This window comes from Zingiber officinale, chromosome 2A (assembly GCF_018446385.1).
Source record: "Zingiber officinale cultivar Zhangliang chromosome 2A, Zo_v1.1, whole genome shotgun sequence".
NCBI lineage: Eukaryota > Viridiplantae > Streptophyta > Magnoliopsida > Zingiberales > Zingiberaceae > Zingiber > Zingiber officinale.
The window spans coordinates 96,500,391-96,572,479 of NC_055988.1; the positions used below are offsets into that span (position 1 = coordinate 96,500,391).

Here is a 72,089-nt window from a genome sequence, read left to right on the forward strand (position 1 = left end):
CTGCTACACGTTGTAGTAGTTAGGCTCAAGTAGCTGCTACTATCGCGAGAAGCCCATCGGAACTGTAGGGTTTAACCACGTTGTATCAATCATTATGGTTCAACTATAGTAGCTGCTACAACAAAGATAAACTTTTTTTAAACACTCTATTCCCTTAACCATAATCTTAAACTCGAAAGTCATAAAATCATTAATCCCCATTGTAGCAGCTAGGAGACGATTCAAAACCCTAAAAATTCAAACCCCTATACAAAACGAGATGACTCAAAACATCAACCCCTAACAGAATACTTACGATGGAGGCAAAAATTTGGATGAGAAACAAGTCGTCGCGGTGAGATTAATTAACGAAGACACCGTGTGGGCACCGATCTACTATGATTGAAATTCTTTCGAAGTGTTTGTCACACGACGAGTTTAGGGGTTAAACCTTTGGCCAATGAGGGTAAAAATGTAATTACACAATAATTATGAAAAGTTAATTGGTTAGAAAAGGTTATTTGGAGATTAGGGGTACCTACTACGCATTGTAACAGCTATTCTTGAGTAGCTGCTACAAAGTATAGCAGCTAATCAGAAGTAACTGCTACACCGTGTAGCAGCCACTCTTGACAAGCTGCTACACCGTGTAGCAGCTTCTGACGACTAGCTACTAAAACGTGTTACAGTTGCTTCAACAATGTGTAGAACCTCATTTAATTGATCTAAATAAAAAATCGGGATTGTTATGATCTATTTATTATTGGTTGAAAATGCAGAGTAACATCCTGTTAAGCGTAAACGAAAAAGTAACTGCTACACGTTGTAGCAGCTTCGTCATTTCAAGTTAGCTGCTACAAGGAGTAGCAGTTATTAGTAGAAGTAGCTGCTACAACGTGTAGCAGCAAAGCAAAGGCACTACAGCAACATAAATATTTTTAAATAAATTTTTAGCAAGTATTTTTAGGGTTAATATCTACGAGAAAATATAGCTAGTAAAAATACGACTTACCAAGTGGCTACTACAAATTGTAGCAGCTACATGGAGAGTCAGCTACTACAAGGTGTAGCAGTTACCTATCGAAGTAGCTGCTACACATTGTAGCAGCTACATGGAGAGTTTGCTGCTACAAGTTGTAGCAGCTACCTGTCGATATAGTTGCTACACGTTGTAGCAGCTACATGGACAGTTAGCTGCTACAAGGTGTAGCAGTTAACTGTCGAAGTAGCAGCTATAACTAGTAGCAGCAAAGGAAAGTTCAAGTGGCTGTAGACGTTTGTAGCATCCGTCGGCCTTGCACGTCGTAGCATAAATCTTTCCTTCCTTCTACGACCGTCATTCCAAGTTAGCTGCTACAAGTTGTAGCAACTACATGGACAATTTGCTGCGAAGTAATTGCTACAACGTTTAGAAGCGAAGCAAAAGCGCTGCATCAGTAAAAAATAATTTCAAATAATTTTTACCAAGTTGTTATACATGAACTTAAATATTTGTAGGGGTAGTATCTGCTAGAAAATTTATCTACTATAAAACCGACTTACCAAGTGGCTACTTCACGTTTGTAGCTGCTATAACGTGTAGCAGCTAACGCACAGAAGTGGTTGTAGCCTGCAGACGTTTTTAGGTGTCGTCGTCTCTACATGTTATAGAATTAATCATTCTAATATATGTATTCTATAACGGTGGAGACTACTAAATTAAAATGAAACGAATTACCGTTGGAAATAGAGAGAGGTGATAAGCTCTCACAACAGCTATGAGATTGAAGATGCCGGTGAAACTTTCCCTGCGGGAGGCGCGAGGTCCGACGGACGACGGACGACGGACGGCGGATGATGGAGATGGTGGGAAGGAGAGAGAGAGAGCAGCGAGGGAAATTTTAATTTGGGAAATTTCTCACACAGAAGTGTTTTAAAAAGGCGGAAGGGGAGAGAGAATAAATGACATATTTTTTTTGTAGCGAAATCGAGCTAGCAACACCACGTCTGCGTGTCGCTCACGATCACGTACAAAGCGTCACTCAACATATAAAATATATCTATAATATATATATATATAAAGAGAGAGAGAGATTTGATATGCTAAGCGACACTTTATGCGCGACCGTGAGCGAAATTCGACGTGGGTTATCTAACGCGGCCAAAACCTAATTTTTTAATCGCTTTCTCATCTGCATGCAACAACTTTTCTCTCTCATCTGCATGCAACAACTTTTCTCTCTCATCTGCATGCAACAACTATAAAAATTTTTAATCTCTCTCTCATCTGATTACATGCAACAATCATCGTGCTGCTAATTTTTAAAGGTGATGTAGTTACTACAACGTTGTAGCAGCTACTACACAATAGCTACTATACGTTGTAGCAGCTACTGCACCATTGTAGTAGCTACTGCACCATTGTAACAGCTTTTGTACCGTTGTAGCAGCTTCTGCACCGTTGTAGCAGTTACTGCACTGTCGTAGCAGCTTCTACATAGTTGTAGCAGCTACTGCATCGTTGTAGCAGCTACTGTACAGTTATAGCAGCTTCTGCACAGTTGTAGCAGTTACTGCACAATAGCTTCTGCACAGTTGTAGCAGATTTTGTACAGTTGTAGTAGCTACTGCACAATTGTAGCAGCTTCTACACCATTGTAGCAGCTACAACATTATATCATCACTACCATAATAATTTTTTGCATGTAATAGTAGGAGAGAAAATAAAATATTATTTTAATTTAAAAAGAAAGAGAGAAAAGTTGTTGCATGCAGATGAGAGAGATTAAAAATTTTTATAGTTGTTGCATGTAGATAAGAGAGAAAAGTTATTGCATGTAGATGAAAGAGCGATTAAAAAAATTAAATTTTGACCGCGTCAGATAACCCACGTCGAATTTCACTCATGGTCGCATATAAAGTATCGCTTAACATATAATATATATATATATATATATATATATATATATATATATATGGCAAGTGCCCGCATATGAATGATTCTAACGGCTGTGGACCTCTAGTTGTGGTCTTGCAGGCGGAAGTACCACATCGAGTGCCATTGCAGCAACGCTGCCGCTCGTATAAACAAATCTATGCGACAACGTCAATTTCCACACCTCCCAAAAATGACGTTTTTTCAAGTCTCTCCCTTCCATTACGAGTTTCCTATGGACTCCAATTCCTTTCCTCGGTGATCTTCTGCTCCCTTTGTGAATCCCTTCACTTTCCCCTCACCTTTTCTGGGCCTCGCTTGATTGGAGCAGCTGTAGCCGGCGGACGTCATCGGAGCTGTTCGCGATGCAGCACGGTACGAACTGAACTGATCTCTCCTTGTTTGTTTCTATACTCTTCGGTATGTCCATGCCTTTGTTGACTTCAGTTCTCTTCTTGGCCTCTCCCCTTTGTACACCCAATTTCTCGAGGTACGAATCTCGAGGAATTCAGGGGTCTGAGCTGTTGTGGTGCGGGTTGTTTCTAGAAACGAAAAGATTGGTTTTGTACATTATGTAATAGTAGTTAGCGTCACCTTGTATTTTTGGTGCCTTTTGGATGAAGTAGTGTTACTTAGGGTCACATGTTTCCCCCCTCTTTTTTGAACATTCAAGTGAAGTTTGATTTCGATGAATTAGTTTTCTGTTTTGGTTATGTTTTTTTCTACAAAACATGGAGTTCAGTTAAAGATGGAGTTTTTAGATTGGAATTAGAAACTCTATTTGAATGCTCCGACTTGTGCTAGCTTGAATTACCGACATCTAGTTCGCTTCTATTCACGTATGTTCGGAGTTGTAGGAATTAAATGTCTGTTTCTTTCTTTCTTTCACTTGCTATTTGTTGAATGACCATTGGCCTTTTTCCAGGTTTCGATATTAATGTGCTTCGCCAAGAAGCTCAAAAACGATGGCTGAAAGCTTCTGAAGTGCATTTCATCTTAAAAAATTACGAGCGCTTTCCTCTCTCTCCAGAGCCACCCCACCTTCCACTTAGTAAAATATGTTTTTAATACTTGTGGAATTCATCATTTTTATTAATGTTCCATTCCTAGTATTTAATGTCTGGAATCTGGTTTATTCGGCAGGTGGTTCTTTGTTTCTTTTCAATCGTAAAGTCCTTCGGTTTTTCCGTAAGGATGGACATGCGTGGCGGAGGAAGAAAGATGGAAGAACCATTGGGGAAGCACATGAGAGACTTAAGGTTAGTTGAAGGACCCAGTCCTTGTTTTGTGAACAATTTTGCTCTTATCACACTACAAATATCAGGGTACTAGTTATTGTTGGAACTGGGAGAAGGGTGAATTGTTTTGTTGTTAACTCCACTAGTTAGGATGAGTGTATGTTGCACTTCATTCCACAAGTTAGGAAGAGAACCATGTTCCTCTTCATTCCACGGTTTAGGAAGAGAGTTGTGATTTTCATTCCACTATTTAGGGCACCACAAATATTTTTGCAGGACATCGAGTTGAGTGATACAGACACCTTCTACATGTTTCATAGGTTTATGGAACACAAGGTGCTGCAACATGAACAATTTCCAGCATTTGTAACCGTTGGTTTTCCAAATGAATTAGTTAAGGGAAGCATTTGTAATTGTTATGATTCTATGAAGTAATTTATAGGCCTAGCTTACTTTATATGCCTCCAGAATGCGCCCCATTTTGACGTAAACAATCTCTTCCTCGTTAGATTAGTCAGGTGATCCTAGCTCTAGCAATAGCATGAGACAGCAGTTAGTTAGGATTTCATATCGAAGCTACATGTCACCAAACGGTGTGAGATCTTTGGAATATCATGCCAATAATTGGTGTTGTTTGTACTCACAGCAGAGTGAAATAAATCTAGCAACTATTTGGGAATCCAGGCTCCAATAAATCTAGTGACTATTTCGTGATAGCCTACCTTACCAATGTTAAAAAATGGTACTAATTTGATACCAAGCTGTGTTCCTTTGTTGGATGATCATCAAAATACTTCTCAAGTTTTATCTGTTCAGACCTTGTGGTGGAAAAGATCTTTATTACCAGAGGCACCTAGTCTCCTCATATAGCATGCCTTCTTTTAGTTGACTGTGCACCAGATTCATAACATTGTTCCCTCTCCACTCTAATGGAATGGGTAATATCCACAGTCAATTTCATGGAGGATGTATTACAGATTTTTCAATATAGAATTCTACCCCAGGAATGAGCTGAGGAGAATAAAATTGCTTCCGGCTTGCAAGTTATGCATCCAATTTTTCTGGTAGCATTGGGTTCCATTCTTGTTTGAGGGGTTTTCCGTCTTGTAATTATGACCCTAAACATATAATTTGTAGCATAACCATCGATCAGTTTGAAATCTATGCAAGCTTTGGCAACTAGATAATTTTACATAAAATTGCAGCAGAGTTATATTGTTCAATTTCATTTTAGTCCATTGGTCAATTCATATCCCTTCACAATGATGTTGAGCATGAATCAAAATCTCATTTCGTATGCATCCATTTTGGGTGATACTAACATTGACCATCTAGCCGACCAATGAGATATTTGACACTCGAGATGGATGACTCCAACTCTTTTTTTTAGATAAGTAAAATGTATATATCAAAGCAAGTCCAGAATACAATACCTGATGAGTAGCGTCTCATGTCTAACATAATATCATATCAGAAAACACTCCTAATGACCGGTTAACTTGGACTTGTACATTTCTAAAAATCTTCTCACTCTCCAACTCCCTCATCAAAGATACAATTATTCTTAGCTCTCCATACAAAGTGTATCAAAGGTTACATTGGTGTCTAGCTTTAGTCAAGAGACAACCTCCTTTGAAGAAACACTCGAAGGCTCGTAGCATCCACCGGTAGGGAGACATCTCCTGCCTCATATGTAGTCACTCTCAGATTCTCCTCCATAAGATCGCTACAGGAGGACACCCAAAGAACAAGTGCTCTTGCATGGCTAGGTTGGATGTAGGTTTTCGACACTGTCAGTAGCTAAGGCTTCTTAGGATTCTTAAGACTGGGATGCCTAAAGAAGTCATAACGCCTGGCCACACCTCCATCGTGCTCAAACCAATCCTCCAACCTCTGCATAGCACCTATCGACGACCTAGTAGCCGTAAGGATAAGGTCACGAATTTGCAACAACCGTTTGATGGGAATCCGAGTGCACTACCTCCCAGATCTAAATGTTCGCCCGCCTCAAGTAGGTATGATGCACCCACTCGATCCAAAGAGTATCCTCCTTCGCCTGTATCCGTCACAGTACCTTGGACAATTAGGCAAGGTTCCAAACTTTTAAGTCGTGAAATCTTATTCCTCCTTTTTCTCTGGGTATGCACATATCCACCCAAGACACTAAGGGGTATTTGGATGTCCACATAAATGACCTGTAGATGCTGTAAATACGGTCAATAATTCCATGGGGAATAGGTAATATAGTGAGCTAAAAGCACTCCACTACTTGAAGCACCGAAGTAATGAGTTGCGCTTTTCCCGCATAAGACAGTGTCTTCTTCGGCCATTAGTTAATCTTTCGTACTAAGGAATCAAGGAGAGGGTTATAGTCCAAAATTCGTACACACTCAGCAACAAGCGGTATCCCTAAATATCAAAAGGGAGTGGTCCCTTCTTGGAAGCCCGTAAGAGAAAGAAGTCACAACTGTGTCAAGTCATCTACTCCAGCTAGATAAATGTCCGACTTCCGATAATTAGCCTGAAGTCTTGCGGTCACCCCAAACATCTACAAACAAGAAGATAAATGTCCTACTGATACCTCATCCCCCGACTGGTCATCTGCATTCGCTAAGTGTGCCAATATGAGATGACCACATCGTCGATGGAATTTGAAATATGATCTATCCATACGAGAGGGTCTCCACACAAATACTGAATAAGTAGGGAGAGGGAGGGTCTCCCTGATGTAGCCCTCTAACCCCTCTAAAGAATCCAAAAGACCTCATTAATGACTATAGAGAATGACGGAATGGTTATACACTCCATTATCAAGATATAAACTTTGTAGGAAATTAAAAACCAATTAAGTGTTGGGATTTTCGAGCCACAAAAATCGCTTTTTGCATTACGGAAACCTCGAAATCCCATGCCACCGGATCCGTACGAAGATTAAAAGAACAAAAAAAATTTCGTGTACATGTTTTTCTATCCTAGATCTACATTAGATCTACATGGTTAAAAGATTACCCTTGTAGCGAAGCCCTTCGCGAATCCCGCTTGTCCAAAAGTTGTCGGATCTCGAGTGTGTTCAAGTGGACACACCTCTATACGTATCCACACGAACAATAGAGATGGAGAAAACACTTAGAGTGTGCTAGCACTCTAAAGGTGTTCGGCCAAGGAGGAGGAGAGGGAGAGAAGAAGAAGCAAGGAGGAAGAATAATGATCGATCATGAAAATGAGAGTAAAAAATGGCTTAAGTATTTTCATTAATGCTCATTAACACCATTAATGAGCCTCATTAATGAGCCTTAATGAGTATTTAATATTCTTCATTAAATGGTCATTTTGAAACTCATTCGAAATTTGAATTTAAAATTCAAATTGAATTCCATTTATCATTGAATTCAAAATTCAATGAAGATCATCATTAAGCCTCACTTGAGTCTAACTCAAGTCTAGCCTCACTTGAGTCTAACCTCACTTGAGTCTAACTCAAGTCTAACTCAATCGAGTCTTACTCAATTAATCTAATTTGGATTACTCTTAATCGAATTTGGTTCATCACATGAACCTAATCCTCTTGGTTCATCATATGAACCGAATCTCCATCTAATTGCCCTTTGTGTATGACCCTATAGGTTCTTGTAACGTTGGCAATGCTCCTAAACTCATTTAGAAGCATAAGTAATGAGCGGTATCTAGCAACACATCATTACTACCCAAGTTACAAGAATGTTGAGATCCAACATCACCTTTGTGACTACTAATTGTAACTCGCATAATATACGACAATGTCCTTCTATCCTTGACACCTAGATTGATCAATGCGAGGCATAGACCATGTCATCCTCTAATCAATCTAAATCTTGAACTCCAAGTAGACTCACTCTAATTAAATGAGCTCAATATCTCATATTGACTCATTTGGGCATGACCATGCACTTAGTGGTCTCACTCTATCAAGAATAATGATGACACTCCCGTTATATAGGAGGGATAGATCCCATCTACATCACTCATATTCCTTCGCATAATTTGTTACATACCCAGTAATCGTCTTTATAGTCCACCCAGTTACGGGTGACGTTTGACGAAGCCAAAGTATGTAACTTCTTATGTAGGGAACCATGGTGACTTCAGGTCCAAGGACTAATAGTCATACTAATAGCCACATGAGAAAGTATATGACACTTATATAACGATCTATGATACTTTCTCATGGCGGGTCATTCAGTATACATTCTCCAATGCATACCCATGTGTCAACTTGATATCTCCATATCCATGACTTGTGAGATCAAGTCATCGAGTTGACCTACATGCTAGTCTCGCCGCATTAACATTGTCCCTGAATGTTAATACTTGACTAGGAATGATTAAGAGTAGTGTTCTCTATATCATCTCACTATTGATTCAACCAATCGATTGATATAGATAAGAACCTTCTACTCAAGGACGCTATTATACTTAGTTATTTGGCACCAATACAAGTAAGTATAATAACAAAAACAAATGTCTTTATATACATAAGAATATGACACAATGAGTCCATACAACAATCATCATATGATTGGCTCTAGGGCTCTAACTAACAATAAGTGTCTCACGCAGAAACTCCCAATGAACCGAGTCGAAGGCCTTCTGAAGGTCAACCTTCATAATGCATCTAGGGGAGATACACTTCCTGTGATACCTCCGGAAGAGCTCCTACGCCAGATGGATATTATCTGTAATGAGACGTCCCTGTACAAAAGTTGTCTGAGATTGTTGAAGTATTCCTCCTATTACCTTTGATAATCTCGAAGCTAATAACATAGAGATGACATTGTGTAATTTTATAGGGGGTGCCCCTTTGATGATTTGGTAAAAAGGGGGCGCCCTTTTAACTTTTGCCCTTGTTTATAGCTCTCTAATAGAGAACCATTATAAACAATACTTTAGTTGTATTAAGATTTATTTCTTATTATTGATAATGGAATATACTCTTTGAAATAAAAGTATAAGACATTGAACCTATTTATACTAAGAAATAATGAACTTCTATTTCATGCACCTGACCTGATTTTTATCAAGATCACACATGAAGTTTATATTGTAAATATCTTGTTTTCTTGGTTTGTTAATAAAATCGGCACTGTAGTATTTTCTATTTATCTTATTTTCCTTTTTTGCACAATGTGTCTTTTTTTACGAGAAATGTATTTCTTTTATTTTTTTTTGTAGGTTGGCAATGTAGATGCTTTGAGTTGTTATTATGCCCATGGGGAGCAAAATCCTTACTTCCAGAGGCGTAGCTATTGGATGCTGGATCCGTAAGTTCACTATATTGAACTTTATATATAAAAGCACAACTGCCATGCAAATGTTTTAGATTTTTTTAAAAAATAGCAGCTCGATGCACGAAACTAACGCCAATGCGGGGTCTTGAGAAAAGGTCTATTGCACACAATCTTACTTTGCATTGTAAGAGATGATCTCCGTGACTCAAATCCATGACCACTAGGTCACATGACGACAACTTTACTATTGTGTCAAGGTTCCCTTTCAAATGTTTTGGATTTTGATTCACAATATATTGCAAGTGACTCTTTAAACTCCATTTACATTCTAGCGAACTCTTACCATATTAGATAGACCTCCTGCCACAATAGTTGCTCTTATAATTCTAGTTTTAGTTAGGAAATTAACTAGGTCACTTGCCAATCATATGCAGGATTATATCTCCATAATATGTCCTTGAAGCATCTAGATTTTTGGATGCTGACTATTGTAGTAATCTTCATATTTATGTTTTTTCTTTCTGAAAATTAATGTTCCTTTCGTGCTTCACGGTAATGTACCTAGACAGTTAGCTTATGCACTCGTGTCAATATAATACAAGTACAATATAGAGTTTAAAGGATATGTGTTTGACTTAGCTGATCCAGATTCAAAATCAGTAAACTCTAACCTTGAGACTGCTGCCTCTCTCATATAATTAGATAGATAAAGGGGTTGAAATAGTAAAAAATACGCACTAACAAGACTATCCATGCTACCCTCAAGTTAAAATAATGAAATTCACAAATGTGATAATCCTGCATAAAAAGGGCAGTCTAATGCACAAAGCTTCTGTCAATATGGGATCTCGAAGAAGGATCGGACCACATTGGGTTACGCAGTCTTACCTTTCATTGCAAGAGGTTGTTTCTACAACTCTAACCCGTGACCTCTAGATCATACAACAATAATTTTACCGTTGCACCAAGTCTCCCCTATGTGATAGTCCTGCATAATAAATAATTAAACACCCATTAGTTGAAAGTATTTAATTTCTTCAAGTCTTTTTTACTATTAGGTTTTGTATCTGTTTATCAAATGTCCTCTTTTGTAGGATAACCATATTTCAACAATTATGATATTTATTAATGTGAACTTACCAATCTACCATTATTATTTGATTTGTTTCTAATACTCAAACACTTCATTTACTTCCTCAATACTCATGTTGGATAACTACACAAGCAGTGCCACTGAGTGAACACTCCATATTTCTATTACCCCAAATCTTAAATCCTAAAACCCTGAATCCTAAATCCTAATATATGTTCTTCTAGCTAGTCCATACACCTGCTATTTTACAGCGTTAAATTCAATAATCTTTCTTGATGTAGGTGTAACAAATGGTGTTTTATTAATGTTTGCAAATGTCTATTGTGGATATTGACAGGATATCATGTAACCATTAATATTCCTCTAGAGATTTTCAAACTATTTACCTATTGTTAATAGACTTGAGTACTTTCTGGTATAATTGTTGTAATGTACTTAAATATTTCTTTTCAGGGAGTATGAACACATTGTTCTTGTTCACTACAGAGAAGTGGATGAGGTTTGTTGCTCAATGTCTTTTCACTCATTATGTTGTATTTGCTAAAGATCAAAGAATAAATGATAGAAAGACTGTTAAAATGATAGACGAAGGCACATTACTAAGACAAGATGATATTTCATGTTTCTGCAACATGCTGATTGAGTGATGTATCTGTTTATCACCATTTTATTTTTTTTTGTCACCCAGGGAAGATACGTTTCTGGATCAACCTCAAACTTCTCCATTGAGTCTTATTCAAATTTAAATCATACTTCAACAATTATTAACACAGACAGAGGCTATATGTCTGGAACTACTGCATTATATGAACCTTCTCAGAGCTCTTATAGTCAAGGATCAACAGAAGAAATCAATTCTAAGTTTGTCTTAGAGAACTTTGATGCGAACCACCATAATAAATTTGAAAGATTAGAAAATTCTGATAAAAATTCACAGCCAGAAGTCAACCACCTACTGCGGAATCTTGAAGCACAGCTCGGTTTGGATGATGATGATAACTCCATTTACTTTAAAGAAAATCTACTAGAGTACTCTTGTGAGAATGATGATATACAAGTCCTAAAAGATTTTCCTAATGGAGGAACAATGGTTTCTTTTGCACATGAAAATCTTCTCATAGGATCAGATAGAGGACATCGAGTTAATGAAGTTGGAAAGCAGCAAAATTCTGCCACTGTTCAGCTGCCAAAAATTTCAGGTAGTTTTGTAGATCCATCAATTGCTAAATTATTTGTCATGTTGTTTGAGATTTTATAGATTCTCTTAACCTTTTAGTTTATGCTTTTATTCTGCACGAATGCTTTTGGTAGCACATGAAAATTCCACAATACGAGAACCAGAAATTTAATTGGTAAGTTCTGGGTCCTTGGTTCAACTGTCAAGTGAAATAGGTCAATTGTTGAATGACATGTCAACTAGAACATTGACTCAGTTGTGTCCATTGCCAGATTGACATAGATGAAGCTACAAATTTATTAATTTTATATGCAATCTTATCCTACATTGCAAAAAGCTATTTCTGTGGCTCAAAACTCCCCATTCAAATTTAGGTAATGAAAAAGATTAATAAATTATATTGTGAAAACAAGTTCCACAATACAAAGAAACATGTTACTTTTACTACATTATAATTTGTTGTATAGTTATAAATTGAATCAGAGATCAAACTGGACAAACTCCATATTGATATAAAAATTATTCATACATAAGTAAAATGTAAAAAAAAAATAATACTACTAGTACATATGAGATTATTATTTATATAAAATGGAATAATGGATTTGCAATTATTTTTTAAATGGAGGATCTTAGATTTTTTAAATATATATATTATTAGGGTAGGATAACATATGAAAAGGTATTATTTTGCTATCTCAAGTTTAATTATTTCGAATCGCAAATCAGCATTTTTTATATTTCAAGCTATATGACAAATTGAACTGGCTTCAACTAGCAAATTTTCACAAAAGTGATTGGTCCGACTCATTTTTTGTACATCTGATCTATGAATTAGCCCAAGCCACATAGGTATACGGTTCTGGTTTTTTCAGGTTCAACTGGCAGTCTGATCTCAGTTGTATTACTATGCTAAAATTCAACAAGTTGATGAAGTTTCTGATGGATGACCTGTTGTTCACTCAACAGATGATAGATTAAAACCTCATCCTCTTTTACTTGAAACAGGCGAAACATACCATTCCATGCTGTGTTGAGAGTCTTGAGACATGGAACAATGTTCGAACACCTCTTCAAACTCTAGAGTATATATGTACTCTCACTCGTAGTTTCTCTGTCCTATTGTGCCGTCTGGAAAGAACAGCAGTTTTTCCTTTAGAATCTTCTGGTTCGTCCGTGCTGTATGGAAAAGTTTCACTATTGAAGTACATTCCATTGAAGGATGTAATATTAAATGCTTCAAAGTTCAAACATAACTATATGGAAATTGCCTATAATTGGACTATCCTGTAACATAATTGCTGCAGACCTTGCAACGTGGAACACCCTGTACTGGCCACACTTTTGTATGGCTTCTTGTCATATAGTCCACAAACACTTATTTAAAGATACAAGCGCCTGTCCTATTTGCTATCCAGGATATGTTCCTATCATATCTGGTAAACCTTTCTGACATGATAAATAGCATTTAAGCTTCCAAAAGTACCGTATTACTTGTTGAAGTTGCAGCGAGAGCATGTTGTTTTGATTTATTTGTTTGAGACAATTAGCCTTCAAAGGCCCAGTTCAACCTTAAGACTTATTCTGCAAGCCAAATGGGTAAATCAGAAGGGAAAAAACAATAGCAATATGATTAAATAATAGTCGAATAAGTTCCTCAAGAGATGTATATGTAAGGATCTAGAGCGCTAAACACGCAGAAAAATTAACTAGATCCTTTCCAGATCTGTGCGAAGCAAAAACATATACTAAGTTTGTTAAAAGAAGTTATACCTTTGTTGCGTGCCCTTCGCAATCCCGGCAACAACTTTTCTTTGGATGCAGATCTTAGCACGATCAAGTGTTCGTGCCTCTACGGTATTCACACGAACACATTCCGTCAGTCACACGAACACGACTTCAGAGAAGAACCACCTTTTTGTGCTAGCAAGCAAGAGTGGTTCGGCCAAAGAGGAAGATGGTGGAAGAAAACAAATTCTTTTTTTTTGAAAATGAATGAGACAAACCTTTTGTACTCATCCAAGGAATACCAAAGGTTATTTGGCTTTTGGTCTTCCTTTGATTAATGATCCATTAATCTCTATTAATGGACATTAACCCTCTTGTGTCTCTTGGTCTTCTTTGATTAATGATGAAATTAATCTCTTAATGGGTTGGATTGTTATATTGGATTAATCATTAACCCAATAAGTCATTAACCTAATAAGATAATGGATCGGATTATTATATTAGATTAACCATTAAGTCAATAAGCCATTAACCTAATAAGCCTAATCATCTCATAAATGGCTCTTAGGGCTAATACTAACATTATATGATTTAGAAAACATACATATTGTCTATCACTAATCTGGCTCTAGTTTGCATGGGCATCATTGTGGAAACCAGACTAGGCTTATCCTTTATTGTTTGTAAATATGCTTCATATTTTTTAGGGTACAATGGTGGCAAAAGGCGAATACGCTCGCCCCCAGCGCCCCCGCCAATCCGTCCCAGGGCCAACACGGAGGAGGTAAATCACGGGCGACTACTAACTTTTGGAATAGTTACTAGCACATAAGGGAGGCATTTATCTCGGCTTTGCTGAGATTTTAGGGTACAATGATTTTGCTAAATGATGCTCTATTGTTGGAGTTGATGAGCGTGTTTAATTCAGAAAAGTAATGGTGATTAACTTCTAAATTTGATGCTTGAATTATGATTTTTTTTGGGAAAACTGAAGGTACTAAGATAAGTAGAACAAGTAGAGAATTTATGCAATGTTATTTCACTAATAAAAAAAAAAATAGGTGAAGTAGATGGATGAACATGAAATTCCTTTGAAGAGTCATGGAGTTATTACTCAACAAGCATAGTATGACGATGAGAATACCATTAATAGGCTAAAGAGAAACGGAAAAGAGTTTCTGAAGGCTTGTGCTATCATCGTATGTCTCTTAGGCTAAAGGAAATTTTTTATAAACTATCATATGATTACACCACTCTTTATATGTCAAATTGTAAGGTTATTAGAATCAACACACAAACACATGCAAAAAGATAATGTAGTTGAGATGAGAATAATGATAATGCTAAAACAGATGTTTCAAATTGTTAGAAATGATTAAAAAAATACTAATATGATAGGGCAATTAAGCATAGCTCTGTAAATGTTAAAATTGGAGAAAATAAATTGACATTGTATCTACATGTTCAAAGGTGCCAATAGATTTGAAGATAACTTGATTGATTTGAATATTTCTAGTGAAGTGTATGAAACCATTTGAATCTATTTGTACATCTTTAATTGGTATTTTTTGGTATATGATAGGCAATCAAGTTTGAAATGTAACCTCTATTTACTTGAGTGTTGGATATATACTTTTGGAATGAATTTTGTGGATGGAAAAACAAGTTCAATTTTCCTCTGCATTGCTTCCTCTGAGATGCGGTGGAAATGGAAGAAACAAGGTTTTTGAGGTGTCAAATGACTAATTACTCAAATGCCTTTTTTATTGGGCAATTTACAACTTATATTGATTTCTTATGAACTTCCTTTCCAATCCTCCAAAGACTATGAATTGCAACACTTTTTATACCTGCAACCACACCACCCAATTTTTCTCTGGCAACATCATGCACACAAAGACACTGACTGAAGGGTACTTATATCATTCAGGTATATTCAAGTTTTTTCATCTTTCTTACCTTCCTTTCAAGTAAATTCAAGTAAATAGAGGAACTTCAACATAATTTTTCATCCTCCCAAATAAACAATCCTTACTGCTTCTTCCTTTCCTTTCTACGTTTTAGGCCTACTCTACCTGTCATCATTTAAATAATTGAGCATTAGCAATGTTTGACTATAGTTTTAAAAGCATTATCAGTTGAGTTCCTCTGTAAAAGAACCCCACTACATTCTCAATGACAGAAATGACATCAATCACCTAACAGTGAATTCGCGGATAGTTTGTATCAACTGTGGTTCTATATTATTTTTTTTTGTCAAAAATTCTTCTAGAGTCACACATATCATTTTAAATAATTATTTTTGGTGTATTGCAAACTGTTTCCATATGCTTGTCACGACAAGTAGTCCTGAGGGCATGTGAACATTGCACCATGAAGCATCTTAGTTCTTATTTTCATACCACTTGACAGTAAATTAAATATCTGCAATCCTCCCTCCAGGTGACCATGAATCACAACAAAATCAACCATTATGCTCAGATTCTCCTTCGTGGACAGATGTACTCCAGCTAAGCTCAAAATCTGCAGGGATGGAGTCCCATGGAAGAAGTTCCAATTTCTTGGCCTGCAATGGGATTCCTGATTCTTCAATTTCTAGAGTAAGTGCACTTGAAATTGGGTTTTGTCAACGACTTTATGTCACGAATCGGTAAGGAATAAGGAATCTTAACTCTCTTAGTTTGTTTGATATGGAACATAGATTTGTGCTGCCTCTCAAGGACTTTTTGGTTCATGAAATAACCAAAGTATAGCTATTCTATTACATTTATTTGTTTGACAATTCAAAAAGCTTCAGTATGTCATATTGTTTCCCGAGGCTCATCATTTTTTTTCTGTACTTGTAGCATTCTAAAGTTTTGTCAGTGAAAATTAAGTGTTTGGTATGATTTCTACTTTCTGATCATTACCTTTCTTTTGAAATAATATTATTTTTTGTGTTCCTTTACAGGATACGTTGCCTACATTTTCAGGCAGAGAGAATATGCCCATATATTCCTTTGGTGCATCTGAGAATTTGAGTTCTTGTACAGCAGAAGAGAAACCAAATGGTCATGAAATTTCTGAGAGTGATTTACATCACCAACTATCTGCTACTAGAAGATTTCTTTTAGGTTCCAAGGACTCGATTGAATCACCTAGCACTATTTCTCAACTCAAAATGTTTGGAGAACACCATTCATCTGCAGAAGGTACTTTTGAAGCAAATGGTAGAAAAGAAAATAGCTCTGATTGGATTGAAACTATCCCCATAGCTCTGGGAAACAATGCAAATTCTGCAGATTTCTCTAGCATTTTTTATCATAGTCAATTTGGAGCTTCTCTTGCAACAGATTTAAGTTCACAGAGACGTCGTTTCAGCATATGTGAAGTTTCTCCAGAATGGGCATTTTCTTATGAGAGCACCAAGGCACACTTTTTTCTCTAGAATTTGTTTATTACTGAACATGTTGCTGATACCTGATATGAACTAGTGTTTAACTGATGATTATATAGATTCAATAAAAAAATTGGTTGGTTAAAAGGATCAGAACGAAAACAAAAATGATTTCAATATCTTATTCTCCCATGTTTCTAATAATTATATTGTCAAATACGCAGGACTACTTTTCTTTTAAAATACTTAAACTATAAAGAGAACCATTTCAAGTTTATGCATCTTTCATTATTCTATGAACTGAGTTATCATCAGTTATATTTTGACACAACAATATGGTGTTCAGGTTATCATTACAGGAGAGTTTCTTTGTGATCCACTGGAGTCTTCCTGGGCAGTCATGTTTGGTGACATCGAGGTTCCACTTGAAATTGCCCAAGAAGGTGTACTGCGTTGCTGGGCTCCTCAACATAGTACTGGTAAAGTTGATCTGTGTATCACATCTGGGAACAGGAAGTCCTGCAGTGAGGTGCGAGAATTTGAATTTCGTGCTAAGTTAACCACCTCTAGCTATATAGATCATTTATCTGTTGTTGGTACTGCAAAAGATTCTGAAGAAATATTGCTCCTTGCTAGACTTTCTCAAATGCTACTTGATAATTCAACAATAGAAAAAGGTCCTATTGACAATCAAGTAGGGAAGTCTAGAAAACTTAAAGCAACAGATGACCATTGGAAGCAAATTATTGAGGCACTCAAAATTGATTGTGATAATTCATTAGATACCAAAGACTGGATTATGCTAGAACTGTTAAAAGACAAGCTGTTGAACTGGTTGTCGATGAAACATCAAAACAACAAGCAAGCAGACTGTTTGTTATCCAAGCAAGAACATGGCATTATACATCTTATTTCTGGTCTGGGATACGAGTGGGCTTTGAATCTCATTCTTGAGCATGGTGTTGGCATAAATTTCCGTGATGAAAATGGATGGACGGCACTCCATTGGGCTGCTTACTGTGGCAGGTAACTTAAATTGTTTAGTGTAAGCATTTATTGGTGATGAGGACTTAGTGTGTCAGCTCTTTGGCTTGTGCTTACTTTTTGAACCAAGTATAATCTTGTTCCATACAGCAATGTTGCCTTTCTTTGCACAAATATGATTTAGTCAAGTTTCCTGGACAAATAAGAAGCTCTCTTTTTCATCCAACATTTTGATAACACTTAAATTTATGGATTATCTGCTGATATAGGTGGAACTATTTTACTTTGCAGAGAGAAAATGGTTGCTGCACTGCTTGCTGCTGGAGCATCTGCTGAATTAGTCACAGATCCCACTGCACAAGATCCAGTCGGAAAAACACCAGGATTCCTAGCATCTGCTAGAGGCCACACGGGTCTTGCTGGATATCTCTCAGAAGTTGCTCTAACAAGTCATCTATCTTCTCTCACTATAGAAGAAAGTGAGATTTCCGAGGGTTCTTCTGAGGTGAAAGCAGTAAAAGCAGTTGAAAGCATATCTCAGAGGAGTGTCGAAAAACATGGTGAAACTGAAGACGAACTTTCGCTGAAGGATTCTTTAGCAGCTGTAAGAAATGCAGCTCTAGCTGCGGCACGTATACAAGCTGCCTTCCGTGCGCATTCTTTTAGGAAGAGGCTGCAAAAGACTGCACTCAGTTTGAGTTGTGATGATTATGGCATGACTCCAGGAGATATACAAGCGCTATCAGCTGTGTCAAGGCTTCATAGGCCTTCTTCTAGTTCACAAGATCAGAATTCCGATAGAGCAGCTCTATCTATCCAGAAAAAGTACCGGGGTTGGAAGGGGCGGAGAGATTTTCTTACTCTCCGCCAACATGTAGTGAAGATACAGGTTTGCTACTTTTCTTTTAGTTCAGAGTACTCTTATTTGATATTTCTATGCAAACATGGATGTGGCAATCCATTCATGCATTTTCAATTCTTGCATTCCTGTTACAAATTCTTCAGCTTGAGTATTTTTGACCAATTAGCATGTTGCTTTACAAAGATGAAATTATCCAGCAATTTTTATTGTTTTTGCCTTTGGTCTTTGTTGACAGGCTCATGTAAGAGGTCATCAGGTGAGAAAGAAGTACAGAGAAATCTTATGGACTGTTGGTGTCGTTGAAAAGGTTATATTACGGTGGCGTAGGAAAGGAGCCGGTTTACGTGGGTTTCGAGCTGAACCAGAAATTACTGATGAAGACGACGATGACGACGACATAGCTAAGATTTTTAGGAGGCAAAAGGTGGATGGAGCTATTGATGAAGCAGTTTCAAGGGTTCTATCAATGGTAGACTCGCCCGACGCAAGGCAGCAGTACCGGCGCATGCTTGAAAGATATCACAAAGCCAAGGTTTGTCAAGTAGACAATCAGATGCATGGATATATTTTGAATATAGATTCAATTTCTTCTCCATTTATCATCTAAACCTGGAACTTTCGTTGATCTTATCATGCTTCTAACTAGCTAGTTTTTCTCGTGCACGATCGACAGGCGGAATTGAGCAAATCAGATGAAGCTCCATCAGGATTTGAAGATGGCTCTGAACTCGACTTATGTCTAATGACTGACGCAGATCAAACATCTACTTGACTATCTAGATGAAGATGCATTTACGAGAATGCTAATAACTTTCCATACGATTTCATGGTATTTGACAGTCGACAGATAGAGTTTGTTGTAAATTATTTACACTGCTGTTGATGCAAAACTAACGACACTGTCTGCCTTTGCTCGTGAACTGTCGTAATTTTTCCCTGATAAATATTCCTCATGTACCCATGGAAATCTGTTCGGATTAGTCATGTAAAGACAGACCATGATTCGAATAGGATAGTGTGGTTAGTGGAGATCATGATTCATGGTGTTAATAGATATAAGGGTGTTAGTGGAGATAGTGGGGTGGGGTTAGTGGAAATAGTGAGGTTGGTGGAGATTAAAACTTTACCCCTATAAATAATCATGGGAAAGTTATGGAAAAGCTTGATTAGAAGAGAAAACGTATCCTGATAGAATCATTTTAGCACATAATGAGAAGTGTACTTTAAGAATCTCATCTTTTTCATTGCCATATCAATTTCTAAAGATTTTTATAAGTGGATTTATTATACAAATTATAAATTTTGAAAGTGATAGTTTTATTTTTTTGAAAATTTATTTTGTTACACTACTGTTAGTATTAATTTTGTTATTACTGTATTTTTTGGCACTGTATTAATTATGAACTAAATGATAAAAATACATATTATGAACACTTTTAATTTCTGAACTACTTTCAATTTTTGACCTCTCCTCAAAGATAAATAATTCTAGAAGATTGATATCGATTGAAGATACGAAGAATATGATTTAGTTTCACTGTCTATGTATATTTCTGTTTTAAGTTAATTGTTATTTCAACTATTGAAAAATTGTTGCTGCTCAAGAATTACTATATTTGCATTTTTATCCCTCACTTACTGGGTGATTTTAAGTTGCTCATCCCTAATCTCTTACACTGCATTTCAATTAGAAATAGAATTGAAATTGAAAATGAAATCGAGAATAGGGAATAAGTCGAGTTCTGAGGAGGAAGATGAATTCACTCTAATTTCTGACGAAAAAAATAGAATTTTATGATAATATGATATTTTTAAATTTAAATAGATATAATTTAATTAGTTCTAATAGTATGAATAATTTATCATAAAAAATTAATTTATTTTATAATTATTGTATCCCCGAGGTTGATTATTTTTAAATTTTTTATTTAAAAGTAACACCGATCTCAGCCACAGGACATGATAGTCAGAGCTTCGACCGGACAAATTCTCTTGACCCATATAACTCACCTCTCTTATCCACTTATCTCCTTAATTATCATGCTAACCGGACGAATTACCTTTTCCCACCGTTCTGCCTCGCGCTTTCCTTCCTCACAGATAAACTCATCCTCAAGCTGCTGCTGTACAGGCCTAATAATAAAATAGGGGCATTTCTTAGCGTGCCACGTGTAGAATAACAAGGAGCTTACTCCGCCCTTCGTTACTATTTTATACACAGAAAATCGGAAACGAGAATGCGTGATCTATTGAGAATCTAGTTAGATCTTCAACTTTCCTAATCCAATCGATCCATGGAGGTTTCCGAGAGGAAGAAGAAGAATGAGAGATTGGAGTTGGTGCACCAGGCCCTCCGGCAACTCCTCGAAGAGAGGAGGCAAAAAGGAAAGCATGGCGACGAAGAAGACGATCTGCTCCTCTCCAAATTGCTCCTTCAGGTTCCTCAACAGATCAATCAATTCTTTAGGGTTCGGCACGTCTTCGTACGGATTGGAATAATCGGATTAGATTAATTAAGCTCTTTTTTTTTTCGCGTGCGTCTTGTTGTGTGTTAATTTGGTTGTACGTCAGTTGGAGATGTTGGAGAGGGACGCCATCGCCGAGGAGATTAGAGGGGTGAGGAAGCAGAACCTGGTCACCCACCGGCTCCTCTCCGCCCTGATCGTCGTGACTTTGGTGTGGCAGTTGAACGAGGTGTCGCTGCTGCTGATGGCCCGGCAGAAGTTGCGGAACCCTCTCAAGGCGATCGGCGACGCGGTGAAGGGGCTGGTTCGGGGGTGCGGCGGGAGGAGGCTGCAAAAGCAGCAGATCGAAACGAACGGGTTGCCGCCCGTTCCGGTGCCTGACCTAACTCGTGTGGATCTGCCGCCCCTCGATCTGGACGGCAGAAGATGAGTCTCGTCGCCGCCTTGTGTTCTTTCTCCCTGGGGTATCCAAATAATCCATTAAATTAAATTGGACCATTTCGGTTCAAAGTTTTTTTTTTCTAAAAAATTATTAATTATTCTAGTTAAATTAGTTTTATTTTAATTATGAATTTTAAAAATTAATTAAATTGATTTTTTATTAAATAATTTAAAAAATATATTAAGATTTTTTTTATTTTAATAAAAAAACAAATTTTATTAAAAAATAATTAAATTATTTTTTTATTAATTTTATTTGTTCAATTTTAATAATAAGCTTTTTATCGTCGAACCACATAGGTAAGTTTTTAAAATTTTCAAATTATGTAGGTTAGTTTTAAAATTATTAAATCATGTATTCACTTCTTGTTTTACCCTTAATCAATCGGTTGATAAAAAAATAATTGAATCGATTTCTATTTGAAAATCAATCGATTGATTTTTAATACTAGTCAAATCGATTTCTTTCAGTACTAAAATTTCAAGTAAATCAATTGACTTATAATAAAATCAATCGAATCGATTTATTTTTATATTAAAGTTGGTTTTGAACAAAATTGGTTGATGAATCAAATGACTTCGAATTAACATGAAATTAATTTATATGTATTCAGTTAGTTCTTTTGATTATATTGTCTTTAAATATCAGTTTAACCTAATGCATTGTATTTAACCTAATACATTAAAAGCAGTGATTTTTTAAACATAAATATTTTGAAAATTTTAATTTTTATTTAAAAAATTATTATTCTTAATATATTAAATCAAATTGATATTTGAGAGCATAGATATAATCAGGATAACTAAATGAATATATAAGAATTAGTTTCATATCAATCCGATATACTTAGTCCATTAGTTGATTTTGTCCAAAATCGATTGATGGACCTAGACAATTCAGAATGGCATGGAACTAGTTTCTATATATTCGTCTAGTTTTTCTGATTATATCTATATTTTCAAACGTCAATTTGACATAGTATATTGAGAGAAGTAATTTTTTAAACATGATGTTTGAGGGTATAATATATTTAAGAGAACTAGACAAACATACATGTTTCAAAAATTTATTGCTCTCAATATATTAGGTCAAATTGATATTTGAGGATATAATATAATTAGGAGAACTAGACAAACATACATGAACTGATTTCATGTTATTCTGAGTTGTCTAGGACTATCAGTCGATTTTGGATAAAACCTGCTGATAGATCAAATGCCCTTAGATTGATATTAAACTAATTGCCTTGTATTCATCTAATTCTTCTGAGTTATTCATACCCTCAAATATTAATTTGAAATAATATATTGAAAGTAATGATTTTTTTAACATAATTAGATTTTTTTAAAACACATTTGTGTTTAAAAAATTATTGCTTTTAATATATTAAGTCAAATTAATGTTTGAGGGTATAAATATAATTAGGAAAACTAGCCGAACATATAAGAGCTAGTTTTGTATTAATTCAAAGTCGTTTGGTCGATCAACCGATTTTATTTAAAATCTATTAACAAATTGATTCGACTGATTTCAATTATCAGCCGACTAATATGCGCAAAACTCCGGCATACAGAGAAATTGATTCACCTAGTGTTAAAAATCAATCGATTGATTTCTAAATAGAAATTCATTTGACTAATTTTTTTATCACCTAATTTATTAACGGTAAATTGAGAAATGAGTATGTGATTTAATAATTTTAAAATTAATCTACATAATTCAGTAATTTAAAAATTACCTATGAAGTTCAGTAAAAAAATATTAGTAATATGAATCTCGATTAAGTCAATAATAATAATAATAATAATAATAATAATAATAATAATAATTCGTTTAGTTTTAGTGGAATGTTCATAGTTTTATTTTAAAATATAAAAATACATAATACATCTATCGTATGGTTTGTAATTTAGTAGAAAAGTTATCCTCTCACGGCTAACTCAGACAGTAAATGTATAAATGTATTGTACGGTTTGTAATTTAGTAGAAAAGTTATCCTCTCACGGACTAACTCAGTTAGTAAATGTGAATAAATTTTAAATCCGGCACGCTATGGACAACCATGTTCCAATGAACGTAATTTTTATCTATGTTCTCGATAAAAATTAATAATAATTTAATATAGTATTTTAAAAAATTGTTAATGTTGGTAATTTACCAACTATGTTTAAATTGTTAACGTGCTAATTAATTCTCGATATTAAAACATATTAACAGTTAAATTATTTAATGTAATTATATTCTACATAAATGTTAATAAAAATTAGGTTTATTCTAAATTAATAATAAACAATTTAACTATAAATATGGATGGAAATGACTACCATATAATAATTTCAATTTGAGATATAAAAGAAAATATATCATTTTTATATAATTATTAAATATTTTATATAATAATAAATTGGTTACCGGGATAATAATTTTTAGGCTGCATTTTGTTCAATACCCCCTAACAATTTATTAAAAGTAATCCGCCAATTCTTATTCCCAACTTCGCCGACTCACGAAAGTCACGATCGCGGAAGCCAACTCGCGAAACCCTAGCACCCGCGAAACCCTACTCCGGCGTTCGAAGGCGTCCCCACTCCGCGAAGAACCCTGCCTTCCAGTCGCGAAGGCGCGGCTTTCCCGACTCGCGATCGAGGCATTCTTCAGGTATTTATTTGATTAACAACAAGATTTGGGGATTTTGTTTATCCAGCACAGATCCGTTTCTGTCTTGTTGGTCGTCGTGGAACCTAGACCTTGAACTGTTGTTTTTTTTTCCCATGAAAGACCGTGTTTTTAAGCTGAACATTTCTCCTTGTTTTCTTCTTTGGATATCTCCGATGAATTTCTTTGTTCTCTATATTTACTATATTCCTATATCTGGGCTTGTTTGTTTTAGCATTTTCCTGTTTCCCTTTTGTACTTACTGCAAAGCTATTGACTATGACAATGAATGCATTTTATGTAATTTCCTTTACTCGGTGATCATGTAGTTTTTATTTAGTATGTTCTGTTTAGTTCTTGCTAGTTTGCTTCATACTATGAAATAATGATGTATACATTGATGTCCATGTTATTACTTTGATATTTTCCTACCAACTATCTCTTGGTTCAGGGAAAATGCTAATCTTGCAACTTGTAAGTTGAACCTGAAAGACTTAAGGAATCATTTTTAAAATGCCACCTAGCTGGATGAAAGATTCACAGCAGTATGAGAATTTGAAAGATGGCATTTTCTTTGCTTGTGCTTCATTTGTCTAATCTGCATTTTTTGAGCCTTTTTATTCTTCTTTATCTTTATGATCAAGCTCAACTAACAGTACAGCCAAGCAAACAAGAACAATCTTTATCTTTATGACTTCACGTGCAACAGGATACACACAACTCCAAATAACTAAGCTACTGCCCACACATGTAGAAATCAGCACAACCACCAAACCAGAACAAAACAGCCAAGCAAACAAGTGCAGGCCTGCAATAGCAACAAATTACCCAAATTCAGAAACAAACAAACATATCCAAGATCTTTTTGTATGTAAAAGATTCAAAGCAAAACACAATTACAACCTAATCCTAGCTAACCAATCTCAAAATTAGTAGAAATCTAGGGGGGAAATAAACAGGGCAATCTACCTCAAAACTTGAGAAGGCGATGTTTAGAGGTGAACTCATCTCCAATTCAATCTACTCGCATCTTCAATTCAACTTGATAAAGTCTTAGTTTTTCCAGTGAATGAGAAGGCAATGTAGGAAATTTAATTAATTATCGAGTTTTTTTTGTCAATCAAAATCAATCCATTATATGGACGTCTGAATGTAATGCAAATTAACAAAGTGCTCATGCATTGTTGTGGGCGTTCTAAGTAAGGGGTGTGGCTAATATTAATAATTCCTAGCACAAAATCTTTGATGTGTCCCAACTGAATGACAATATCTAATATATGCTCTCCATTAATCATAAATTCTACAAATTTATGTTGCGCTATGAGTCAAGTAAAAAAGAAACTGTGTTCATTGTTATGTTTGATTTATATTTCTACTGCTATCTCTCGAGTTTTCAAAAGACGTGAAAAAGCAACATGCACTATTCACCCCCACCCTCTAGCGCTTCTTTGATCCTACAGTGACTTTATGAGGTCGCTTGTCTTGAGGAAACTTAGCTGATTGGTGGCGCATAGTCATAAAGAAATGCAGGCAAGATCATAATGGCAGTGTTCTTGAAGGAGATGGATGTGTGCATTATTGGTGGTGGTGTATAATGTGCTAGGTGAATGGTAGTTGCGGTGATGAGTTGAGCAATTCTATGCTTGAGAAGAAGGAACATGATGTGCATAAACAGGTTTCAGTCTTCTGCTCAATGGAAACAACTTGAGTATGTGATTTCAGGCAAACAAACACAAGAACAATGACACTAAAGTTTGTATGATATTGCCTCGCCTATGTACGAGAACGACACAGAATTTAGATTGTGAGATTGGATAGGATTACAAGATTACAAACCATGCACCATTGATTGTTTACACATCCTATCGTCTGCGAATAAGAATAGTACTTGCTTTTTTGTTGTGGTCTGATCTTTCCAAGGATGCAATTTGATTTTATTAAGTACATAAGGAACAAATGCCTAATTTAGTAGATTTATTGACACAGAATAAGTAGTAAATGGGTTCAATTAAGTCAATTAAGCAGTGGCAAAGTCCAGTTTTCTTCTTTCAAATCTGCAGCAATTCACATACGAAAATGCAGAGTACTTTTGATCATATACGTGAAGAGTAAGTTCTAACTTTTGACTTAGTTTGTTTCTTAGTCATAAAAACATTTTAGCTTTGTTTCTTAGTGATATATTATTTTCACAGATATGCCCAATATAATCCAAAATACATCTGGAATCCAACTAGTATCTTAACTTTCAGCATTTGATAGTAATTAAGAATTTAATTCCATAGTTTTCTTTAAAAGAATACTGGTAATTGTATTTGTTGCTTAAATCCAGGTACAGAGGAGACTGCCACTAGGATAGTGCACAGGGTTCATGGCGAAACACCATCCTGATCTCATTATGTGCCGGAAGCAGCCAGGGATAGCAATTGGCCGCCTGTGCGAGAAGGATGATGGGAAGTGCGTTGTATGTGATTCATATGTCCGCCCGTGTACACTTGTGCGCATTTGCGATGAATGCAACTACGGTTCCTTCCAAGGAAGGTGTGTCATATGTGGCGGAGTCGGAATTTCTGATGCCTACTATTGCAAAGAATGCACGCTGCAGGAGAAAGACCGCGATGGATGCCCCAAGATTGTCAATCTTGGAAGTGCCAAGACGGATCTCTTTTATGAAAGGAAAAAGTATGGATTTAAGAAACGTTGATCCATTTTCTCTGATTCACAACTACAGTTAGTTGTCTCAAATTATGAATGCTCTAAAGCTGCTTTCGTTGCTGCAGCAAATTACTGTGTTATGTTTAGTAATGGCATGCTGTGATAACATGTGGATGATCAAATTCAGACGTGTGGAGTATGATTTCCCTGACATTCAGTGACATTTATCCTGAATTTATTCTGATCTTTATGACCTCTTATATTTTTCAGAAGGACAACAGCTTTTTACCAAACAAGTAGCTAAGTTTTCTTAAATATAAATTTTCTTAATTTTTTTAAACAATTTTTTTTGAAGACTTAGTTATATTTTAAAAAAATTATTACTTTATTATTAGGTTGATATTTGAGGATATAAATATAATTAAAAGAATAATATAAACATATAAGATTTTATCTCATATCATTCTGAGTTTTTTTTATTGATAAAAAATTTAGTTAAAATATATATATGATCCTACAATAATAGTTTCCTTCTTCTTTCCTTTTCCTTTTTTGAATTATTTTTTTTTCATGGATTCAGATGATCCAACAGAACCGATAGTCACATATGCTAGTCTAGAAATCCTTACGAATTCAACTCTCTCCGCCTCCAATTCTACATGGCATAAGACGTGAATGAAAGTTTTGATACTCTCACTATAAGTTAATGTCTGCTTAATGGTCTCCCAAGAATTTGGAAGGGAGCGCATAACTGCTTGAACTTATTGTTCATCGGTCAACTCATGACTAATATTGATCAATACTATTACACACATCCCAACTAATGAATTAATCATTATTTATTATATTTATAATGAACTAATCAAAGAGTATCATGCATCATGTAGAGTAAATAGTATAAATGAATGAACATATCATTAACATAAAAATATGCTGCATATTGTTAACACATAACAATCTAACATAAACGAAATAGACTAATATTGTTCATACATAACGACAATAACAATAACAAAACTCTAATAAATTAGATAAGCTACCACTCCCACTAGGACAAATATTAGTGCAGTGACCAATATTATCCCTTTTAGCCTGGACTTATTTGGGGTAATCTCGGGCGAGACAGTTTCAAGATTCTCTATCGGATCCACAATCAGAGCCTCTTCTGGATCTTCCTTGATCATTTTCGGGCCCTCTTCGAACTCTTCAGGATCCTCTTCAGCCATATGGTGAAGTAGTTCCTCACACAATCTTGAATATGTGGTGCGCCCTTCGTGACGCCTCCATATATAGTTTGTTATGATCTTAGGATTCTCTGGCAATGAACGCATCAAAGTCCAAATCCTATAATTGTCCAGAATTGGAAACTCTTCTCGCTCAAGTTTCCAAAATAGGTCATCAAGTTGTCCAACATGTTCGTTGACTCTATAAGCAGACTTATACTCTATTTCATGAATTTCTTCCCTGAGTTGGTTCCGCCGCACTTCGTGACGAGTCAATGTGATAATCGTCCGTGCTATCTGAAAAATTAAAATTAAATAAGTTAGTACAAAACCGATTAACTAATACAAAATCGGCTTAATTCAATTTATACAGACATATGACCAACATAATAAATCAAGAAAAACAAATCTTGATTTTCAGGAGCCTAAGTCGACTGACACATCAGACCCTATTGATTGAGAATCTAGATCCTAAGCTTGCTCCATTGTCCTCAATTAGAATCAATCTAATTGAATACTGTACCTATATTCTGTTATTGTTTAATTTAAGCCCATTTCAACTAATTTCAGACTTATTGATCGAACTCAAGTTCATGATCAAACTAATGTCCATTGATTTAAGTCTGACCAATTATAACAAATCTAATCCATTTGATCAAATTTAATCCATTAGAACAAATCTAGTCATTTGATCAATCTGATTTAAACTCAATTAAATCAATTTAAATTGATTCTAATTTAGATCAAATTAATTCAGTTAAACTAATTAATGATTTAAATTAGATCATCTGATTCAAACCCATACGGTTTGAACTAGACAGGTGAAGAAAAAACAGATTGTTTTCTCACTGTTCATTCACGTGAAGTTTGCAATCACGTTTTTTTTTATTTGTTTTAATCAACCGAACTTAAGGTGCAGTGCTTCGTGATCACGTTTCTTCACGGCTTTCTTCGCCGCACGCCGTTCACTCCGCCTCAACCGCGCAACCAAGACGGACGCGGTCGCCGGCCATGCCAGCCTAGTGCCGACCTTCTGAGACTATTGACGGTCGTATCCAACGCCGGAATGTGTCGCTCTGGGCCCAACGAGGTCGCCGGCCGCTGTTTTGCCCGTCCTAGCCACCAGCGCATCGCTGGCCAGCCAGGATGTCATCGCCAGCCTTGGAATGTCGTCGTCAGCATATCCTAGCTGCCCGAGCCCGACTCCGATGGAAATTGCACCCCTATCGTGATTTTGGCACAGCGCTGCTGAACAGCAGTGCTGACGCCGGCAGCGATTCGATCGCTGACCTACGACCTTGTCGCTAGTCTCCTACTGCTGTGATACAGTCATCCGCGCTCCTTTGCAATGACCATACAGTTGGCAGGAAGATTTCCGAGAAAAACCCATGCCGCAGATTTCTAGCCAAACAGTCACCTTCGTGACTTGTTGCGGCGTGTTCAGAGACGAGAAAACATAAAGCGATATAGTATAATTCCTAATACTCTGATACCAACGTTGGAATTATATATTAATGGTACAAAACAATTAAACACTTATAGTGATATCATGTAGATCTGCAATCGGCGACGGTAGGATTTGTTGTCGGAAGAACGATAGCATAATCGGAAGCTCTTCGTAATTTCACGAACCAAATCTCGCAGCCTTGGATGTCTTCCTCCTCTCTATACACACTCCTGTTTAATGATCCTTGGACACATCCCTTAAAAGACAAAATAATCCAAAGATATAAAGGACAATTTACCCCTAGCAGTGGACAGATTTCCCCCACGTTTCCATTTCCTAAACCTTCTACAGGCACATTTCAATCATCAGAATTTTCTTCTAAATGTTTTTGTTCCTAGTACTTATATTTGCTTTAATTAACATTAGCATTTCTGGTAAAGTTATATCATCTTGGATTGGTTCATGAGAATCTGATTATAACTGAAGGATTTGGATATATTTTAGTGGATTTCTATGCAACCAAATTCTTGAAATGAGAATTTTTAGGTCACTTATTAAGAACTAAAAGAACTTTCATGAACTTCTTTTTGCGATTGAACTAATTTGCTATGTGAATTTCCAAAGGGGTACTTGTGAACCTCCAATTTTCCTATTTATGAAGGGAACAGGTAAATAACCCTTTGTTACAATATGGGGCAATATTCTTTTACTAGTACTATCAACTTTGTGTTTATCTTATCTACTATTATGGGGAATTATCCTTATTATCCATTCACCCCACACTAGCAATTTAAAATAGCCAAATCTCCGCAGCTAAGATGTCAACAGTTTGGACACTAAGGGTCTCTCTCCTTGAAGAGGTAGGTTGAAAATGAATTATAAGTGAGATATAAGTTAAAGGATCAGTCATCTTTTATTTTCTTTGTCAGGGAGAGAGAAAAAAATTATAAAAAAAATGATAATTTCAATTAGTCTCATTTATTATTTTTGGGATAATTGGTCTAGTCCTATAAAAGTTTTCCATCGGCCATCAGGGTAAATCAGGAAGCGCACGTTACGACTAGCCTAGAAGTCGAACATCCTTTGGTTGCGCTCTTCATTTAGAGGAAAAATTTATGCAAATACGCCATAGCATGGGTGACAACCTAGATATCCTATCGCGACATCATAGCCCCGAAGATGAGAGAGAGAGAGAGAGAGAGAGGACGCAATTCATAAATTTAAACATCTATCCTTCTAAAATCATATGTAGGATCGATGCGCTAAGGGGGAAGGAGCTGAATAGCGCTCGTGGCTTCCACGTTCGTTTAAAAACGTTCGAGTAAAATGCAGCGGAATAGAGATAGGAAAGACAAAAATAAAACAAAGCAATCGTAAACACCAAGAGTTACTTGGTTCGGAGCCTGTGGTGACTCCTACTCCAAGGCCTGCATGTTAGAGTGTTTTCGATGGACAATCACTAATCAATCGAAAGAAATACAAGTATAATGATTACAAGTAATTATAACAATTAAAGAATACCACTGACTCAGAATTTTAGATCTTCAGTGCGGTGGTCGTCGATGCAGCTTTTGAGCGTCAAGAAGTGTTTTCACAGTAGCACGAAGAAGTGAGAGTTGCTGGAAATGTTGTTGTCGAATGCTGCTTATATAAGTTGTTCCGAGTGCCTGGAACCCCTCCGGGTGCCTAGACCACATGGCTCTGCCAATCGACGCACTCCACATCAGTTTATGGATCATTTTTCAGGTCTGGGCGCATAAACCGCCTGGGCACCTACGGCCCGCCCGGGGTGAGCCTAGTCCGGGCGCCTGAACCAACTTTTTCATCCTCCTTATTTTATGCCAAAAAAAATTAGTATAGGCAATAAACAATATATATAATATGAATCTGACAGTCTCTGACTGTCCAGTTCTGACTTTGAATTTCGCTAAAACTCTAGGTCGAACTGACGCCTACTGTTCTCTCTTCAGGGGAACGCATCCTCACCAACTTCTCTCGGGAGAGTTTACCTTTAGCCAGATTCGTCCTCCATGACCATCTGGACTTTTGCTCAGCATTCGAGATTTCAGGTCTTTATGCTGAACGTTTGCTCTACGACACATCCAGACTTTCACCTGGTCCGTGGCCACTGAGATTTTCACCTAGAGTCCCGACTCTAGGATTTCACCTAAAATGCTCGACCCGCCAAGACTTCGCCTTATCTAACTGAAGTTAGGACTTTCCATGACCTAGAGTTACCATCCTCTCGGACCTAGGGTTACCTCCCCTTAGAGTTTCAACCTGCCTAGAATCCACTAGGACTTTTACCTAAGAACACTTAGTACTTTCCTGCAAGCTCATTCAAACTTGTTAGATGACAAGTAACCTTAATTTTGGACTCTTTGCCATAATCAAAACTTAGGTTCGATCGTTTGGTCCTCCCTGCACAAAAAATCTACCCCTTTTTGATTATAGCAATCTGGTTCAAAGTTAAGTAAAACATAACAATAATATATAGAACTCAAGCATGAGTATAAGTGAAACAATTAAAAGAACTTGTGCATAAGTAAAATAATTTGACAACAAAATCTCCCTTATGTACCCTCTTAATCAAAAGTTATATGTTTAACTTAACTTTAACCTTTCTCTCCTTATTTGACATAAATCAAAAAGCTATTAAGTTAGAGAGAAAATTAATTTGTAAAGATAGTTAAAAAATACTAACTTTTAAAATTTTAATTTGAAGCTCCATTTGAATTTATCATTTATCACTTTAAACAAATTTAGTTTAAAAGAGATTTTCTTAAAAAATTTAACTAATTTTTTTTAGCTTTTGAAACTAGATTTTAATTAAAAAATTAGCGAATTTTTTAGTGACTTAAAAACTTAGCTAAATTTAAGTTTTAAAAATGACTTAACTGTTAAAAGAATTTCTTGTAAAATACTTAGCTAAGCAAATGATTTCTTTGAAAAATATTTAAAATACTTTATCAAATACTTAGCTTTATCAAAACTTAGTTAAGTACTTAGTTTTTTGAAAAGATTTTTTAAAAAAACTTAGTTAAAAATACTTTTTCAAAAACTTATTTTTCCAGATAGAAATATTTGAACTTCCTTTTTAAAATAAAATATCTAAAGTTACTTTTCAAAAATAGTTAAACCAAAAGAAACTGAACTTCTTTTTAAAAATACTTTATTTTTTTTAAAAATACTTTATTTTTTTTAAAAATACTTTATTTTTTTAAAAAATAATTAACTATGAAAAAAAAACTTTAACTTAAAAGAATATTTAATTTTGAGAGTAATTAAAAAAACTTTAACTTTGAGAAAATATTTAAATAAAAAATATTTAATTGAACTTAAGTCCTTTCACTCCCCTTGATTAATACTAAAAAAAATTTTAAGAAAATTATTTAAGTTTTGAAGGTCCTAGAGTCCAAGTAAAAAAAAAAAGATAAAAGTGATTATCTATTTTTCTGATTTTCCATCTCACCCTTTCTAAATTATAAAACATGTTAAGCTTATGAGTTTGTGTGAAATGTTGATTTTAGGTTTGAGAATTGAAAATATTTAAGTTTAACTTTTGAATTTTGATTTGAATCTAAGATTGAATTTTGAAAACTATTAAAGTTTTAGATTTTGAAAGAAATTTATGTTTGAATGTAACGCCCGAAAATTCTCAAATAAATTTTAGAAATATTCTATTATTTTTCTGGAATTTTAGGATATTTTTATGGAATTTTTAGAGTAGTAGAAGTAGCAAAATTAAATAAAAACATAAAACAGCTTAAGCGGGAATTGAACCCGAGACCTACTAGACCCTACAACTTATAGACGACTCTAGTAACCAAGGGGCCCCAGCAGGGGTGTGCTGAAAGAAAAGGAGAGAAATTATATTTAAGATTTAGTTGGGCCGCATTAACCACTTATATAAATAGGGGATTTAAGTGGGGAGTTATTATTTTTGAACGACAACTCTCTTTTCCCTCACCCCCACCCGACGTCGCCCCCCTCTCTCCCTCATCTCTCGGCGCACAAAGCCCAAGAAGCCTAGGGTTCCATCCCTAAGGTCGTAGGAGCACCTCCCGGCGACGTCTCCGATACGAGGACGCTCCCCTCCGCGAGAAGGAAGCGTAGACGTAAGAGGATCGCCGAAACAATCTTCGTCTCCGGAAACCTAGCGATCGAATTTGTAAGAAAACTAGCGTAGGAAGTAAGTAACCCCTCACATGCCATATAAGTAGTTAATCATGCAATTTTTATGCTTTTAGTTCAACCTTATGCATGATCATTCAGTTAAGGAGATATAGAGCACACCAAGTGTTCGATAGAATTACTATTGCAATTAAATGTCACAGTAGGTGTAACGACCACCGTTCTTACTACTACTACTACACTCTAAGGATGACCGTTACTTAACTACTAACTCTACTTAACCGGTGTGATCGAAACCATAAGGAATCCCTACCGAAAAATTTCGGCAGAGTCTCCCCTGTACCGGTGACCATGAACATCAATACATTCACAGTATACACAGCCACAGACGGCTGGAAATATATCAAACACTCACGCAGTTTAATAAGTGTCAAAAACTAATCACAACCACGCAGTAATAAGACACAACAACTAAAAAAAACTAATCTAGCAATGGTAAATGAATAAAACTCCAACAGTGGAAACAACCAAACAAACAATGCGGAATAGACTCAATAGCAACATCAGAAAAATAGAAACAACTCTTTATCAATCTCTATTGACATAAAACATAAAGTGTGACTCAATTCCCCTGATCTCTCCCACAGTCCACGCATCACACACCATCCGCACCACTTTGTCGCCTTCCTTGCTAGATCTTTTCCTTTCCTTTATCTGCAGTAAGAGGAAGTACAATCTATAAGCAAAATTTGCTTAGTAAGCGCTATCTAACTCACAAAAACATGAAAATGCATGTATACAGAAAGAACTAGAAACTATATGCTCTAAAAGAAAGTAAAGCATAAACATATCTGCTCATGTCAAACTAATAGCAAAGAAAAGCTAAGGAATCTACTCATGCAATTCTAATAGCTAATCATGCTAAATAACTAATCAGGAAACAAACAAAACTAATACTGTATGCTAGAATATAAAGAACTAAACTTACTGATTCTAAGCATATGTGAAACTTGTTTCATTTGTTCCAAATCTTATACTTTATTACTTCAAAACAATAATAAAGTTCTTCTTGGTTAAAAAAAATTTATACTTTAATACTTAAAAATAATAATCAACTTCTTTCTTGGGCCCAGGCTTAGTACCAATGCGCGCTCCCTAATAGAGACTGTGGTAGCTAGTCACAAGTCCTATGAGGGTAAAGACCTTGGTCTTACCAGGGCCAAAACCTTGGAATTGGTCACCTGGATTTAGTTTTACGACAACCTTGGAAGTCGGGTACTAGCCTCTTAAAGTAAAATATTTGTTATCTTTAATATTCTTATAATAAAATGCCTTGGCATTTCTTTGAGCACATGGTGTGTTGCTGATCCCAATTCTTAAACTTAGGGATCCTATTAAGACCTTGGTCTCTCTTTCTTATAGCTTACTTATAAGAATCTGCACTTAAGCTCAATAAAATGCTTATTAACTCTGCACTGAAATGCTTAACAGAACTGCATGGGAATACTTAATAAAAATCTACACTTGTAGCTCTAAAGGAATTGTTCATGCTTAGTTCCTCAATAAGAAGAATTGTAACAAAATGTTAAAGCTAATTGCTGTGCAAGAGATAACACAAAAGCAGACAACCTAAATTTCAAGAACACATAAGTTGATGTGCTTATGTAATCTTAGTGGTAGGATTTTTATACTTAGACAAGTTAAGAGTATCTTTGCACATACTTGGCTAAAGAAATAGTTGATCCTCATGCTTAGGGTATTTTCTTTCAATCAGGGATGCCTAGAGGTTTGAGAAAAAAAGATGATTTGGGCTTACACATTGTCATGCTTGAATTAAGCCATGCTATATGCATTTGTCTAACTGATATGATGAAATTTTGCTATTATACCTACCTGTAAGTTTCAAAGAAGTGTTTTACATTAAGGTGCTTTTCGGATCTATTGACAGATTTGGTTTCATAGGTAGGTTTTACATAGATTTTACAATCTGAACCCTACATAGGTTGCCTGAGACCTTAACCGGATTTAGTTGTGGCATAGAACTATTGAACATGAACAACCATGTTTTTAAAGTCTTTTAGTTTATTCTTAGCATTGCTGAATTTGATTCTTTTGCAATTAACTGAACACGAACAACCTTACTACTTGTTTCGGTTTGTGCCATGCATTGAAAAGAACAACCCTTATAGTTAGCATTTCAAATTTAGATTTCCCTATCATCTTAGTGGACAGATTTTTATTAAGTAGATCAGTGCATACTTTTATTAAGAAGAGCAGTACAGATTTTATTAAGTAATAGAGTGCAGTTTTAGGTCTCCTTATCGTGTAATTTAAGCAATTCAGATTCAGATTTTTCAATGGGTTTCAGTTCCAGAATTTTCAGTAAACCATCAATTCTGATTTTGGTTATTTATACATGTATCATGAACAGATAGCCTTAGTTTCTGAGGATTATGAGTATCTAAAAGTAAGAAAAGACCAAGGTCTTGATAAGATCTCTAAATTTCAGAATTTGGGATCAGCAGCATGCCAAGTGCTCGAAGAAATGCCGAGGCATTCTATAATAAAAGAATTAGAAGATAAGAAACATTTTAGTTCTTTCCTTGCTTGTGGAAATTTCCGGTGTAGATTAAGAGGTTTCAAGTATATTCCTTTGTAGATTTGTGAGGTTCTGTTGGGTTAAAGATGTTCTTTACATGATATGATAAGTTTTGAGGAAGTCTTTAGGCACGCTTTTTGATTGTGTTTGTACAGAATTAAGGAAGTCTTGCAGTTTAGAATGAGTTAGATTAATTTGTAGCATGTTAGTTTCAGATTTCATGAAAACATTTCAGTTGTAGATTTTCAGTCTTAGTTTATATATATATCTATGCAACGAACTGCCTTTTATTTCAAGTATATATAAAGTTAGATTTATCTTTAAGCTTTTAGTTTTCCTTTGTTCTGCTAATAGGCAATGAATACAGAATGATTTGGATTAAGTATTGGTTTATTAGGCTAATTGGAGGTTGATCCGGCAGTGATTTTGGTTTATTTTATGATGAAGTAGGTAGTGTAATCTCTTTAGTGCAGAAGTGTGGATGAAGGAGTGAAGATGAGCATATGTAATATGTTGTTTTGGTGAGTATCATGTATTAAGACTAAAAGATGATTTGAAGTGATTTAATGAATTTAACAGGTGAGAAGTATGTGAGTGTTTTAGATATGCAAGTAGTAACTTCAGAGTAGAAGTTTAGTTTAGAAGATGAGAAAATAGAGTTAAATGTTAGATCAATTCTGAGCATGATTTCTACTCTTTCTAAATGACCCTAAATGTTGGTACAATATTTGTTTAATGACAAACCTTTCTTCTAGATAGGGTAATGGTTAGTTGAGATAACTCTTTATCATGACTAAAGGAGCAAGATTGTAGAATGAGTAGAGTTGAAGTTTACCTCATGTTAGCTAAATTTGTGTAGTTGTGATCCATCGATTTTATGATATTTGAATGTTACTGCACTATTGAGGTTTAATGTAGTTGCTTCACCTAACTGCTTAGGAGGTTTGGAATTATGGAACAACTAAAGCTGTGGTCTTTATAGTAGGCATTCTAATAGCTTAGTTAAATGTCATGGATGCATTTAAATAGCATGCTTAATCTTGCCTTAGTTTATATGGGACTACGGTCCAATGGGTGGGCTCCCATAGTTGCCTCTAGGTTCAGATAACCTAGCAAAAAGCAACATAAGATAAATCAGTTTATAAACAGTATTTTACTTTTATCAGTGACACTGTACTGGACTCTCAGTTGTCCTTGGGTTGGGCTTTCATAGTCGTCCCTAGGTTTAGATAACCTAGTAACCCTACTAGATTCGGGACTTGCTACCTCGGGCCTAGTTAGGGATGCGCGCACAGCAAGTACAATTACCGGGTCCATTAGCAGCATGTTTATTATTTTTATCTATTTATGAAAATAGTTTTCAAACTTCACAAACCAGATATGTGAATACAGCTTAGCTCCAGTTTAGTTTGCTTAATGTTATAACAAATAGCTTAGCTTATGTATCGATTTAGTTAGCTTGTTGATACAAAGATTAGTTTTTCCTTTTTCAATATTTGTTAGCATGACTTAATTGTCGATATGCCATGTTTTAGCACTTACGGCATGATCAACAGCATGTTCTTCAAATAGCATCTTTTGAAAGCATGATTTCATCGAATATATGTTTTTGTGAGGTAGATGGTTTCTTACTAAGCTCCCAAACTTATAGTTTCCCTTTTTTCTTATGCTGCAGATAAAGGTAAAGGGAAGATGGAATAGCGGAGGCTGGAGGGCAATGCAACTAGATGTGTGTGAGAAGGAACTTGGAATAAAGACCCTTGGAGTCTAGCAAGTCTAAAGACTTATTATTTCTTATGGTGTTACTTTCCGCACCTTTAGATGTTTAAGCGTCTTGAATTATGAAAGTTATGCTTAGATTACTTGTTGTTGGATATTAGATAGCTAACCATTTGTAATGACATGACTAGTAGTAGTGTAGTAGTTTTTGTTGATTTCTGGAAGTCCTGTAAGAGGTTGGGTGTAAATTCTGCAGAAATCAGAAACCCGATCGGTCAGCCGATCGATTGAGCAGTCCTCAATCGATTAGCCGATCGATTGGAAGAAGTCCCCGTGTACAGAACACTATGGAATCGATCCGCTGATCGATTGAGGAGCCCTCAATCGATCAGCCAATCGATTGAAACGCGACTTCCGCATACAGAGAGTTGATGAGTCGATCAGCTGATCGATCGACCATGGATCGATCGGGAATTTAAACCCCGCCAACAGAGAGCTTCTGAATCGATCTCTGGATCGATTGGCCAGACTGGATCGATTGGCCAGACTGGATCGATCAGCCGATCGATCCAGACGGGACTTCCGTGCACAGTAGCACGTTGGATCGACCAGTGGATGATCAAACCACCCCAATCGATCAGCCGATCGATTGGAAAGTCTGATTTCAACTAGAAGTGTCTGATTTTCAGTTTTGATCAAGTAGTAAAAGGTTATGTTCCCTTCTTAGCATATGTACAACTTTAGGAGTGTACTCGGAACATAGAATTCCAGATTTGACTAACAAACAGTAGAATTATTAATTAGTTCAGCTTTCCGCACAAAATAATTTAGCATAATGTAACCCCCGGCCTCGCAGCCTAGACAGTAGGAGGCGGGTCATTACATTGAAAAATATTTAAGTTTAACTTTTGAATTTTGATTTGAATTTAAGATTGAATTTTGATTTGAATTTAAAGATTGAATTTTGAAAAATATTTAAGTTTAATATTTCAAAAATATTTAATTTTAAAATTTGAAAATTAATTGAAAATAATTAAGATTTTGAAATTAATTATTCTTTTGAAATTAATTATACTTTTGAACTTAATTAAGAATTAGAAATTAATTATACTTTTAAAATTATTTGGATTTTAAAATTAACTAAAGTAACTTAGGTTATTTAAATTGAATTAATTTTAGTTGAATTTTAATTAAGTTAACTTAATTGAATTGAGTTTAATTAATTTGGGTTTGGTTAACTACTTTTTATTTTAAACCTAGGTCCATCTCATCCTTTTCTAGATTTTCAATTAGGGAACCTTATAAGTTTTCGTGAGATGATTAATTTTATATTCAATTTAGATTAGTATCTAAGAATTAATTTACATTTGAGTTAGACTAAGGTTTAACAGTTAGTCAATTAAATATTACTTCAATAATTAGCTTATAGGCTGTGGCGAGGTACTAGGTCTTCTTGGGTATTGGATCATCAACTACTTCTAAATAAAACCTTTTAAAGAAATTGAATATTTAATTTTCTTCCTAAAAATTCTAGGTCTAACTAGTCAGGTGTAGATCAAGCCTAAGTCCTTATCTATCCTAATCTAAGCAAGCATAAGAGAAAAGCAGTAAATCAAACATCAATCAGGTTTATTTATAAAGATGATATTTCTATTGGCTCCCTCTGGATTATAGCCTCGATAAGGTCTATTAGGATAATGGATATGATTTTTGGGGATCGAATATTGACCAAGTCCAACTTGATTAATCAAGTTAGACTTGGAGACCCATGCTTAGACTATGTTTCTATTTGATCGATTCACTAAAAACAAGTAAGACTTGAATCGATGTTTGGCTTTATATCCTAGTCTAGATTGATTATATACGGCTCTTTGTTTTCCAAGAATTAGGTCAAGGTTCTTGGAACCCAAAGTAAACTGTTCCAATGAGTCCTTGAGTTCTTTGACTTGAGTTTTTAAATTGGAATTCTCTTCCTCAAATTGTTGGACTTGAGTTGAGGTTCCTTCTTGAATTGCTCAGTCAAAGAACTCGAGTTAGTCACTTCCTTAAAGGTTGTTACCTTCTTTTGGAGTGACTTGACCCAGAGATTGAATTTAGCTAATTTTTTTAATAAGTATTCAATTAAATTTTATAATTCATCTATTTGAGTACCAGCGAACAGAGAACTTACAATGTTGTTTGACCCTTAGGAAACGGACACAGATCCGTAGCTTCTTTCTGACTCGATTTTTGATTCCGCTCTAGTTTTGGACTCAAACTCGGTTTCGACAACGTACGCTTGTGCTGGTAGAGCAACGAAGCTTGCTTGCTCGTGTTCTTCTTCGTCTGACTCTTCAGATGACTCGGACCACGTTGCCTTCAACGGCTTCCTTCTTCCTTGATTCTGGTTTGGACATTCAGGCTTGTATTGCCCCTTCTTGTTGTAGCCATAGCAGGTAACTCCAGACTTGGCCTTCGTGTTCAATTGAGTCACCTTCTTCTTCTTAAGTGCTTTCCGAACTAGTTTGATTAGTTTAATGGTGATTTCATCTTCTTCTAAGTCTGATTCATCTTCAAACTCGAGTTCGGTGTGGCACTTAGACTTCGACTTCTTGTTCACGAGTTTCCCTGTAAGTAGCGCAATACCTTTCTCGACCCAAGTAGTATTAATTTGTTGATGAAGTTCAAGTTTGGAAAATAATTCATCTAATTTAATTTGTGAAAGATTGTTAGACACTTTGTAAGCATATACCATGGATGCCCATAAAGTGTTCCTCGAAAATGCATTAAGTGCATACCTACGTCATGATTTTTCACCTTTTGTTCAATTGCGTGGAGACCGTTGAGGAGGTCTTGGATGTTAGGACCAAAAGTAGCTAGAGGGGGGGTGAATAGCTCGTCGCGTTCGCTCGTTGCTCGGCGTTGCTTGTTCCTTCAAAGATGTGCAGCGGAAATACAAAGAAACAATCACACAACGCTAACACTAGGATTTTACTTGGTATCCACCTCCAAAGGAGGTGACTAATCCAAGGATCCACACCACGCACGCACCCTCCACTATGAAACACTCCTTTTCGGTAACTACCGAGGGCGGAGAAGCCCTACAAGACTCTCTGTACAAGAAGAAGGAAAGGGAAACAAAATACAAGCACAAAGCTTACAATGAATGCAGAAAACCCTAACCCTAGCTTCTCTTCTTGCCTTTGATCCGCCTCTTGACTCGGAGAGCTTCCAAGAACCTTCAAGAACTGGCGATCACGAGCTTTGAGAGTGCTGTGGAGGAGCTGGCGAAGATCTGAGATGAAACGGTGAAGAGATGCCGAAGGAAATGAACGCCTGCGTCCTTTATCGACGCCAACGGTCAGATCCCGATCGATTCGAATATTCCCAATCGATCGGGGAGGCTTTGGATCGATCCACGGATCGATCCGGCGCTTATCGCGCAAACGCTGGATCGATCCACGGATCGATCCGGCTATTCCAAGAACGGCCCAATCGATCCACCGATCGATTGGAACATCTGATATCCCGGATCGATCCGAGGCTCGATCCAGAGAAGAGCTGGATCGATCCACCGATCGATCCGGCTCTGGATCGATCCACTGATCGATCCAACACTTGATTTTTGCCCAAAACCAAGTTCCAAGCCTCTCAAACCAACATCCGGTCAACCTTGACCTGTTGGTACATCATGCCTAGCATCTGGTCACTTCTTTGACCTGCTAGGACTTCCCACCAAGTGTCTGGTCAATCTCTTTGACCCACTTAGACTTTTCTATTCATGCCAAGTATCTGGCCACTCCCTTGACCTACTTGGACTTCCATCAGATGTCTGGTCAATCCCTTTGACCTATCTGTATTTCCTCGTGCCAAGTATCCAGTCAATCCTTTGACCTACTTGGACTTCCCAACACCAGATGTCCGATCATCCTTGATCCATCTGGATTTTCCCTTGCCTGGCTTCACTCACCAGGACTTTCACCTAGCTTCACTCACTAGGGTTTTCACCTGGCTTCACTCACCAGGACTTTCACCTAGCTTCACTCACTAGGGTTTTCCTTCTGCCTGGCTTCACTCACCAGGACTTTCACCTAGCTTCACTCACTAGGGTTTTCCTTCTGCCTAGCTTCACTCACCAGGACTTTCACCTAGCTTCACTCACTAGGGTTTTCCTTCTGCCTGGCTTCACTCACCAGGACTTCCCTGTCAAGTATCCGGTCAACCTTGACCTACTTGACTCTTCTTCAATCAATTTCTTATTGTCAAACATCTAAACTCAAACCAAGACTCAGCTTGGTCACCCAGGTCAACCTTGACCTGAGGGATGTTGCACCAACAATCTCCCCCTTTTTGATGTTTGACAATACCACAATAACACTTACAATACCACATGTAAGTTAGGCTAATCCTATAGCCTCAATCTTCATGCCACTAGGTAATGAACATATAAATTAAGCTCTTCATTCTCCCCCTACGAGGGCACACTCCCTCTAGGTAATAAAAGCCTAACTTACACCCATTCATAGGTCCTTTCATTCTCCCCCTATTGGCACACATCAACCCATCTTTGGGCACACATCAACCCATGCCCCAATTTTGGGTACACATCAACAAATCCATTTGTTGAAAACTCTCCCCCTGAAAAGTTGCTCATCGTTGTTCACAACATCACTCGTTGTGATCAACACGATAATGAAGGTCCCATACCCTTCATTTATCCTTAACTTCTCCCTCAATGTAGACAAATACCCAACCTTGAGCATTATCTAACCACTTGAGTTCCCACTTGAAATAATGAGGATATCCACTCCCCATTTCAAGTTCAAAAGCTCATACATAAGCATTTTCTTTAAAGAAGGTTAACCACCTTCCAAGGTTCATGAAAAGTAATTTTTCATGTCTTTAAAGAGTCCCTCCCCCTAAAGACATGGTGGTGACTTCTGTCATTGCACCAACAATGACTTGGAATCCCTAAACCTTTAGGAAACCCAAATTTAGAAGTTTTGAGGTTCAAATACTCAAAATTTGAAACAAACCTCAACCTAAACTTCAATGAAGCCTTCCTTAACCAATCCATCCTTGTTTTCACATGAAAACACCCTTTGAATGTATACAAATGTATTTTAGGGGTTTGGAATGGTTACCTAGACTCAAAGAGGTTCAGAGATGCTGAAATCAAGCCTTCCCAGCCAAAATCAGCAACTTGGATCGATTGGAGTTGGGTTCCAATCGATTGAACCTTTCTGAATCGATCCACTGATCGATTCAGACTACCTGGATCGATCGGCTGATTGATCCAGCGAGCTTCTGCTCGCGGGAGACTTGCCTTCTGAATCGATCCACGGATCGATTCGGGCACTCCAATCGATCCATGGATCGATCGGAGCTCTGATAGTTGCTGAAATTCCATTTCAGTCAACTTCAGAAACCCCTAGAAAATTCTACAAAAATCAAAAAATCATGAAATTTCGTGTAGACATTATTTAGGGCATACTTAATCATGGAAAAATAGCTTTCTATGAAAATACATCATATTTTCAAAGATTGACACAAACTTGAAAACTTGCAAAAACTTTAGTGTTTTTCTTCAAGTTTGTGTCTAACTATTCAATGGTGATTACTATCAAAAGATAGCCTTCACCAAGGTTTTCCAAAACATTTTAAAACATTTTCAAAACCAATATCCCATCATGTTCCTTGGGCATAATGCACATGACTTGTACATTAGCTTTCCCAATGATGGGAAAACACATAACTATGTGTTTTGATGAACCTAAAACTCAAAAGAATGCACTAAATCAACATCTTGAGTTTTGTTCATCTTCCTAACATCTCACTTGTATCTAATGTACACTAAAACACGGACAAGTCACCTTATAGTCCTTGTGAGATGTGAGATTTTGATTTTTCCCTAATCTAGGGATCATGCATATCTATCTAGGCATTCTAGAGATATTAGACATCCACCTAGGATGTCACTTGTCAATAAGTGTCGTTAAATGCCATTCGTCCTTAATTACAAGGAATTAAACTTAATGCATGATTATGTTATGACATACATCAAAAGAAAATAATTTTCAAAAGAAAATATCCTATTACTACATGATGTATGAATGTCATGACATGGTATTTTTGGATTTTTCATAATAAAACATGAATGCAAAACTAGACATGATGTCATGGCATATGATGGGCAAACAATCATGGCAAGATTTAGCATAAATAAAATATACCTAGATTAACTATCTAAGTATCCTTAAAGTCTTAGCTAAACTTACAACTTAAACCTAGATTGCCCTAAAGTGCTACAAGAGAATGCCAAAGCCTAAATTGGCATTTCTAATTTCCTTGATTTAATGTATGCCAATTGAAAATAAACATGTCCTCAAATGTTGGCATATTCCATTTTTCCTCAAGAGTGATTACATAAATCAAGGCCCGGATTGCCTTAAATTTCCAAGAGAATACCAAAATCCCAACTTGGTATTTCTCAAGATTTTCCCAATTTGTGCCATTTTAGATTAAAATCAATTCTTCCACCATTAGACACATTTTACTCTTTCAAGGAGTAAACAAAGATCCACTTCATTTTCAAAGGTTAACAAAAACCTTGAAAATGCTCCTTGAGTGTCAATTTCCTCAAAGTTAGGTTAACTACCCTTCTAATCGGAGTTGACACTCTCTAACCCAACTATGGGGTAGAGAAGATGCTCCTAGGAACCCAACACCTATTGGTGCTCCTTGGATGCTCTAGGTACTCACTAGGGATAACTTCCCTAGATACCTTTCTAGTGACCTTGTTGGGCTTCTTAGAAGCCTTGGTCACACTTTCTAGGTCAACTGTAGGGATAACCTCCCTTGTGACCTTGTTTGTGACTTTCTTAGACTTCTTAGAAGTCTTAGTCACATTTATTGCAAAAATACTCTTAGGGATGACTTCCCTAGTATTTTTGGCTTGACCACTAGACCTAGGGTTTGTTCCATAACTATATGGAACTCTATGGTAAGAGGGCACATCCTTCTTAGCCTTTGGTTTGTATCCCAAACCTTTATGGCCATTGGATGGCTTTTGTACCCCTAAACCTAGGTTATGCTCATTTTTCCCTAATAGGATATTTTCCATCCTTTTTAGGGTCTTTTCCATTTTATCAAGTCTTGACCTCAAGACTTAATTTTCCATCACTAAGTCCTTAGTTTTTGGTTTTCCATTAAGTTCATGAGCATTTTTGTGCCTAGGCTTGTAGATACAATCCTTAGAGTTCTTGCCTAGACTTTTACTTACATTCCTAGCCTTAGGTGTATTAGTTTTAGCATGAAAAGCTATATGTTTTTCTTTAACGCTATCATGCTTTCTATTTTCATGGTAAATAGCATTAAAATGATATAAGTTAGAACTATCATGCTTTTTACCATAATGTAAAGGGGTAGGCTCAATAAATGTTACCTTCTTCTTTACCTTGGAGGCTCCCCCTTGACGAATGCCTCCTTGAGCCTTGACCATCTTCTTCCCCTTAGGGCATTGACTTCGGTAATGCCCTTTTTGGTTGCAAGAAAAGCACACAATGTGCTCCTTGCTCCTTTTTATTCCAGGGATGGTCTCCTTGGGCTTCGCCTTGCCCTTTTGTGCCACTTGGCCCTTCTTCTTGGCCAATTTAGGGCACTTGCTCTTGTAGTGCCCATGTTCCCTACACTCAAAGCATATAATATGATTTTTATTTTTAATTGAAATATTTATACCTTTGCTTGTAGGGGTGGCATCTTTCCTTTTGGATCCGGAGGTAGAAGCTTCCTCTTGATCCGATCTTGATTCTCCTCCATTTGATTTTTCTTGACTCGTGGAGGTAGAAGCTTCTTCAATCTCTTCATCTCTTGACCCGGATGTAGAAGCTTCTCCTTCTTCTTGATGCGGCGTCACCAAGGATTGCTCCCCCTCAATCCTAGAGGTGGAGGCTTCATCATCTTGAATATGAAACAAGGAGTATGCTCCCTCCTTGTTCCCTTCGTTGCATTCCCTTGAGGATGAAGCTTCTTGGATTTCTTCTTCTTCGGAGGTTGAGCATCTCTCAACCTTGGAGTCCTCCTCTTGATCTTGCTCCAAAGAGTCACCCTCTCCGGATTCTTCATGATATTGTACAGTGGAGGGGATCTCTTCATGAAGCTTGGCCAATTTGCTCCATAGTTCCTTTGCATCTTCAAATTCTCCAATTTTGCAAAGGATGGTGCTTGGCAATAAATTGACCAAAAGCTTGGTCACTTTGTCATTGGCCTCGCACCTTTGGACTTGCTCTTGGCTCCACTTGCTCCTCTTGAGAACTTTGCCCTTTGAGTTTGTTGGAGTCTTGAAGCCTTCCATAAGAGCAAACCATTGCTCTATCTCCATCATAAGAAAATTTTCGATTCTTGATTTCCAAGAATCGAAGCTCGTGGAAGTGTATGGAGGAGCCACCCTCGTGTCGAATCCGAGCCCATCTCGGAATTCCATTGTAGAAGTTGAGCTTTTGAATTTCTTTGACTTTGACAACTTTGCTTCAACTTCTTCACCCTCTAGCTCTTCTTGTTATGCTTGACCCTTCCGGCGATGATTCCGGTGAAGAGCGGCCTCGCTCTGATACCACTTGTTAGGACCAAAAGTAGCTAGAGGGGGGGGGGGGGTGAATAGCTCGTCGCGTTCGCTCGTTGCTCGGCGTTGCTTGTTCCTTCAAAGATGTGCAGCGGAAATACAAAGAAACAATCACACAACGCTAACACTAGGATTTTACTTGGTATCCACCTCCAAAGGAGGTGACTAATCCAAGGATCCACACCACGCACGCACCCTCCACTATGAAACACTCCTTTTCGGTAACTACCGAGGGCGGAGAAGCCCTACAAGACTCTCGGTACAAGAAGAAGGAAAGAGAAACAAAATACAAGCACAAAGCTTACAATGAATGCAGAAAACCCTAACCCTAGCTTCTCTTCTTGCCTTTGATCCGCCTCTTGACTCGGAGAGCTTCCAAGAACCTTCAAGAACTAGCGATCATGAGCTTTGAGAGTGCTGTGGAGGAGCTGGCGAAGATCTGAGATGAAACGGTGAAGAGATGCCGAAGGAAATGAACGCCTGCGGCCTTTATCGACGCCAACGGTCGGATCCCGATCGATTCGAATATTCCCAATCGATCGGGGAGGCTTTGGATCAATCCACGGATCGATCCAGAGCGCCTCTGTGCTATGGAAAAACGCCTGGATCGATCCACGGATCGATCCAGCGCTTATCGCGCAAAGCAGCCGCGTCCCAATCGATCCACTGATCGATTGGAACATCTGGATCGATCCACGGATCGATCCAGAGGCTCTCTGTTCGCTTAGGAGAAGCCTGGATCGATCCACTGATCGATCCAGCTCCTGGATCGATCCACTGATCGATCCAACACTTGGTTTTTGCCCAAAACCAAGTTCCAAGCCTCTCAAACCAACATCCGGTCAACCTTGACCTGTTGGTACATCATGCCTAGCATCTGGTCACTCCCTTGACCTGCCAGGACTTCCCACCAAGTGTCGGTCAATCTCTTTGACCCACTTAGACTTTTCTATTCATGCCAAGTATCTGGTCACTCCCTTGACCTACTTGGACTTCCATCAGATGTCTGGTCAATCCCTTTGACCTATCTGTATTTCCTCGTGCCAAGTATCCAGTCAATCCTTTGACCTACTTGGACTTCCCAACACCAGATGTCCGATCATCCTTGATCCATCTGGATTTTCCCTTGACTGGCTTCACTCACCAGGACTTTCACCTAGCTTCACTCACTAGGGCTTTCACCTGGCTTCACTCACCAGGACTTTCACCTAGCTTCACTCACTAGGGTTTTCCTTCTGCCTGGCTTCACTCACCAGGACTTTCACCTAGCTTCACTCACTAGGGTTTTCCTTCTGCCTAACTTCACTCACCAGGACTTTCACCTAGCTTCACTCACTAGGATTTTCACCTGGTTTCACTCACCAGGACTTTCACCTAGCTTCACTCACTAGGGTTTTCCTTTTGCCTGGCTTCACTCACCAGGACTTCCCTGTCAAGTATCCGGTCAACCTTGACCTACTTGACTCTTCTTCAATCAATTTCTTATTGTCAAACATCTAAACTCAAACCAAGACTCAGCTTGGTCACCCAGGTCAACCTTGACCTGAGGGATGTTGCACCAACATTGGATACGTGCATGAAGTAAGCTCGCCATCTCACCCTCCTGTATTTTTATGTTATACAATTTATTTAGAATCAAATCACTCTTACTTACCTTGGAGTCTAAGGTTCCCTCATGCAGTTCGATCAGCTTCTCGCATAGTTCTTTCGCGCTTAAAAATGGGCCGACTCGGTTCAGCTCTTCTTTTGTCAAGTCGCATTGTAGGGTCTGAGTAGCTTTGGTGTCAGCCTCGATCTTCTTTTTAGTTGGTGCATCCCATTTGTCACACGAGATAAGAACCCCATCTTTGATGGGATATGTGAATCCTGTCTGGATGATTATCCACATCTATACTTGAGGTGATACTACATTCGGCCCTTCCAGTAGCTGAAGTCTTCGTCGAAGAAAAGTGGAGGGCGTGCAGTGTTGTAACCTTCTTGGTGGGTCATTTAGAGAAAGGATCTTGTAGAGACAGAAATAATGACACTTGTTCTAAGACTTAGTCTTGGATTAGTAGTGCGATAAGAGAATAAAGCAAAAAAAAATAGCTTAAATGGTGTTGCACAAATTTTGATGAAAAAATTGAGTGTGATAAAACTGATCGAAACGAGGCAACTATACCGATTCTGATCGATTCTGAGAAAATAAAAAAATACCACGAAAAAATTTGCTTGAATAGTGGTTTCACTGATTCGAAGTGACTCCGCTCTGATATCAATTGTAAGATCGATGCGCTAGAAGGGGGTGAATAGCGCTCGTGGCTTCCACGTTCATTTAAAAACGTTCGAGTAAAATGCAACGAAATAGAGATAGGAAAGGCAGAAATAAAACAAAGCAATCACAAACACCAAGAGTTACTTGGTTCAGAGCCTGTGGCGACTCCTACTCCAAGACCCGCATGTGATAATGCTTTCGATGGGGAATCACTAATCAATCGAAAGAAGTAAGGTTACGTTTGGTAGGGTGTAATCTACCTTGTAATGTAATCAAAATTACATTACAATACTGATTATTTTGTTTGGTACAATTCTAAACTTGTAATGTAATGTAATTTGGATTTCAAAAGGTAACAACCTTTTGTAATCCAGATTACAAACCGAACAGCACGTAATCTAATTACATTACAATCCAAAAAAATTTAATATAAAATCTAACCCTAATCTCATCTCATCAAGCCAATTCCTCAACAAAATCGCTGACACAACTCTCCCTCACCTCGCGTACTCATCCCAGCGCCTCCATCAGCAACGGCGCCGACAGAACCTCTCCCTCGCCTCGCACACTCATCCCAATTCCTCCATCAGCAACAACGCTGACACCACCTCTCCCTCGCCTCGCGCATCCCTAGCCTCGCGCACTCATCCCAGCGCCTCTATCAGCAACGATACTGACACCACCTCTCCCTCACCTTGCGCACTCATCCCAGTGCCAACATCAACATCGACGTCGACATCACCTCCATCCGCCCCTCCATCAGCATCAGCGTTGACACAAGCGTCGATGTCGACACCACCCTTGTCTCTGCTTCCCATTAAAGTCTTACCAAGGCTTTGATCCACCGCTACCTCCATCAGCATCGGAATATCTACATCTGTATGTTCATAGATCACTATTCTGCTTAAAGACAACATAAACCTAGTTTATTTCATATACTAGACTATGAAGAGAACATTTTCTAACATCTTCTAGAGTACTATTTGAACTTGTATCATCTCACATCCTGCCATCTGTATATAATCTATACGTAACATTGCAAGGTATAAATAGAATGTAGTATTCTTTTCTCATAATTTTATGTATATACCATACTCCGAAATGGACTCTATTAGTACAAGAGATATAATAATAGTTGCAACCATTACTCCCACTGTCTTTAGGTTACTGCTTTGTATATTATCTATATCGAGTGGGTTTTTCATGCATCAACCAGGCATATATTTTTTTCCTCCTAAAGTAACATCCTTTTATTTCCCTTCTAAAATATCTTGTCTTTTTCTTTTGCAACCATGACTCGTCTTAGCTTAAAGACTAGGAATATAGTGAGGAAAAGGAAACTAGTTTTTTCAAATGTGTTGTATTTTAGTGGAATGGCGTAATAGATCGTATTGCTTGAAAAGGTGATATGTGAATGATGTTTTTGCTAGGAGAGGGATGATATATAATTTAACATATGAAAGTGATGCTACTTGCATAGCACTCTAAGGATGAATAGGAGTAGTTTTACAAAGTTGTGTTGTATGCTCGAAAGTAAAGGGGGCTTGAAAGGAACAAGATATATGGAGGTAGATGAGCAAGTAGCAATGTCATTACATTTGCTAGCTCATCATGTCAAGAATAGAACTATACAATTTTGATTTAAAAGATCTGGTGAAGTAATAAGTAGGTATTTTCCCCTATTTTTGAATGTTGTTATTCGTCTACAAAATGTGTTTTTTGAAAATCCAGAGCCACTTGCAGCAGACTTAATAGATTGGAGATGGTAATGGTTTAAGGTAATTATTATATTTATTTTTAAAGTAATGACTTATGATTTTTTTTTCTCATTTTCTTCTTGTTGTTCCTTTTAGAATTGTTTGGGAGTTTTAGATGGGGCACACATTAAAGTTAGAGTACCAGTTGTTAGACCCCGTGGTTGTTTTGATGTGATCAACCAAGTTAGGTTAGGTCCTGCTTGTTATTTAATCCCTGTGTCTAAGTGTGCAGGAGCTTAGGAGCGAGGAAGTCGAGTGGAAGACACAGCTAGCGAGAAGGACGACACGAGCAGGAAGTCGACGGGCTTGGTGCGTCCAAAGGATGAAAAAGTTACGAAAGAGTACACCGGTGGACGAGAAAATGTGCGCGACATTCAAGGGACGAGAAGCTGGGACGGAAGTCTGCTCGAGAAGAAGGTTGGAAGTTGGGTTCGGGTGAGCCTTATTCCGGATGACCGAGATCACCCAAGCGAGCAGAGCAGGAGCAAAAGACTCAAACCGAGGCAAACTGAACCGGAGTAGAGGTCCCGGACGAAAAAGTCAATCGGAGTTGACTTTATGGGTTCGGGCGCCCGGAACAGTCCGGGGCGCCCGAAACCCTTTCGGGTGGGTAGACCCGAATTTAATCCAGATCGTGGTCAAACCACGATCCGTGTGTAGGGGATAAAGTTTTATCCCCCACGCCGCCGCCGCCCGGAACCCTTCGGGGCGCCCCAACCAAGGTTATAAATATAGTCTTGGTCTAGAAGCTTGAATCAACTTTGTATTCAACTTCTAAGCAACTGTCTGAGCTTCAAGTGTGTAAAAGGCTTCTCCACCTTCAGAGAAGGAGACTTTCTTATTGCACTTTTTCAATCGCCTTAGATTAACAACCTTCTTTGTTGTAACCAAGTTAACTCGCTGAGTCTTCTTGTTTCTCTTTATTTTATTTTCTTATTATTATTGTTGCTATTACTTTAGAGTTGAAAAGTTTGAGGAGGGTATCTTTGATTGGCAGGCAATTCACCACTCCTCTCTTGTCGGCCCCGTTGAGCCAGCAAGTGGTATCATAGCCAGACCACCTCAGAAAGACTGATCATCGACTGAAGCATTAAGATCAAGACGATGGCCAGAACACGCATTCATCCCCCAAAATTCGACGGAGACTTCGCTACATGGAAGCGAAGAATGGAGGTATTTTTTAAAACGGATTTCGATATTCTTATAACTATGAAATATGGTTTTACAACTCCAAAAGACAAAGAAGAATACCAATGGACAAAGAAGGAGCAAGCTGATTTCGTGGCCAACGGAAAGGCAGAGTTCCATCTGCTCAACGTGCTGCGCCCTAGGAGGTAAGTCGGATCGGAAGCTACGATTCCACCAAAGACCTCTGGGAAAAATTCCTAGAGCTCCACAAAGGCATCTCAAAAGCAAAATTAGCAAAGCGCGACATCCTTCAGACTCAATTGACAAATCTCCGGATGAACAACGACGAAAAGGTAGCGTAACTCCAAGCAAGAATAAATGAGCTAATTGTTAGAGTGTATACTAAAAGCCTAGCTTTTATATAAACATTTATTTAGAAATAAAGAATCACAATGGTAAAATAACTTCATTTATTTGTTAAGTGTAGTTGTTCAATTAATTTATATTGTAGATAACATGGTGTGTGGTGACACACACAGAAGATCATGTTATCAATTCTTTATAAATTATAAACAGTTGCTCACGACTAAGATGGAAAGGAACAAACCATTGAAATAGTCGTAGTATAATTAGATATTAGTTTATCTTGACTAATAAATTACACTAGTACACTCTAAGTGTATTAAGTATGACCATTTTAGGTAAGTTCTTTTTATACTGACTTGATAAAGAACTAGACCTTAGTTATTATGGAGTGTGTGCTCTTAATCCTAATATAATAACAAACACATATATTTAGTATTTATTTCTTTGACTTATCAATGGGTGAGATTTAGCTCGATAAATCAATAAGCCCGATAAGTTGGGAAATGATATTACTTATAGTGTGTGTTGTTGATTATAGAAGGAAACTGTGTCCTAGTAATCTAGGTTGAGAATGACCCCATGAGGAGCTCATAAGGATTGTTATGTTAAACCCTGCAGGTGGACTTAGTCCGACATGACGATAAGGTTGAGTGGTACTACTCTTGGACTAAGATATTAATTAAGTGAGTTGTCAGTAACTCATTTAATTAGTGGGCATTCGACATCTTAAACACAGGGAGACTAACACACTCATAATAAGAAGGAGCCCAAAATATAATTTGGAATTGGTGCGGTAATTTAATAATAATTCTTTAGTGGTATGAATTATTATTGATGAAATTAAGTTGTGTGTTCGGGGCAAACACGGGAAGCTTAATTTCATCGGGAGAACAAAACCAATTCCTCCTCTTGGTCCCTATCATAGCCTCTTGTATATAGAGATTTATACCCAACACATACCCACTTCTTACCCACCTTTATATCCATCCTATTGGGGCCGTCCAAGCAAGCTTGGAACCCAAGCTTGGGCCGGCCAAGTAAATAGGGTGAGTTGAGTTGGTGTGGCCGGCCCTAGCTTGAACCCAAGCTTGGTGTGGCCGGCTACATCACATTAAAAGGGATTTTATTTTTAATCTTTTCTTAATGTGGATATCATGGTTTTAAAAGAGAGTTTAAAATTTAAATCTTTTCTTTTATAGCTTTCTACAAAAGATTAAGAAAAGATTTGAAATCTTTCCTTATTTGTAGATTGAAAGGTGGATTTTAATTTTAAGAAAACTTTCCTTTTTTAACCATGTTCATGATTTAAAAGAGAGTTTAAAAATTAAATATTTCTTTTATAAGTTTCTACAAAAGATTAAGAAAAGATTTGATATCTTTCCTTATTTGTAGATTGAAAGGAGATTTTAATTTTTAGAGATAACTTTCCTTTTTGAAAATTATCCACATGTTTAAAAGAAAAATTTTAATTTATAAAAATTCCTTTTTATAATCCACCATGAAAGGAAAAATTATTGGAGAAATTTTTATAAATTTTCGGAAACAAATTAGGAAGTTTTAATTCTTGTGTTAATTAAAACTCTCCTTGTTTTGGGGATTAAAGTGGCCGACCATTACAATTGTGAAAAGGATTTTAATTTTAATTAATTAAATTATTCCTTTTCATGACATAGTAATAAGGAAGTTTTTATTTAAATTTTTCTTATTTGCCAAGACCAAGAATTATAAAAGAGGGGGTAGAGGTGCCTTCATGGGGGCTAACTCTATTCTTTTCTTCCTCTCTTTTTCTCCTTGGTGTGGCCGGCCCTAGAGGTTTTCCCTCTCCTCTTCTCTTCTTCTTTAGTGGCCGGTTTTATCCCCTCTTGGAGCTCTTGATGGTGGCCGATTCTAGCTAGGAGAAGAAAGAGAGAAAGGAGGTTTTGTTTCTTGCATCCCTTGGAGGTTAGTGGTGGTGGCCAGACCTCTACTTCTCTTGGAGAATTGTGGTGGCCGAATCTTGCTTGGAGAAGAAGGTGGCTTAGGTAGATTCTCATCTCGGTAGATCGTTGCCCACACAACGTCCGGGATATGAAGAGAAATACGGTAGAAGATCAAGAGGTTATTTGCTTACAAAGAAAGGTATAACTAGTAATTGTTTTCCGCATCATACTAGTTTTTTTTGTATAGTTATTTTTGGAAATACCAAACATAAGAGGCATATGATTCTAGAGTTTTCGGATTTGTTTCGAATTTGTGTTTCTTTTATTTTATAAAATTGTCACGCCCCAAAGGAGTCCCTGTCCGAAGAAATTTCGGCAGCATCTCCCCTGTACGGGTGACAATCTGAAGCATTACTACATACAAAATATACCTCAGCCACACTCGGCTGGAATATATATAAAAAATATAAACAACATGACACGCAGTTTAATATAATCAGCCCACTCGGCTGGACAAAAATGAAATAAACACAACCACGCAGTTTATTAAGCCTACACGGCTGAACGTAAACACACAGCAGTGGAAGACATGAAGCGATACGACCGTAAAACTAACAACGACACTAACAAAAATACCTGTCATCACAAACTTGACCCAAAATTCACATCAACTTATTGAAAAACAAAATACACAAAATCAATATCCCACCCCCAAACGATAACAAAACCAAAACGAAAACTATCCTCGAGTGTGACGTAGGACCCAGGACTGGCAGTCGGCATCTCTCCAAGCATCCATGACTCATCTATCTGTTACCTGGTGAAAGGAAACCAATTTACGAGGTGGTGAGTATTGGAACTCAGCGGGTAAGGAAAGAGATAGTGCATGAACATAACATATAACTAGAAAGTGGGCCAAGAGTATACAGTCTCATAAAAGAAATAGCAGATACTAAAATAGAATCAAAACAAATGCTCATACCTGAAACCATATCCTAGGCTAGGTATAGTAGGTTAGAACTGGTACCAATCTGCTACAGTACTACTCATAACTACAGAGGTAATAAGCAAGGTATATACAAATTTCCAATGACTAAACATCGACAACGAGAATATATCTCAACACAAGCATATCAGCATATGTGAACAACAGCAGTAAGTAAGCAATAACAGCATATATAAACAGCAGCAGCCATAACAAATATAATAACAACAGCGTATGCACGGATGGTCACTCCCGCCCACCTCTCTGCACCATGACCCCTGTATGGTCGAGAGGCCGGGTCAGTGACAGACTGTACATCACTCCAGCTACCACTCACACGAGTGGCCGAGGGGACAGTTGCATAGTAGCTAACTAGCTACATCTACGATGGGGGTCCCTGCTGCTCGTAACTCCAGCTACCACCCGCACGAGTGGCCGAGTGCGGCACGACAGGACAAGCAGCATCAACTCCAGCTACCACTCTCTCGAGTGGCCGAGGATGCGGCATGCATACAATGACATGATGCGAACAATGCAACAGTCATCATATATATATATAAGCAGAAACATGTATGCTACATGAAGCCAGCATGCTCAATATCGTACATAAATAAGCAACAGACAAAACATACAAACATGGTATCTAGTATCTGCTACTAATCATGAAGAGAAATACGGTAGAAGATCAAGAGGTTATTTGCTTACAAAGAAAGATATAACTAGTAATTGTTTTCCGCATCATACTAGTTTTCTTTGTATAGTTATTTTTGGAAATACCAAACATAAGAGGCATATGATTCTAGAGTTTTCGGATTTGTTTCGAATTTGTGTTTCTTTTATTTTATTTTTCGAATTTGTGATTCGATTGTACTTTTTGGTTAACCTAGAGTTATTTAAGGAAATTAAATATTAGCTTTCCTTAAAAGGCTTTGTCTAGGCGGTGGTGGATGCTCTCATACCCAAGAAGGTCATGTGCCTCGCCATGCAGTCCTGGAAGCCAATTTTGGAAATTAATATTTAATGGAATTAATAACATAGGTGGATTTGGATTAATAATGTTAAGTTCTACTTGCGATCCAAATCTAAACCATCAAGAACAGATAAGTTAAATTTGGAATCAATGATGTTAAGTTCTGTCTGTGATTCCTAATTTAACGTCTAAAGAACACAATAGGTTATTTAAGGAAAGGTTCGACACTTGTACAAAATTTTTGTACAGTGGAACCGATACGATTTCCCTAGGACTAACCAACACTAATAACTCAACTGACAAATGTCGGAGAATTGGTAACGAACCGAGATTCTATCCGGTATGCACTCGACGCCTTCCCAAGAACTCCTGAGTGGACATCCTTAGTAGATGCTTACTACATCTCTAAGGACTTTGAGGTAAATACTTTTGAAAATTTATTTTCTACTTTCGAACTTCATGATCTCGTATTGCAGAACCGAATCAAGTGAAGTCAAATCTCAATGTTGCCCTACAAGACGAGATGGACTGTCCCGACTCTGAAGCGTCATTCGACGAAACTGAAGCGACGCTATTGGTAAGAAAGTTAAATAAATTTATTAAGACTAATAAATTTAGATTGTAGTCAAAACAACATCAACGCAACAAAAGGACGGTCCGTTGCTACAATTGCAATGAAGAAGGGCACATCAAGGATGACTGCCCGAAGATGAAGAAAAAGAACAACGAAAAGGAAAAGTACAAAAGACCAACGTCCTCTAAACGCAAGAGTCTGAAGGCTACATGGGATGAATCATCATCCTCAGAATCAGAAGTCGAAGCCTTCTCAGGATTAGCACTGATGGCCAACTATCTTTTTGAAGAATCTAGCTCGGAGATGAGCATAGATGAAGGGGGAGGATCATCAGAAGAAGAAAGCCGCAATGAAGGGGGAGCATCAGAAATAGAGGTAAGTGAGGTACGTAATCTAACTCCCAAGCAGTCTTTTCAATTTATTAAAGTACTCACTAAAGATTTAGTTAAATTAGAAAAGGAAAATAGTGAGTTAAAGTTAAAATTAGCAAAAACATGTCCTCTAGAAATGTACGATAATTTAAAATTAGAAAATTAAAAATTAAAATTGATAAATTGAAAAATGATCGTGCATGCTTAAATAAATTTCCAAAATAAAAACTTAGAATCTATGGAAAATTGAATTGGTATATTAGAAAACATCAAGGACAACTTAGAAAAGTTCCTAAAAGTTAAGTACCCCTAAGTTTTTTATTAATCCGGTATGAAGGAACCTATACTGGGTTCCAAAATCCTTTCTAGATTAATTTTTTTTCTAAGTTAGTGCTTTCAGCAAGAAAAATTAAACAATTAATTTCTTTATGAGACTTTGTCTATGAAAGTGGTTGTTGTTCCAATAACCAAGAAGGTCTAGTGTCTCGCCACTGCCTGGAAGCCGAAATATTGAAAGAAAATGTTTAATTAACTTACTAATAAAGTATTTAAAGTAAATTATGTTTTAAAATGTTTTTAAATTATTTTTTCCCCTCTAAGTTAGAAATTTTACTTAGAACATTTTTTTCCTTTAACTTAGAAATTATTTTGAAAATGATTTATTTTTAAAACTTGAGTATTTACTTAAGAAAATTGTTTTTAAACTTGAAAATTTTTGCTTCATAATTATTACCCATCTTTTTTTTTTATGCGATCAAAGGGGGAGATATAGATACAGTTTAGGGGGAGTTAATATTTTTTTAACAAAACACAAATTTTTTCTACTTAGTGTTGCAAATTTTTTATTGCAATCTTTATGCTTAAAGTATTAGTTTAGTAATTTCTTTAAAATTACTACTTGTTTGCTATTTTTACCCTAACTTGAACTTGGGTTGATGCACATCAAAAAGGGGGAGATTGTTGGACCCTGTGGTTGTTTTGATGTAATCAACCAAATTAGGTTAGGTCCTGCTTGCTATTTGATCCCTGTGTCTAAGTGTGCAAGAGCTTAGGAGCGCAGGAAGTCGAGCGAAAGACGTAACTAGCGAGAAGGATGGCACGAGCAGGGAGCTGACGGGCTCGGTGCGTCCGAAGGATGAAAAAGCTGCGGAAGAGTACACCGGTGGACGAGAAGAACGTGTTCGACATTCAAGGGACGAGAAGTCAAGACGGAAGCTGCTCGAGGAGAAGGCCAGAAGTTAGGTTCGGGTGAGCCCTATTCTTGATGGCCTAGATCACCCAAGCGAGCGGAGCCGGAGCAGAAGAGCCGGACTAAGGCGAGCTGAACCGAAGCATAGGTCCCGACGAAAAAATCAATCGGAGTTGACTTTATGGGTCCGGGCGCCCGGACCCGAATTTAATCCAGATCATGGTCAAACCACGATCCGTGCGTAGGGGATAAAGTTTTATCCCCCCCCCCCCCCCCCCAAGACGCTTGGAACCCTTCGGGACACCCCGACCAAGGCTATAAATATAGCATTGGTCCAGAAGCTTGAATCATCTCTTGAATCAACTCTGTATTCAACTTCTAAGCAACTGTCTAAGCTTCAAGTGTCTAAAAGACTTCTCCGTCTTCAGAGAATGAGACTTTCTTATTGCGCTTTTTCAACCGCCTTGGATTAACAACCTTATTGGTTGTAACCAAGTTAACTCGCTGAGTCTTCTTGCTTCTCTTTATTTTATTTTCTTATTATTATTGTTGCTATTACTTTAGAGTTGAAAAGTTTGAGGAGAGTATCTTTAATTGGCAGGCAATTCACCCATCCCCTCTTGTCGGCCACGTTGCGCCAACACCAGTATAGGATAAACCTAGATATTGGACAAGAAAGGGTGAAATTACTACTAATATGCTCGCTGCTTGTTCCCAAGATATGCAATTTACATATGTGTTGTCTGGATGGGAAGGTTCAGTAGAAGATAATAGAGTACTACGAGATGCAATCATAAGGAAAAATGGATTAAAAGTCCCACATGGTTTGCTAATTAATTTTTCAAAATATCCTAAATACTTTACTGTGTTTGAGTTTGTGATCTATTTTAATATATTTATTCAATTTATAGGATATTATTACCTTGTCGATGCTGGTTACACAAACTGTGAAGGCTTTTTAGAACCATATAGGGGCCAAAGATATCATTTAAATGAGTGGAAAGAAAGTCGAGTACCTAGAAGCCCTCGAGAGTTTTTCAATATGAAGCATTCGGCTGCTAGAAATGTTATAGAGAGATGCTTTGAGCTACTTAAAATACGTTGGGCAATACTTAGAAGTCCAGCTTATTATCCAATCCAAACTCACAATAAAATTATTATGGCATGTTGCCTTCTTCACAATTTTATAAGGAGAGAAATGGTTGGGGATCTTGCAGAAAGAAGGTTGGAGAGAAGCCTGGATAACCAGATGAAGTTGATGACATTTGTGAAAACATGGTGTTAATCATTGAGACTTCAAGTGAATTTAGAGATTGGCGAGATAATTGGCCAATGACATGTTTAATGAATGGAAAAGATCTAGATGAGATCATTTATGTAATTCTTATGAATTATTAGATTTTTGTAAATGGACAAAGACCATAGTCCTTATTTTGTTTCTTTGTAATTTACATGTGACATATCTTACGATTTTTAATTTTGTGTTTAGCTTATTTTGAGTATGTTGAATTACAATGTTTCAAGCTTGCATTTTCTGACCAACCCATTAAGAAACACAATAGGAACCAACACTGAACTATTATGTCATCTATTTTTAAGATCCTCAATAATTAAAATGATCCATGCAAGGTCATGTCATGTAAAGTTTTGATGCATAACAAACTATACACTATTCTATAATCTTTTCTCATATGTATGTATATAAAAGTAGTACCAATAATTTCTGTATATAAGAGCAGTACCAATACTATTTAGATTTTCCATTCATTAGTAGAAAGCAGATCATCAATCATTTTTGTAATCTTTTCTCAATAGAAGGTCGGTTGCTATTTATCTTTATTTGAGCTATTAATTTTTTGTGCTATAGGTGAACATGACTTCTAATTCTTCAGGAGAATCTTACAACCCAAAAAGACTAGAAAAAAACAAACATCAATGGTGTACTATAGAAGATGCTGCACTTATTGAAGCATTGATGCAATTAAATAATGTTGGAGATCTTAGAAACAAGAATGAGAAAGGTTTTAGGCCAGGACATGGAATAAAGCTACAACAAATGCTTGAGGTTAACTTGCCTGGACATGGAATTAAGGAAAAACCACATATTGAATCAAGGTTAAGAACTTTCCAGATGCTCCACAATGTTGTGCATGATATGTTGTAGGGAGTTGGTAGCAGCGGTTTTAGTTGAGACTCAGGAAAAAAATTGTTACGGCTTAGAATTTCGTGTGGGATGAATATATTAAGGTAATTTTTTTATTATTAAAATGTTTTATTTTTATTTTCCATTGTTTAGTTAGTAATATAAATTTTATTTTATAGACTCATGGAGATGCAGAACAATTTAGATACAAGTCATTGGCTTACTATGAGAAACTTTCTGTCATCTTTGGTGAAGACCATGCATTTGGGAAAGATGCTCAAGTTCCTACTAATATTGTGGAAGATTTCATATTTGGATCAAACGAAGAGAATTCTAAGCCAAAAAGGAGAACGCCTGAGAGCACTAAAAATTTGTCTCTAGTTATTACAGAGGCGACAGCTATTCTTGGGGAAGAACTTAGCAATGCAAGTAATTGATTAAGTAAAGCATTGGAATATGATGAAGACACTGAAAAAAGAATGAAAGTCAATGAGGTTTTAACAAAGTTACCTGGGCTTAGCATGTTGGAGTGACACAAAACGACAAGAAAAATTAGTTGTGATCGTGAAACTACAGATATTTTCTTCACCATACCAGATGAAGAGAATGAAGTTTTTATGAAAGTATTATTGAGTGGAGATATTTAAGGCGTAGACCTGTAGGTTTTATTGTCATTTCTTTAGACAAGTTAAACTTGTAATTTCCTAGACCGGTTAAATTTGGTGGTTAAACTTTGTTTTTAATGCAAACTTGGTGGTTAATTTTGTTCAGTTTAGTAAAATTTGATTTGATTTAGTTTTGTTTGGTTTTGTTCCTGTGATTAAATTTAGTTTGATTTAATTTGATCTTGTTTAAAAAATATATATGTGTTCATTCTTGGAATTCATTATTTGTATAGGTAGCAGAATTATGCTATCCTTGCTAGTTTTGTTGTTTCTTATTAAATCAAATAGTTCATTGACTTACCTTGCACTCTGGTTTATTCTTCAAGTGTTAGTTACCATCATTGTGGAGCTTCCAAAACATGGTATGGTATTCCTGGCCATGTTGCTCCGGATTTTGAAAAGGTGGTGCAGAATCATGTATATGATTCTGATATTTTGCAAGGTGAAAGAGAAGATGCTGCTTTTGATGTACTTCTTAGGAAGACCACTATGTTTCCTCCAAATATTCTACTAGAACATAATGTTCCTTTTTTATAAAGCTGTACAAAAACCTGGAGAATACATTATCACCTTTCCTAGAGCTTATCATGCTGGATTCAATCACGGTGAGGAGTTTGTTCCTTTTCTCCATTTTAGAGTTCTTTTAATATTTACATTCTTCTTCTGCACGTCATTGTCTAAGGATCATTATTGAAGCAGATTCGTTCTCCATTTTTTCCATCTTAGGATTCAACTGTGGTGAAGCAGTGAACTTTACAATTGGTGATTGGTTTCTATTTGGTAATATGGCTAGCCAACGATATGCACTCCTCAATCGAATGCCATTGCTTCCTCATGAGGAGCTCCTACGCAGGGAAGCACAATTTCTTTCCAATAGACTGTCTGCTTCAGATACCAAAAGCCAGCCCCCTCAACTGAAAATCCATATCCCAGCGGAGTGTCAAACTTTCTTTTGTGTACTTAATGCATTTCCAGCACTTTGCTCAATGGACACTGATGAAGTTAGGAGCCCGTACATGCATCAAGTCAGAGAATGTATTGTATAGCATATGCAGACGCGACTGCTATGTTTCTCATATTGGATATATTTGCAACAAGGATCCAATTTGTTTCCGCCATGGTATGATGCTGGTCTGACATGAAAAATCTGATGTTATTTTCTCTAGTATATTATTCAGTATAATTTACTTGTCTAATCATTTTTCATCAAGAGAGCGAGCTCGGAAGTTGCTGTTGTAAAACGAACCGTACAGTATTTGTAAATAATTTTGTTTAATTTGATCTTATTTAATTTATTCTGATTTAATTTGATTTAATTGAGAGGAAGAATAAAATTATTCAAATTCTCTTATAAGAATATTTTTATCATTTTATAATAATATGAATTATATTCGTTATCAAAAATATTGTACATCAAACAAAAGAATATAACTACCATTATAATCAAAGATTACATGCATAATAAACAATTATTTTACCAAACATAGTAATGTAATTCTGATTACATTACATTATATTACAAGCTGGATTACATTACGCCCTACCAAACGTAGCCTACAAGTACAATGATTACAAGTAATTATAACAATTAAAGAATACCAACGGCTCTGAATTTTAGATCTTCAGTCCGGTGGTCATCAGGGCAGCTTTTGAGCGTCAAGGAAGTGTTTTCATATCAGCACGAAAAAGCGAAAGTTGCTTGGAATGTTATTGTCTTAGCCCCTGGTCGAATGCTGCTTATATAAGTTGTTCCGGGAACCTGGAACCCCTATGGGCTCCTCAACCACGTGGCTCAACCAATCGACACGCTCCACATTAGCTTATGGATCATTTTTCGAGTTCGGGCGCCTGGACCGAGTCCGGGCGCCCCGCCCGCCTGGGCACCCGCGACCCACCCAAGGTGAGCCTGGTCTGGATGCTCGTACCCCTTCCGAGCGCTCGGACAAACTTTTTCAGCCTCCTTATTTTTCTGCAAAATAAAGTTAGTCCAGACAATAAACAATATATATATAATATGAATTTGACAGTCTCTGACTGTCCGGTTCTGACTTTGAGTTTCCTTGAAACTCTAGATCGAATCGATGTCTACTGTTCCCTCTTCGGGAGAATGTGTCCTCACCTATTCCTCTCAGGAGAGTTTACCTTTTGCCAGATTGGTCCTCCACGATCGTTTGAACTTTTGCTCAGCGTCCGAGACTTTAGGTCTTCCTACTGAACTTTCGCTCCATGACTCATCCAGACTTTCACCTGGTCCGTGACCACCAGGATTTTCACCTAGAGTCTCCGACTCTAGGATTTTGCCCAAAGTGCTCGACCCGTCAAGACTTCGTCTTACCTAACCACAGTTTGGACTTTCCATAACCTAGGGTTCAGGGACGGAGCCAAAGGGGGGGCATAGCGGTGGCTGCCCCTCCTCAATTTTTAAGTATAAGAAGTGTATGAGGTATATGAATAGGGGATGAAAGAGAGGCGAATGGGAGGCAACGACATAGCCGCATCCCCTCAACATAAGCACATACATTTTGCCCCCTCGATATGAAATTTCTGGCTTCGTCCCTGCTAAGATTACTACCTCTTAAGACCTAGGGTTATCTCCCCCTAGGGTTTTTCAACCTGTCTAGAATCTACTAGAGTTGTTGTCTAAAAACACTTAGGACTTTCCTGCAAGCTCATTCAAACTTATTAAATGATAAGTAACCTTAACTTTGGACTCTTTGTCATAATTAAAACTTAGGTTCAATCATGATCATCTGTTGCTCCCTGCACCAACATCATCTACCTAAAACCAGAAAAAAAACTAGTTAATTGTTGTTGATTAGCTCTTCATTTCCATCTGCTCCAGGAGCCAACTCAAAATGTACGTCTAGAGTTCTAATTTGAATCGTTTAGGTTCTTTCACTTGCTGGCATGTTTAGCTTCATTTACTGCCTTGACGTTTTCTTGGCACTGAAATTACAAACCGTTGTCAGCCATTACTTCTCCATGTTTAGGGAGGAGACAACTTACAGGGAATGTCTTTAGTCCTTAAAAATCACAATTTTATCGGTGACTTCACTGACACAACTTTTGTTGAGAAACTTAGAATAAACATGGATCTTTTCTACTCTTGCGTTCGCACAGAATACTATCTCCTTATTATCTAAGACTAGTTGAAATGTTGGTGTTCTATCCATTTTCGATAATTTTCATTAAGCAAAAGCTGGTTAACTTTCTGGTGTTCTTTGCACTCGACCACATGTTCTAAGCAAAAGCTGCATCTGAATACAGGTTGGTGAGCCCTTAATTGCCAGCCCCCTTCCTCTTATTTCCCAGGACAAGGCTGCTCTTGTACTGTGAGATGTTTCCATTACCCATTTTTGCTGACTGAGCTGGATTTTGATTTTCTTTCCTCCTTAAACTTAGGCTTTCCCTGCTCGGAGGAATTATTAAATTTTTTTACCTCATTTTTTCCCCTAATCATGATCCACTTTGAAGGGTCAGAGTTTTCCCTAATCTCCCTAATAAGTTAGGCCCCCTGGAGTGAGGACCAAAGTCAAGGAAACTGATTGATGTGATGATTAAAGTCAAGGAGGGACCAACACTCGAGACTATTAGCCATACGACTTGATCAAATAATCTAGCCAATCGGACCTCTTGTTCAATCAGATCCCCGAGTCCTCTTAGTTCGACGGAATCCCAGACCGAATCATAATTCAATTCAGAACCAAGTGGCACGATCACATGGACCAACAGAATCATCTAGCTGATTGGACCTTTTGTCAGATCAAATCCCGAATCCTCCCACCTTGATGAAATCCTAAGTCGAGCCCTCAAAGAGGCTGAGTCCTAAGAAGAGCCGAGTTCTCCAAGGGGTCGAGTCCTCGAGGGGGCGAGTCCTCAAAAGGGTCGTCCTTAAAAGGGTTGAGTCCTCCAAGAGGCTGAGTCCTCAGAGTAGCCGAGTCTTCAGAAGGGTCAAGTCCTCAGAAAGGTTGAGTCCTAAAAAAAAAATTGAGTCCTCCAAGTGGCTGAGTCCTCAAGGAAGCAGAGTTCTCAAGATGATCAGTATTCTTTAGCCGATCTGATCCCATTGGAGAACAAGGTTTGAGCGGACGTTAAAGAGGACTTAGTGACCTACCATCAAAGTGTATTAATGGCTCATTGACTTAACGACCCCTCAACTCAACGACCTAATATTCCTTTATGACATCTTGTGTAATCGTTGTTAGGAAATCAAAGGGATATGCTCTGCACGAGTAGTACGACGAAAACTTTTACCCTACAAAACATAGAAATGGTGGTCTATTTTAGGAAAATTGTCAGAATGTCATAACAGTCAATCCTATTTTGATAACACATCAATATTCTTGTAGAGTGGAAAAGTAACACTATATAAAAGGATCTCCATTTACAGACGCTGGTAAACTTTGCCATCAGAGTTTACTATTCATCGTCTCTACTCTTCGTTTTCTTCTTCCATCGCTTGTCTGACTTGAGCGTTGAAATGCTTATGTCGGGACCTCTCCTTGACTTGGTTATTGACATTTCCTTCTCTCAGTTCTTTCTTTTGGACACACATGATTGATCCAAGCACCAAGTTCCTTTTTCTCGGAGTCTTCTAGTGGTCAACAATGGAGCCACCTAGCTAGCGTACAATCTTCCTTGCTTTTAGATAGGATCGCTCCTGAATCTAATATGTTCCTTCCGTCAGTGTTCATTAGTTAGGTTCTCCAGGCATCTTCCCCTCTCTTTGTTTTTCAAGCACTAGATTCTATCGCGACTCATTTTGTAGGTTTTGATTGTTCTTGTCAGGCAACATAAAAGAATCCATGAAGAGACTGTTTAGACTTCAAAGTCATTATGTTACTAATCATGCCTCTGCAGACCAACTAATCCTCCAATCCAATGCCTAATCATCAATTTGATCTTGCAAACTTCACCTATTGATCACAGTTAGTGCTACCCACGGCAACATTCAAATTGAAATATTGAATATGCCTTTAGTACGTATAAAATTTTAATTATTAAAACATGTTATATGTAAAATTATTGATAATATATAGATTTTGGAGTCATTGAATTCATTTATTTTTTACTTGGCATCATATTAATTATGGAGTGATAACCACTATCAAATTCATATGTGCATGCTTGAGAAAGTATTTTTGCTGCGGCACCATTTTCCCGGGAGCTGTACTTTGACCATTGAATAACAGAATGTATTTAACAAAGATACAGAATTGAAATGATATAAAATCTTGAATTATCAATCAGGTATAATGCAAAATTAGTTATAAATTCACATATAGTTGATTTAAGACACATAATTAATTATATACTTAATTTAATATTGATAGTTATAATTTTATTTTAAACTTTTAATTGTAGATTTATATTATTTTTTAAAAAATGAACTACAACTCGTAAGTTTATTAAATATTAAATAATTTTGTATTTTTAGTGCCGATGTTTTCCATCAATTGAAAAATAAATAAATTCAAAAGTTTAAATTTCCAAAACGAAATTGCACAATAACCGATATTATTGAAAGAGCATAATGACCCGGGTCCCAAATATGTTGAATCATTGCCTAAATCTTAATACGGATGCAAAGAATGTCATACTCATGGCAAGGTAGAGCTTTAAACATCTCCCCATGCTTCCAGGGCGTAGCGCAGATGGTGAACACATGATATCTCTGGCGTAATGGCCAGGGGTCGATTCTCAGGAACTGACGACCTAAGATTTACCCCGCCATGCGCCTATGACCTGTGTATCTACATGAACCTCCCTCCATATCCGTGGGGCCGGCACTAAGGGCCGCTAAGGTAGCGGATCTACCTTTTTAAAACATCTTCCCATGCTCTTATGGTGTAGCACAGATGAGCACAGATTTCTTGGACCATTTTTTTATGGTCTAAGAGATGTGCTATTCATATTTACAGTTGGATTGTGACCGTGATCCGATCACAAATGGTTGCGATCTTTTCTTGGATTCACCGTCCCTATCAGGTTATAGTTTTTGTTCGAAACGGGTGGCCGGAGGTCTCCTGGAGACCTCCGGTGGTAGATAAGTGGCCAAATTACTGGGCGCCGAGCCAGGGTGTCCTCCGGACGACCACCGACCGCTCGCTCCGAACAAAAACTATAACCTAGTGGGGACGATGAACACAAAAAGAGATCGTAACCATTTGCAATGGGATCACGACCACGATCCGACTATAAATACAAGTGGCACATCTCCTGGACCACAAAAAGTGGTCCAGGAGATCCTGTCTCAGCACAGATGATGGACATATGGTATTTCTGACGTAATGATCATGGGTCGAATTTTAGAAACTGACAATTTAAAGTTTCTCTCATTATACACTTGATACATATGTATCCATATGTACCTCCTTTTATATTTATGGAGTCCACACTAAAGATGTGGCAAAATGTGATTCGCTCGCCCCCAGTATCCCCGTCAATCCGTCCCTAGGTCAATACGGAGGAGGTAAATCACGGATGACTACTAGCTATTAGTGTAAATGGTCAAGACATAGGGAAGATTAAAGAGAACATTAATATAACGGATGTACATTGAAACATCTCCCCATTGAATGTTAGTAGCTACCGATAGAATTGCTGCAAAACACACTCCTTTTACAAGATGTATAGTAGTAATTATGGCTTTACTTTTCTGAGTGTGTGCGAGCTGTACTTCAGATCTTTACAATATAATTATGGCAAAATTATATGATGTGATTTGGAGGAATGATTCTTTGTGTCTTTATCTGTTTCAATTTGATTAATTAATTCACGATTAGGCATCCAATGAAGACAACAGTTTTAGAAGGATTAGTATGATATGATGTGATTTGTTGGATAGGATGACAGTTTTGGAAAGATAGATCTACGGGCAAGGATTATTAATAGGATTTTATGATTCCATATATGGATTTATTAAGAATTACAAAAATAAATAAAATAAAAGAGAAATAATAATAAGGTGGTAAATAAAAAAACACACTCTTTATTTTTGTTATTAATTTTAGTTCAAACTGTTCTAATATATTTAAAATTATTAAGTAATTATAATTGAAAGTTATTTTAATATTCTTTAAAATTATTTAAATATTAATTAAATTTGTATCTCTTCAATTTAATTTGATAAAACTGCTATCTATATATATAGAGATTTGATATATTAAGCAACGCTTTGCGCGACTGTGAGCGAAATCTGACATGGTTAAAATTTAATTTTTTAATCTCTCTCTTATCTACCTGTAACAACTTTTTTCTTTTTTTTTAAATTAAAATGAAATTTTATCTTCTCTCTCCTATTATTACATGAAAAAAATTATTGTGATAATGATGATACAACGTTATAGCAGCTACTATGCAGTAGCTGCTACAACTTGTAACAACTACAATGTAGTAGCTGCTACAACTTATAGCAGTTAGTATGCAGTAACTGTTACAACTTATAGCAGTTAGTATGCAATAGTTGCTACAACGATCCAGTAGCTGCTACAACGGTGTACAAATTGCTACAACGATAGCAGACAATGCAGAAGCTGCTACAACGGTGCAGTAGCTACTCCAACAGTGCAGTAGCTGCTACAACGGTACAGAAGCTGCTACAACGGTGCAGTAGCTGCTACAACGGTGCAATAACTGCTACAACGGTACAACTACAAGGGTACAGAAACTGCTACAACGATATAGTAGCTGCTCCAACGGTGTAGTAGCTGCTACAATATAGTAAATACACAATAACACTACTACACGTTATAATAGTTATTATACAGAAGCTGCTGCAACATATAGCAACTATTGTGTAGTAGCTGCTATAATATTATAACAGTTACATCACCTTTAAAAAATTAGTAGTACAGTGATTGTTGCATGCAATTAGATGAGAGAGAAATGAGAATTTTATAGTTGTTGCATGCAAATGAGAGAGAAAAATTGTTGCATGCATATGAGAGAGAAATTAAAAAAATTAAGTTTTGGTCGCGTCAAATAGCTCACGTCGGATTTCACTCACGATGACGCACAAAGTGTAGCTTAGCATATATATATATATATATATATATATATATATATATATATATATATACTCTTTTAATTGGATTAGGTAAATATTAGGCATTAAATTGCATTATCAAGACAGCTATCTTAGATATTTTAAAGTAAATATCTGCATTTAATTCTCTTTTTTTTTTATCGAATTCACTGACGTGGCATTTTGTAATTCGCTTATATATATATATATATATATACTCACAATGGAAAGCTTCAATCCGGCGCTCAACTACCCGCCAAAATAAGAACGGTAATTCCGTAAACGTCACCGCCCAATGTCCTTTCTCCGTCGGCTGCATTCGCCCTCTTTCTGAGAATACCTAATCCCTTTCGCATACGGGTCCTCATTGCGCGACAACGGCCCGATCGATCGATCTGCATACGCAGACGTTCCCTCTCGGCGCTGCAATGGCGGAGGTGACCTCCGCAGCAGGGATCTCGGAGCCGCTCTTGTCGGTGGAGCAGGAGAACGAGAAGATCCCGGCATGGAAGGAGCAGATTACTGTCAGGGGCTTGCTGGTCAGCGTCGTCTTGGGCTCTCTCTTCTGCATCATCACGCACAAGCTCAACCTTACCGTCGGGGTGATTCCGTCCCTCAACGTGGCCGCGGGGCTTCTGGGTTTCTTCTTCGTTAAGAGCTGGACCGAATTCGCTTCCAAGATCGGGGTGTGGTCCAAGCCGTTCACCAGGCAGGAGAACACGGTGATCCAGACGTGCGTGGTCGCGTGCTATGGATTGGCCTTCAGTGGTACTTGGCGGCTTCTCTTCCCGATGTTTGTTTGTTTGATCTGCGAGTCCTTTTATTTTTATTTTTGTTAGTTTTTGTTTTTAAAACATTCTCAATATGCTCCTGAAGAACTCAAAACAGTAAAGCGGTGGAAATGAGAGAGAGAGAGAGAGAGAGAGAAGAGAAGGGTGATAACAATTACAACTAGAATCGGGAGAAAAGTTGAAAACTAAATAAAGAACGGAAATTTAGATACATTTCATGGCAACTAAGGTTGCAAGTGAGACCGTTTAAGGTAGAATATAAGTGTCGGACCTTAGATGCCAGGGAGGTTAACTGAAGTTGTTTTCAGAGATAATCAAGTTGTGTTCTAGCATAGTATAAAACACCTAATAATAACAATTCTTATATTTTTCTCTGCAATCTTTTTATGCTCTGCAGTATGGTTTGGTTCCTGTGCTTGGAAACTTGAGATTGTGATGAGTGGATTCTTTCTCGTTATTATATATTGATGATTTTTTATTGTCTAAAAGTTTATCCTTTTGTAGTGTTTTCGTAGGTTCTTAGAATTTTGTGGTAGGAATTGAATAGCAGAGATGATTTTTGTGATTATGATTCTTTTTGTCAGGGGGGTTTGGCTCATATATGCTCTCTATGGATCAAAGGACATATGAGCTTATAGGATCTGATTATCCAGGTAACAGAGCAGAGGATGTTAAAAATCCATCTCTGGGTTGGATGATTGGTTTCATGTTTGTTGTGAGTTTTCTTGGGCTATTTAGCCTTGTGGCTCTGCGCAAGGTACTTGCTACTGAGAATCTATCATAATATCACTTGAGAATTTGTCTACCATGAAAGTAGTTTTTTTTTTTTTTTTTGCTTTGCCTATTAGATTAAAATTGTATCCTACTTTCTGATGCCAGGATTAGTTTGCATGTATTACATTGTAACCTACAAATTTGTCTGTTTTATGCCTAAATGTTTTATTCAACATATTATGTATTGGCTTGCTTAAATTTTTCAGGTAATGGTAATTGATTACAAGCTTACATACCCCAGCGGGACAGCTACAGCTTTGTTGATAAACAGTTTTCACACTAACACAGGAGCTGAGCTTGCAGGGTAATGTATCTCACACCTATATTGTGCTTAAATAGTTTAAATCTACTCAAGAAATGGAAATTAGATCTTGCAAATTTTTAACTAACTTCTACCATCAATTTTACTTATTTCTACTGAATTGCCTCGGCTCTGAAACATTATGGAAGAGCAACATAGCTAAAACTTTTATTGGTAAACAGTGGCCACTTATTTGATCTCCATATCTCTCTTTTGTTCTGATTACTGATTATGTGGTAGTTTATTAGGGAAAAAGAAGAATCCACTGATGTGAATTGTTATATGATAAGTTATCGAAAAGTTCCAGACACAAAAAGTTCCTACTTATAATGACATTTATCGGTTATATACTGGGTAGTGCAATTCCATAATCACTTTGTAGCCTGAAAGGTAGAAGAGGTAATTGAAATGGAACGGTGGGCCTTATGACAAGGAAGACCCAAGGCCTTCATGTTAAATTGTGAGTAAGCTCCTTCCATTTCAAAATGATCAGTCAGTTAAGAGGGTAAGGAACATTGTCCATGTGGGACCAATGGGCAAGGAACATTGTAGCTTCAAAGCAGATTTTCAAGCCCATCATGTCTCTGAGATATTTGTGTAACTCTAATACCATTTAAAACCGGGATGGAGCTCATTCCATCTCAAAATAATTAGTCATTAAAACAATGGCTTTAGTGTTATCATGCCATGTGACTATGAATACAGTGTTGTAATAATAGTACTCATGTTAGCTACTGAATAAAAAAAATTACCGTTTTTGTGTCATCGTGCCACGCAACTATGCATGCTTAGTATTTGATAAAGTGGTGATATGGTTTCACTAATATTGGTGAAATTTTATCGCTGATGATCAAGGTAGGCAATTGATTCACAACTGTTACTAACTAGTTGCTTTGAAAAATATGCAGAAGCAATAAAGTAAATTCTTGGCAACATGAACTGCCTATTCTGTGCCTCTAGGATTGCTGATTGTTATGCAATATACTGCAGGAAACAAGTACGTTGCCTGGGAAAGTATTTAAGCATAAGTTTGTTCTGGAGCTGCTTTAAATGGTTCTTCAGTGGTGTTGGAGATTCATGTGGGTTTGATAATTTCCCTAGCCTTGGACTCGCAGCATTTAAGAACACGTAAGTATTTTCTACTACAGCCTGCATGCCTTTATGTTACCATTGGCCAACTTTAGGCTGATGTGTTTTAGTTGACTTTATCTCATTGGTAATTATAGGAAAGCTATTTCTTGTTGCACTTTTGGTGAAACTTTTAAGGATTTGAGTTTTCTGCCTACACAACTATGGTAAGTATCTACCTGTGCCCATGTAAGTGCC

At 37.1% G+C, this 72,089-nt stretch overlaps 4 protein-coding genes across 4 annotated transcripts in view; all 4 read left to right on the top strand.

Moving 5' to 3' along the window:
• The first annotated feature begins 3,042 nt into the window (after nt 1-3,042).
• Nucleotides 3,043-19,649, top strand: LOC122041637 (calmodulin-binding transcription activator 4-like). Its single transcript, XM_042601387.1, has 12 exons — nt 3,043-3,268; nt 3,819-3,944; nt 4,037-4,152; nt 9,340-9,428; nt 10,942-10,987; nt 11,177-11,687; nt 15,836-15,993; nt 16,344-16,802; nt 17,116-17,795; nt 18,045-18,642; nt 18,851-19,147; nt 19,289-19,649. Exons 1-12 carry the CDS (start codon nt 3,259-3,261, stop codon nt 19,385-19,387), a joined length of 3,189 nt encoding a protein of 1,062 aa, XP_042457321.1. The 5' UTR covers nt 3,043-3,258; the 3' UTR covers nt 19,388-19,649.
• A 1,059-nt stretch (nt 19,650-20,708) lies between these two features.
• Nucleotides 20,709-21,555, top strand: LOC122039817. Its single transcript, XM_042599255.1, has 2 exons — nt 20,709-21,053; nt 21,187-21,555. Exons 1-2 carry the CDS (start codon nt 20,910-20,912, stop codon nt 21,508-21,510), a joined length of 468 nt encoding a protein of 155 aa, XP_042455189.1. The 5' UTR covers nt 20,709-20,909; the 3' UTR covers nt 21,511-21,555.
• Nucleotides 21,556-23,992: 2,437 nt separating this feature from the next.
• LOC122041638 (PHD finger-like domain-containing protein 5A) lies at nt 23,993-27,082 on the top strand. The gene is made up of 2 exons (XM_042601388.1): nt 23,993-24,180; nt 26,507-27,082. Exon 2 carries the CDS (start codon nt 26,546-26,548, stop codon nt 26,876-26,878), a length of 333 nt encoding a protein of 110 aa, XP_042457322.1. The 5' UTR covers nt 23,993-24,180; nt 26,507-26,545; the 3' UTR covers nt 26,879-27,082.
• Nucleotides 27,083-69,182: 42,100 nt separating this feature from the next.
• LOC122041639 (probable metal-nicotianamine transporter YSL6) overlaps nt 69,183-72,089 on the top strand; it is a 6,847-nt gene continuing 3,940 nt past the window's right edge. Inside the window, exons 1-4 of the mRNA XM_042601390.1 lie at nt 69,183-69,665; nt 70,273-70,445; nt 70,669-70,766; nt 71,754-71,891. Coding sequence (XP_042457324.1) covers nt 69,326-69,665; nt 70,273-70,445; nt 70,669-70,766; nt 71,754-71,891 — 749 coding nt within the window. The 5' untranslated portion in view covers nt 69,183-69,325. The remainder of the gene's footprint in view (nt 69,666-70,272; nt 70,446-70,668; nt 70,767-71,753; nt 71,892-72,089) is intronic.

What these genes read in the sequence shown, in the direction of transcription:
- LOC122041638 (XM_042601388.1), top strand. Translation starts at nt 26,546, where the DNA reads ATGGCGAAACACCATCCTGATCTCATTATGTGCCGGAAGCAGCCAGGG.
- LOC122041637 (XM_042601387.1), top strand. An exon ending in TTTCTTATGAGAGCACCAAG is followed by an intron (nt 16,803 to 17,115) that starts GCACACTTTTTT and finishes TATGGTGTTCAG; the next exon opens with GTTATCATTACAGGAGAGTT. An exon ending in AACATGTAGTGAAGATACAG is followed by an intron (nt 18,643 to 18,850) that starts GTTTGCTACTTT and finishes CTTTGTTGACAG; the next exon opens with GCTCATGTAAGAGGTCATCA.
- LOC122039817 (XM_042599255.1), top strand. Translation starts at nt 20,910, where the DNA reads ATGGAGGTTTCCGAGAGGAAGAAGAAGAATGAGAGATTGGAGTTGGTG. An exon ending in TCTCCAAATTGCTCCTTCAG is followed by an intron (nt 21,054 to 21,186) that starts GTTCCTCAACAG and finishes GTTGTACGTCAG; the next exon opens with TTGGAGATGTTGGAGAGGGA.